This window comes from Girardinichthys multiradiatus, chromosome 21 (genome assembly GCF_021462225.1).
Source record: "Girardinichthys multiradiatus isolate DD_20200921_A chromosome 21, DD_fGirMul_XY1, whole genome shotgun sequence".
NCBI classification, from domain to species: domain Eukaryota; kingdom Metazoa; phylum Chordata; class Actinopteri; order Cyprinodontiformes; family Goodeidae; genus Girardinichthys; species Girardinichthys multiradiatus.
The window spans coordinates 6,909,656-6,981,744 of NC_061813.1; the positions used below are offsets into that span (position 1 = coordinate 6,909,656).

Below are 72,089 nucleotides of genomic sequence, written 5' to 3' on the forward strand. Positions count from 1 at the left end.
GAGCAGCAAAGCGCTGCGAAGGCTTGGGTGTATGCCCTAAAACGCACAGGAAGTCAGCCATTTTGGGTCAAAGGCCAATTTTTGGCTGTTTTTCACTTTTACTCACCTCGAACTTTCACAAACACCTCGTAGGGATTTTGAGCTATCGGCTTCATATTTGGTCAATATGTAGTAAAGGCATGGGGGATTAACAGTTATCAAAATTGTGACTTTTTGAGCGAAAATGGCGTTCGCGCCCAAAGTGAAAAAATGCAATAACGTTCCCAAAGAAATGCCAAATTACACTAAAGTTGACATGAAGGAGGACCTTTGAGTTTCCGACGATCCTATGGGGTTATATGCTGACATCATCTAAGCCCACCCCCTGAGAATAGGAAGTCACTTTTTTTACTGGGAAAGGTTGCTGTCTGGCTGTCTACACTCAATCAACTTGAAACTGTGTCAGGTGACTGATAACCAGTGGGTCTAACTTCATTTGAAGCACAGTGACTTTCATAAAAGGGCGTTGCCGTGGTGGCGCGGCGAAGTTGGACATCACGCCATGGCCATACGTTTGGCTTTAATTTTCACATACATTATCTGATCTGCACCAAATTCAATGTGAATGATCCTTGTCCATTGCCCAAAATAAATCTGATGACATATTTGGTAGGTGTGGCCTAATTCGTCCACAGCGCCCCCTAGAAAATTTAAAAAAATCAGCCCCAAACCATGCTTTGACCAAGGCATCTGAAATTTGGTACACATATATAACTTCTCAGGACCTACAAAAAAGTCTTCTGGAGCGTTGTTCCAAACCCCACAGGAAGTCGGCCATTTTGGATTAAATTTGCCATTTTGACCACGGTTTTGCCCTTTCTAGCCCGCATATCTGAGCAAACTCCTCCTACAGCTTTTGACTTAGAGACTTGAAAATCACTCAGTATACTCTTAAGGCACTGGGGATCAAAAGTTATCAAAAGCTTTCTGATACATGAAAGCGTGTGGGCGTGGCCACGCCTCAAAATACGACTTCTCGCCATAAAAGACAAAATTCATATAGATCCTACAAGGAAAGTTACAGAGACATGAAACCTTCTAAGATTGATCTGCCTCTGGCCCCAAAAAAATTCACTGATCAGATGCTGACATCATTGAAGCCCCGCCCGCTGGGAACAGGAAGTGTTATGTTTTCCTTTAGAGAGTCAATTTTTGATGTTCTTCACCTAATCAATGTGAAACTGTCCCAAGTAACAGATAACATGATGGTCTAAGACAGTCGCCAGTACTGACTGCTTTAGCTGGAGGGTGTGGCTATGATGGTGTGGCGAATTTGGATGAACATGTTGCCACAGTCAGTTTATGACATCATTTCAGGCCCACCCACTAATAAACAAGTGAGTGCAGCTTCCGTCTGGAAGGTCGCATTTCCCCCAAATTTTGAATACTTCTCGCCAGACCAGAATTGTGCATGAGTGAAGATCATGACATGATGCTCACAGCGCCACCTAGAGGCGAAATTTGGAATTGAATGGCAGCCTTGTAGGTGAGGTGCAGCCGGTTATGCCAGGTTCCTGCGGTTGCTGCACAGGCTGAGTTGCGCTGAGGTGCATGGGCCTTCAATGCTGCTTGCAGCTTTTATTATTATTATTACAGTTCCCTTTGCTTCTTTGGGGTTCTTGTTTAGTTTCCTGCTTAGTGTTTCTATGCTTGTTTATTGTTAAGTTATTTGTTCTTGCTGCACTCTTCTAGTTTATTAGTTTATTTTCCCTGTTCCTCCTCTTGTCATTAGTTCCCCTTCAGTTATGATTTAGTCAGTGTTCGTTTCCCTTTATGTTTGTAGTTCTTCACAGCCATATCCCTAGTTTAGTCTCCCCGTGTTGGTTTCTATTGTTTTAGTTCCCTCTATAGGTTAGCTTGTAGTTATTCTTTGCCACTATACTTCGTTCCACTTATTGTTTACATTTAATCTAGTCTTCGCTTTCTTTGCTCCCTTCCCAGTTAGTTTCAGTCAGTGTTTGTTTGGGTTTGTTTAATTTTAAGTTAGGGTTTCCTTAATGGTTTCTTTTGTTAATTCTTATTTGCCGGGGTTCTTATATCTTAGGTTGTTATAGTTTTCTTAGATCTGTTTCTCTGAGTTTGTTAATTAGTCCTTTCTCCCATGGTTTAGTTTTGTATAAGTTTTACCTGTCCTTCAGCCTCCCTGCTTGCCATGTCACACCTGTCCCTAGTTCTATTGATTACCTGTCTTTTGTTCCACATTCATTTCCCTCTGTATATTAGTTGGTCTGTTTTTCTTGTTCCTTGCTGGTTTGTTGCGTCACCTTCCCTTAGTCAACTTTGTCAATTGTTTCTTGTACTCTATCTGACCTGGACTCATGCATACTCTGTTACACCCTGCCTGCCTGGCTTCTGCTTTGCCAGAGATTGGATTTAAATAAATCATCGTTCTGCTCGCCATGCCGTCTCCTCGTCTGTCTCTGCATTTTGGTCCACAACAACCCCAGAATATGACAAAACAAAGCTAACCACCTAAACTTGAGAAAAAAGTAGGACACTCTGTAAAAGCCGTGTGTTTCCTAACATATTTGGACCTATAGGTATGTAAGATCAAAACAATATTGCAAAGGTGTAACATTCGTTGCACATAATCACAAGAACATGATTACTCAGCATTTTGAAGAACTGAACCCTCTGTGACCTAATCTGGTGTGCTCTTCGCTGTTGAAGTGAAAGTGAACACCATGGTGAGCTGTCTGCAGCCTTCTGAAAGAAGTCTATAGCAGGTTAGGGTTTTGTTAATGGTTTTAAAGAGGACTTTCATCCTGAAAGCAGACCACAAAATTCTAAGAGAAGTTTTCAGAAACCCAAAAATGTTATTGCAGGACATATAGCAGACTCTTACTGCTGTTGATATGAGAAAGAAATATGCCTGAACAATCAGAAAGAGACTGTACAGGCTTTACTTTGATGGGACATAAACGAGGGGTTAACTTTTGCTCTAAGAAAACCAGATGACACACTGATGTTTGCCAGACAGAACATGGACAAAGAGAATGATTTCTTGAATCAGGTTATTTGGACAGATGAATCTAGCCTCATACCATATGAAGCATAGAGCTGGAAGTGTCATCGTTTGGGAAACTTTGCTGCTGAGGGACCTGGTCATTTTGCACATGACTTTGCAGTGCTCCATTCTAAGACAGTTTTGGTGGATTTACTGGTATGTTCAGGTCATGTGCTAAATCAAAAGCCAGATCTTGATCTCCTCAAGATCAGTGTCCTGAAACTGGCCTTAAATGCAAGAAATACTTCCCAGCTAATAATGAGGAGTATCAGAGACTGGTAGATTGCTTCAGGAAGCGTCAGAATGAAGTTATTTTTACTCAAAGGGTGAAACACTGGCTGTTAGGGGGCAAAGTGTTGTAATTATTTCTACAGCTTGGAAACAGATATTTATTAATATTCTTTATTTAATGAATTAAAAGATGTTAGATTTTAAGATAGAGATAAAGAATAGATAAAACATTAATACGTTTAAATTTATTTATAAAAAAACTAAATATTTCATGGGGTTCCTAAATTTTTCACATGACTGCACTTCAAAAGATTTTGTCATGTTTTTATTTGAATAACTGAGGATCATCATAAAAACTGAACATCTACATCTGCATTCTTGTGTTATTTGCAACCTAAATCATGTTTTCACAAACAAATACAGGAGTGTGTTTGCTCCTTTCTGCTATTTGGCACAGCACATGAAAAGAAGATTCCCTGACATTTATGTTAAAAACTGCCTGCTGGCTATGTTTCCAAGCAGCCATGATTTGAGGCATTTGACCATGTAGTACCTGAATGGATGCTTTTATAGTGTCAGTTATGCCTTCAAATATAGATTGGTTACAAACAAAAGCGTATGTTTGTTCTGCCATCATGGGCAGAACATGATGTCAGTACTTGGACTGTAAAGGTCATCCTGCAATATAGCATCACTATTATCCCTACAGCAGAACCTATTGTTACTGCTGAACCCATCTGCAGTTAAGAACTATTTTCTCCTACCTGTTGATAAATAGGTCAAAGCTAAAGAGCATGAAAAATCAACATGCTCCTTCTAAACATTAGCTTTGACAACAGTTCACATGCACTGCAACTAGGGAGGTTGTTCCTTTTGATTTGGTCATTTTAAACTTAAAGTAACAAGTTAAATATTTTAAATGATCAGTTTAAGTTTAAAATTGACAGAAAAAAATTATATATATGAGGAAGAGAAAGTTGGAGTATATTGAGAAAGAACATTGCAGAAAGACCCAGGACCTTCTTGCTCCAAGGCTGAAGTGATAACTTTGCCACTCTGCACTGATAAGAAAATGTTCAAAATAATAATCCAAGTTTTTTTTTTTTTTTCGCATTTTGTTTAAAAATCAAACTTTCAGTCATTTATAAACTTTTTTTGTAATTAAAATAGTAGCCAACATTTCACATGAAAGTTAAGAAACAGTACCTTACAGACATGAGAAATAAATATATATCAAACTTTCTGTATAAAATTATCCACAATATTTTGTGCCTGCTTTTTTGTCTGATTTTATTGCATTTCTAACCCCACCTTTTACAGTATTACATGTATTACTGTCAGGGTTTCCTAGAGATAAGTGTCACGATTTGTAGATTTGGGTTTCGTTTAACCTCTGGATTTGATTTCTTGCCTCATGTTTTCTAATATGATGCAATGTTGTGTTTAGTTGCATCTATTAGATATTTCCTTTGTGGACTTTTTTTTTTTTTTTTTACTTTTTTAATGCAGTTTCCAATTATGTTCATTAGTCTCTCTTGCTCACACTGCAATTAAGCTCATATAGTCCAGCTGCTGCCAGCTTATCAGACTTATGCTTTTCACCTGTTCCTCTTGCTATTTATGCTTCAATTCAATTCAGTTTATGTAAACGCCAATTCACAACACACATTGCCTCAAGGCACTTCACAAAAGTCAGGTACATAAATTCCAATTAATCCTAACCATTGAACAGTGCAGTCAGATTCAGTTATTTATTCAAATTGGATAAAAAGTTTTTCTATCTAAGGAAACCCAGCAGATTGCATCGAGTCAGAGATTTGTAGCAGTCACTCCTCCTGGATGAGCATGTAGAAACAGTGGACAGTCACTGGCGTTGACTTTGCAGCAATCCCTCATACTGACCATGCATGTGGCGACAGTGGAGAGGAAAAACTCCCTTTTAACAGGAAGAAACCTCCAGCAAAACCAGGCTCATTGTGAGTGGCCATCGCCACGACCGACTGGGGGTTTGAGAGAAGAGAGCAGAGACACAAAAAGAAGCACTGATCCAGGAGTACTTTCTATGGGAAGGGAAAGTAAATGTTAATGGATGTAGCTCCTTTAGTCGTTTTATCTAGAAAGAAAGAACAGATAAACTGTGAGCCAGTTTTCAAGGTTAGAGTCTGAAAGAGAGCACATATAATTAGTTACAGTAAAAATGGGATTTCATTGCTCCCTGTTTACTTATGCAACATCTGCCCAAGTCCATGCCTACTTATGCTACCCCTTGCCAGGATGTAAGCTTTCACTTGTTATTTATAAAATTTATCAACTCCCTGTGCTGCCTCTGCCTGTCTGTGTGCATAATGGGTCCAACTCCAGGAACACTTCCTAACGTTATCTGGGTTTTACAAATCTGCTATAAACTACATGTAATCTACTCGCAAAACTAGGACAATTTTACTCAGTACATACGGCTACAAAAAGTCTTCAGTAAATGTGCATTTTTTGCAGAAAGACTTTACAGAGCTTTTTTCCTAGTGATATACCTACCTAGATATAGTAACCCATCTGAACTAGAAGATCCGGCAAGAAGAGCATTATGAAGAAAAGCAGCCAAGAGACTTATGGTAACTCTGGAGGAGCTGCAGTGATCTCCAGCTCAGTTGGAAAGATCTGTCGACAGGACAACTGTTAGTTATGCACTTCACAAATTTGACCTTTATGGATGTGTGGCAAAAAGAAAGCCATAAACGGCCCTTTAGTTAAAAGGAAATTAAACTTTTTTCCCAACATGCAATTCATTTCAATTCAGTGTATCTATATAGCGCTAATTCATAACCCGCCATCTCAAGGCACTCGTGTACAAAAGAAGTCAATTCAATCGAATCGTACAGATAGATTCCAAGTCAATTACATGCATTCCAAATTGATCCTAGTTGGTCAAGTACAGTTCAATATTAAATCTGGTTAAAAAGTTTTCTATATAAGGAAACCCAGCAGATAGCTCCTAATCACAGACCTGCAGCATTCAACCCTCCTGGACAGGCATGTAGCAATAGTTGACTGTTGCTTTCTTTGCAGCAGTCCCTTCACTGAGCATGCACATGAGCACTGATCCAGGAATACTTTCTATGTTAAAGAAAAGTATAAAACCAATAGAAGTATTAACCCCTTTAGTGGCTTCATGCTAAACGCTATGTGTTGAAAGTCTCATGCTCTGGGGATGCTTTTCTTCAACAGGGAAGCTGTTTAGAATTGAAGTAAAGAAAGATAGAGCTAAATATAGAAAAATCTTGAAAGAAAACCTGTTTGAGGTTGCAAAATACTTGAGAATGGAATGTCGTTTGCCTTGCATCAAGACAACACTAAACGTACAGTCAGAGATGCAGTGGAATCATTTAGATCTAAGCAGTATCATGTATACAAATGGCCCAGTCAAATTCCATCCTAAATGCAATTGAAAATTAGTAGTACGTGAAAACTGATGTGTACAGATGTTCTACTTCCAATCTGACTGATCTGGAGCTGTTCTGCAAAGATGAATGGGCAACAATATTAGTCTCTAGATGTGCAAAGCTGGTCGAGAAATAACTTAAAAAAGTTAAAACTGCAGCTGTGTCATAAGTTGGTTTTACCGAGTAAAGGAATCAGTAAGAAATCAATTAACAATGTGTCGAATGCATGTGAGAATGTACGTCTAAATTTAAATTTATTGCTATTGTTGATAATCCGTAGGAGTTTCCATCAAGATAAAATAAAAAGTGATGAGGAACTTGCAGAAGTGAATGTTATTTGAAAGATGACTGGTGATATTTAGAAATTAATTAAAAAATAAAAATAATATTTTAAAAAAGGGATATTCTCCCATTACCCAGACGCGTAATGAGCCAGAAGGATCATCCCTTCTCCAGGGAGAAACGTTTGAGGTTATGTTAAAAACAATAAGGACCTGTCGCAGCTTCTGTAGCGGAGGACCCTGGAATGCAGATGGACAGGCAGCATGACGGTAAGTACAAGGTATTAATCATAAGAAAAACACAAACTCACTCATAAGAGGAGGCAGGAACAAAACAATAAATAGGTAGGCAAGACAGGTATAGCATGATCCGTAACTACCGACTGAAAACAGGGTGATATGATCCGAACTTTTTCCGCCAGGAATGAACAGAACAGAGGTGTATACAGGTCCTTCTCAAAATATTAGCATATTGTGATAAAGTTCATTATTTTCCATAATGTCATGATAAAAATTTAACATTCATATATTTTAGATTCATTGCACACTAACTGAAATATTTCAGGTCTGTCATTGTCTTAATACAGATGATTTTGGCATACAGCTCATGAAAACCCAAAGTTCCTATCTCACAAAATTAGCATATCATTAAAAGGGTCTCTAAACGAGCTATGAACCTAATCATCTGAATCAACGAGTTAACTCTAAACACCTGCAAAAGATTCCTGAGGCCTTTAAAACTCCCAGCCCGGTTCATCACTCAAAACCCCAATCATGGGTAAGACTGCCGACCTGACTGCTGTCCAGAAGGCCACTATTGACACCCTCAAGCAAGAGGGTAAGACACAGAAAGAAATTTCTGAACGAATAGGCTGTTCCCAGAGTGCTGTATCAAGGCACCTCAGTGGGAAGTCTGTGGGAAGGAAAAAGTGTGGCAGAAAACGCTGCACAATGAGAAGAGGTGACCGGACCCTGAGGAAGATTGTGGAGAAGGGCCGATTCCAGACCTTGGGGGACCTGACGAAGCAGTGGACTGAGTCTGGAGTAGAAACATCCAGAGCCACCGTGCACAGGCGTGTGCAGGAAATGGGCTACAGGTGCAGCATTTCCCAGACCTGGGCTACAGAGAAGCAGCACTGGACTGTTGCTCAGTGGTCCAAAGTACTTTTTTCGGATGAAAGCAAATTCTGCATGTCATTCGGAAATCAAGGTGCCAGCGTCTGGAGGAAGACTGGGGAGAAGGAAATGCCAAAATGTCAGAAGTCCAGTGTCAAGTACCCACAGTCAGTGATGGTCTGGGGTGCCGTGTCAGCTGCTGGTGTTGGTCCACTGTGTTTTATCAAGGGCAGGATCAATGCAGCTAGCTATCAGGAGATTTTGGAGCAGTTCATGCTTCCATCTGCTGAAAAGCTTTATGGAGATGAAGATTTCATTTTTCAGCACGACCTGGCACCTGCTCACAGTGCCAAAACCACTGGTAAATGGTTTACTGACCATGGTATCACTGTGCTCAATTGGCCTGCCAACTCTCCTGACCTGAACCCCACAGAGAATCTGTGGGATATTGTGAAGAGAACGTTGAGAGACTCAAGACCTAACACTCTGGATGAGCTAAAGGCCACTATCGAAGCATCCTGGGCCTCCATAAGACCTCAGCAGTGCCACAGGCTGATTGCCTCCATGCCACGCCGCATTGAAGCAGTCATTTCTGCAAAAGGATTCCCGACCAAGTATTGAGTGCATAACTGTACATGATTATTTGAAGGTTGACGTTTTTTGTATTAAAAACACTTTTCTTTTATTGGTCGGATGAAATATGCTAATTTTGTGAGATAGGAATTTTGGGTTTTCATGAGCTGTATGCCACAATCATCCGTATTAAGACAATAAAAGACTTGAAATATTTCAGTTAGTGTGCAATGAATCTAAAATATACGAATGTTAAATTTTCATCATTACATTATGGAAAATAATGAACTTTATCACAATATGCTAATATTTTGAGAAGGACCTGTATATGGAGCAAGAACCAGGTGAAACAAGGAGACTGAATGCTAGGCGCAGGTGAACCGAATAACGTTAATTGACAGACAGGAGAGAACAAAACGTGGCTGGAGCAAAACAGAGACTCTTGAATACAAAATTAAATGCGCCCCGCAGGCACAAAGATTAGGCGGGAAACCAGAAGGTCGTCCCGCTCAGGCACACAGTTCAGGTGGTTGCCATGACCTGCAACACAGAGTCCTGGGCGATTGGCGGCGAAGGCATGGAGGCCGACAGAGGCGTAGAGACCGTGGAGACCAGCATCGGCGGGAACTGGCAGGTTGGTCAGGAAACCTGCGGTGACTGAAGAGGAGTGTAGGAGGCCGGTGACAAAGGAACTGACGGTCTGGAGGTCGGCCGAGCAGAGTAGAGGAACCTGGGTCTGGAGGTCGGCCGAGCAGAGTAGAAGACCCTCGGGACGGCAGATCAGGAGGTCGACCATTTAGCTTAGAGGACCCTCCAGGAACTCGGTGGAACTCCGGAGGCTTGGAGTCAGGCTTGGGCTTCATTGTGCCTGGCGATCCCTCAGAGACAGAAGCAGAGCCTGGCAATCCCTCAGAGGCTGAAACAGAGCCTGCAGGACCCTCGGAGACAGGAGCACAGTCTGGGGGACCCTCGGAGGCCAGAACAAGGACAAGCTGATCCTTGAACCCCTCAGAAACAGGATCTACTGGTGCTTCCTCCTCAAACCCCTCGTCTCTGGGTTCAGGAACCAGGACGAGGATCAGTCTCTCACTGAACCCCTGGAAGGCCTTCCGACCAGGAGCAGAAGCTTTGCCGAGACCCTCAGTGGCAGGAGCAGAAGCTGAGGTGCCGCCGGGGCCCTCAGTGGCTTGAGCAGGGGCTGAGGCGTTGCTGGGGCCCTCAGTGGCTTGAACAGGGGCTGAGGCATCGCCGAGACCCTCAGTGGCATGGGCAAGAGCTGATGCTTTGTTTTGCAGACCTGGCAACGGCTGAGCTGCACTGGCTGAGCTCTGGAGACGTCTGAGCTGCAGCGGCGGAGCTCTGGAGACCTGCCATGGGCTGCTCCACGGCAGCAGCGCTCTGGAGACCTGGCGTGGGCTGTTCTGTGGCAGCAGAGCTCAGGAGACCTGAAGAGGATGGAGGTGGCCAGCAGTAAAACTGCCTTACTGCTGCCTCGTAATCCTCCTCCATCTCTCTGACCTTGGCCTTAAGCTCAGGAGAATGATGCAAAAGACTGATCCTCCTGAAGTTTTTAATCTTTCGAGCAAAAAACCTCAACTGCTCCTCCAGCTCATCTGGTGTTGCTGCAGAAACCTGGGCTGGAGCGAGCAAAGATGGCATGGGCAGAGCTGCAGCGAGCCTGGGAGATGGTCCTGTGGCAGACGAAGATGCGCGAATACTCGCTGCAGCCCTCACGTCAGCGGGCATGGGACCCACCTCCGAACCATAGGAAGTCGCTCCATGCCAGTGTTTCTTGCGGCGGGAGGAAGACGTCGGCTTGGCTGCCGGATCAGGGTGCGCAACCAGGGGAGCAGGCGGAGAACGGCGCTGAACCGCCTCGCTCCATCTGCTCCAGCAGCAATGGAGAGGGCAATCCTCCATCTGCTGCTGAACCCAGCGATCCCTGGCACTTTCCTGCTTACCGTCTGCGAGGTCCAATTTCGGCGGAAACATTCTGTCAGGGTTTGTGTCACGGAGGAGGCCGGAATGCAGGCGAGCAGGCAGCATGACGGTAAGTGAAATTATTTAATTAACAAAAACTTACTACAGAGGATGACGGCAAAAACAGACACGGACAGGCTGGCAAAATAGGCTTGGCATGATCAAAAAGGACAAGACTTGAACAGAGATGGTGATCCAAAATATTTCCGCGAGGAATGAACAGAACAGAACAAGAACAAGGTGAAAACGAGAAGACTGATTTGCTTTGTGCAGGTGAACCAAATAAAGTTGATTGACAGACAGGAGAGAACACAACATGACTGGAGCAGAACAGAAATTCAAGGATACAAGCTAATAGAAACATAACTAGAAAATCATGATACTAAAGAGTAACCAGATCCAAAAACCTAACTTGACAAAACATGAACTAGAAGACAAAAACTAAAGCATGACCAGGAAAATAATAAACAGAAGCATGATTCAAAACTTTAACTGTGAGAAACATAAGAGGAAAAACCCGCAACGAAAAACCAAACAACCCCAAATCATAACACTTATGTGCAGCATGCAAAAAATCAACTTATTAGTGACTCAGATGATTATTATCACATAGAGACCATAGTGTACTAGAGAATCAGCCACACATAGTACATTAAATTTTTACCTGTGTTTACTTATCTGTGAAACCACAATTTTTCATAGGTATATTGTTTATTTTAATGCAGCTTTTTATATGAAAATTCCCCAAAACGTTGTCTCTACTAATATCTCCTGCCAGGCTGAATCACCATCCCAACAGAGTAAAAGTGTCAGGGAGGGGAGCAGCCTATACACACTTGACGAGGTAAAGACATATACATACACACACAAGAAAAATAATCCAGAGAAATGAATAAAACAATAAAAATTATCTATGACTACAAATACTACAGCATATGACATGTTAAACCTATATGTTTGTCCCTATCAAATAAACAAACAAAACAGAAACAAACAAAAATTATTGTGTACATCCATTAAATTCTACTATTTTAATGTGTCCCTGATAGTATTGTTTAAGTTTTACTAACATAGTACTACTCTCTTATCTAGAGTAAAGATAATCATAGCAATGAAGAGGACAATACTGTACAGCGGTCGCCAGAGCCCAGCACCAGTGGCATGATGGGAAAGTTGATCATATTTTTATGACTAGTTGTACTTTTGGCCATATGAAAAATATGAGTTGTTTTTCTTAACTTTCTGTAGCTGCTGTCTAGTTGTAATAAATCTATTACTCTTATAAGTTCTGCTACCACTGGTAGTGCTAGGGCTATTATACTAACAACATAACACAACTATCCTAGCTCTATTATGAATATATATATTTTACTGATAGTTTGGTTTATTGGTTTATTAAAACAATACTAACAATACTAATACTTTATTTAGACTGAAGATGATCCAGCAACTGATAGCAAAAACTAAGACCAGGAAGTCAGTGCCCTCTCTTCAAAAGTAGATGTTTTTACAAGACCAAAGCCAGAAGATTTAAACTGTTTCTTGAGTCATCATCTTCAGCAGAGAGCAGAGAAGGCTGTAGTGCAGAGAGCATTTTCCAGCAAAGATGGCACAAATAGAAAATGGCTTTAATACTGTGAAGACAGACAAGCACTCTTCTGCTTTCTTTTTATGGCATTTGCTAAGCCTACTGATAGCAGTTTGTTCATCACTGGGATGACAGACCTGAAACACATGCATCAGAGTGGAAGAACGTGAGAGGAGCAATCTACACAGAGGTTGTGCAGAAGCATATTTCCTTAGGTCCTCAAAATACGATGTCGAGCACCTTCTCATGGGACATCAGATGTTTCTTTGTAAAGTGCAGGTGCGCAAGAGACATCAAATGTTGGAGCTTATCATAAATGTGGTGAACCTCATTGGAAAAAGAGGTCTGGGCTCCAGAGGGTCACAGTCAGAGGCAGCATACATGCTTAAAGATGACACAGTGGATCATGGCAACTTCTTAGAAATGATTGTGTTGCTTTCAAAATATGATTTTTGCCTTAAGGAAGACCTTACTATTTGCATAAAAAATAGTAAAAAATTACACCAGTCTGGATCCAGAGGTGGTAGAGGTTTTCTAGTTACTTTCCTGTCAAAAGCTACTATCAACAACATCATTAAAACTATCCAACACATAATGAAGACTACCATCGCAAGTCAGGTCCAGGAATCTGGGATGTTTTCTGTTCAGATTGACACCACACAGGACATCACATCCCAAGATCAGTGCTCTGTCATCATAAGATATGTCACAGACATTGTTCATGAGAAACTTGTTGCTCTAATTCAATGCGAGTCATCCACTGGACAGTATTTTGTCAAAGTTGTGAGTGAGGTGCTGGCAAACATGAACCTGGATCTGAAGCAGTGCATTGGAAACTCAACTGATGGGGCGTCCAACATGCAGGGCAAATATAAAGGCTTCTCCACACATCTCTCAGAAAAGTCCCCTCATCAAATACATGTGTGTTGTTATTCACTCATCCATAACCTTATTTTAGAAGATACAACACAGTCTGTCTTAGAAAGTGGCTCTTTTTTTTTTCGCTCATCAATAATATTGCAGTTTTTATCAGAGTCCTACCAGAGGATGTCCATTTGGGAGAAGGAGAAGAAGGACCCAAAACACAGACGTCTTGCACCAATTGGGGAGACACGCTGGTGGCCAAAAGACAGTGCTTTGAACAAGGTATTTGGAGCTTTTGGAAAGCCAAATGGAACCCTGTATGTTGATGTACTTCACACTCTTAACACCACGACAAGGATCAATGCACATGGCTTCATTGCACTGCTGCTTAAGTATGAAACAGTGCTCACAGCTCAGCTCTTTCTCCAAGTTTTTCAGGTTACCTCACCAGTCTCAAAATATCTACAGACAAGTGGCATGGACATCCTGACGTCTCATAGGATGACTGTGTCAGCAGAAACCCAGCTGAGCAGTCAGAGGATTGTGAAGATGAGGTGGCGATGGTAAACACAAAGTGCTCATCTTGCAAGGACTGTCCATTGTGTTGCTACCATATGATGAGGAAGTATAACCTCCTGACAGATGCATACCACGTAATCGGCCTTGCCTACAATGTTCACCAGTCTTTACACTATTAAGCAACTATTCCAGACAATTCTAAGTATGAAAACAATTATATATTAATTCTAATCAAGGCCTAAGATGAAATGATGTGTCATTATCTCTTCAATATTGTTTACATGCATATTCTTTGTCTCCCACATATATGTAAACATATTTGTTTCATCGCCATCATCGCCAGCATTCACCAACATCATCTGCCCCCCCAGCCCCTGGGGGGCCCAATCAGGTAATAAACTCCCGGGCCACTTTTTTGCCCCAGTCCGCCCCTGCCTCAGCTCCATCTAATACTAACTTTCTCCTTTCAGTGTTTGTCATGAGCCCAGAAACCCTGAAGTTCTCTACCTTGTGTTTCTCAATAAATCACAAAAACACTTTCAAGCGTATCTGTAAGTGTTGCTAGCACCAGAGCCGAACCCAACACATCTATGATAGAACCACAATTTTGAACAGCTCAAAACCTTTGCCACAAATTCCAAATGCCGCAATAATTGCAAGGACTTGCTAAGAATGAAAAAGGGAATTAGTTATGAATTCAGGAACTTATTACAATTCAACCAAGAATCCTAAAATTTTGGCATTTAAACAAAAAACATCTCAGGTGGAAACCTGAAAGTGGTACAAACAGCATAAATCTGTAATAATTCCTGGTTGCTTCAATGGTCAACCTGCTGTTCAGGTTGTGACACACTGAACCATCCTGATGGATCATGAAAGAAAAGGAACATATTTTGAGCTACAGAAACACTGAAGATTAAATCAAACCAACATTTCGTGAGAAGTGAAAAAAAGATGTGATCACTCTAAAGTGAAGAATTAGCTGCTAATTGTTTAAGAAAGGGTATTGATCAAGTCAGATATAAAATTTTTGATTTAAAAAAATCTAAGCTATATGAATTATGGTGTACAAATATAACTAAAAACTAAAACAAAATATTGCTATATTTAGCATTAGCTGCTAGTATGATTTATTTCTACCTAACTTATCTTTTTCTTTAGATGATGCCAAATACAGCAGCTTAAGCTCATATTAAATCAAAAACAGGCACAAAATAAAATGCTTTTGTTTGTGTTTAGGGATATTATTGTGGTCTGTATGTTAGGTTTCAGTTAGAGCCTACACATTGGAGGGTTGCTAGGCAACATGACCTGCCTTCTTATGTTTTGGAATGTCCTTTATGATGCTACTGTTGTGTCATAAGCCAACATTCTAAGGTGAACTCAGTAGTCTCTTAGAAATCTCTGAGACAGCAAGACTGACCTACGATAGTTCAAACTGCCATCGCTTGTTGGTGAACTTCGATCTTCGTTGAAACTACAGAAGACAAAGATGACAAAACGATCCACAAAGGAGTTTAAAACTCCAGCCCTCAGAACAACAGAAGGTAAGTGAGTTCACGAGTTTAACCTAAAGATGACCAGGAACATGTTCATGTTTTAGTTTTTGGAGATTAATGTTTAGAGAGAATGTTTTATAAAGATTAATGTGTTTTTACCATTGAGGATTTCTGTGTTATAAACATTCTCTAGTTGAGAACTTTGAGATGTGTGAATCTCTGAAAGCTTCTCGCTAAAGCATGGATCTTGGTGAAACTGAATTCATAGTTGAACAGTTTGGTAATAAAGTCCCTGATGAGATATTAGTCTGTGAAGTGATTCAAAAATACTAAAGATTTGACAAATTGTAAAAACAAATCTCAATGTTTGTCACTTCAGAGAACAACAGAAGGTAACTGAGCTCATGACTTTAACTCAAGATGACCAAGAACATTTTCATGTTTTAGTTTTTAGAGATTTATGTTTAGAGAGGTTGTTTTCGTGAGATTAATGTGGATTTAAAATGTTAGTTAATGTTACACTCTTATCAATAACAGTAAACTTATATGTGTGTTTTTAAGAAATAGTTTACAGAGTTAGAGTTTTTACCATTCAGGATTTCTGTGACATAAACGTTCCCTGGTTGGGAACTTTGAGATGTGTGAATCTCTGAAAGTTTCTGATAGAAGCATGGATCCTGGTGAAATGAATTCATAAAACTATTGGTAAAACTACCTTTAGATTGCTCTGAGATCCACAGGATGATTATTATAATAAGTGTTAACTAAACTACAGTACTTTGTGAAAATATTTAGACCCCTTAAAACTTTTTACATTCTGTCACATTACAATAACAAACTTTAATGTTTTATATTGGGTTTTTATGTGATATGCAGGTGTACCTGCACAGAAAGGTGGTTCTATGTGTCTTTATTCAAGGCAGCAGAGTACATACACTTTACAGATTTGTATTCATAAAAAAATAAGTTTTTCTCATTCTACTTCACAATTGTGCACTACTTTGTGTTGTACATCACTTAAATCCACATAAAACACATTAAAGTTAGTGACAGTAACTTGACAAAACTTGAGTGATAGGAAGACTTTTACAAACCATTGTAAATCTTATCTTTCTGTCAGGAAATTTTTCTCCTACTGTAAGTGAATGCTGAAATGCTCATGTTGTTTCTGTGGATTCTATGGTCATTTTTAGAGTCCAACAGCTCTAGACCAGAGCTTCACAGTACAGAAACAAGAGATTTAAGGAAGAGGAATCTGAAGAGAAAGGCTGAGGACCTTGAAGAACCACTGAGCAAGAAGAAGAAGACGATGACAGAAAAAGAAAAAGTGGATTACCAAAGAGGTCAGTTTTGAAGTATTGATAGATTTCTAACATTTATTATGTGACAGAGCCAAGATGTGGTGATAATTAGATCTGAGGTACCATTAGTGAACAGGGTTTTATTCTGATGCTTTGTTAAATTCAAATGAGTTTTATCTGTTTAGCCAAGTTCCAAGAAAAATATATTGAGCTTCATGAACTGGCAGAAGGAAACTTTGGATCTGTGTATGCAGGCTATCGAGTGAAGGACAAATTACCTGTGAGTGTTAGTTACACACACACACACACACACACACAGTCATTTGTATATTTTGTTAAAGAGAGTTCTGTGAAGTTATTAAGGGTGGATTCACACCTGCCACTTTTGGTCTGTTTCAAACGGACCACAGTTTGTTTGCCCCCTTGGTCTGGACCTTTTGTGTAGGTGTGAATAAACTCGAGCGAACCCCGGTCTGGATCAAACAACTGGACCGAGACCCACTTTTTAAGGTGGTCTCGATCCACTTACAAAATGGACTCTAGTGCGGTTCCTTATGGTCTGAATACAAACCGGCCCTGATCTAAACCAGCTACAGAAAACATACATCTTTTTGGACTTAACAAGCCACCGTAGCCGGTAGCAAAGGTGTACATTGTACTGAAATCATACCTGATAACCTGTATGTTGCTCAGCAATGCTACTGGCATATTGTGGCACAGGGCATAAATATGCAGAACAGAGTTGCTGCACGCAGTATGTCTACAGTTGTTTTCCTAAATTTCTGGGTCTGTGCTGTGTCCCATCCCCGGCATTTCTGTCCAATGGGAGCAATGATTGTCACCTGCGTGGCTTTGTTTATAAGTAATAGTTCACTTGCAAAAAGTACAATGTGAAAGCAAACTGCGCCAAACAAAAAAGAAATTTCCTCTTTTTGTCCGGACTTTCCTGTTGTGAATACACCCTAAGACTAATAGTTTTCTTACCTGTAGTCAGTAGGAGTCAGAGTTTGTAGAATTGTGCTACAATCCTTAGAGCTGTGGAAGGCTGTCCCAGTAAACAGCTGATGAGGGGAACTTATACACCCAGCAACCTTAACTTTAGTGTATTAATACAAAACTTGTTCAAAGAACAATTAGTGATAATAGCTTCACAGAATCCCGTCACAAAATGTGAAATACCTCTTTAAGGATATTCTTACACCAACATGCTAACCAAAGTCTTGTTGCTATGTTCTAGGTAGCAATCAAGCATGTCCAAAAACACAGCATGCTTCTCAAGCATGAGGTAAGTGAGCAACACAAATTGGGACTGGTTTTACTTCTTACTGGATTCCTAGAAGCATTCTGACTTTCTCCTCTTTGTTGGGATGTTTCAGGATGAGAATGGCAGGGAGATGGCCTGGGAGCTGGCTGTCATGCTAAAACTAAGGACTATGGGGCAGTCCGGCATGGTGTTCCTGCTGGACTGGTACAATCTGGAACAGGAGCTGATTTTAGTGATGGAGAGGCCCATGCCTTCTGATGACCTCTCATGCTACATTATGGACCATGGAGGTTCCTTAAAGATGAAGGAGGCCAAGGTAAGCTGCTGGATAGGGTTGTCTTTTAGATATATTGTCAAAGGTGCTGATTTGGTTTTTTCACACTGAGTATGATCAAACCAAATGAGAACTATAAAATACAGTACTGTGCAAAAGTCTTCATACCCCAGAAAACCTTTAACAGTTTTTCAGGTTACAGCTACAAACTACAATATATTTTTTAGGGATTTTACGTAACAGACCAACACAGAGTAGGACATAATTCTGAATTGGGATGATAAAGAAAAACTTTTTTAATTTACTTACAAACAAATCTAAAATATCTGGCCAAATATCTGGTGTGCTGCTCTGCTGGCTGTCGTGTCTGGGGGGAGATCGGGGCAGTGGGCTGGGGATGGCGTGAAGGGGCTGCCGCCTGTGGGGTGGAGGGGTTGTGTCCACTTCTAGGGTGTGGGGTCACCGGTGTTTGGATCTGCTGGGCGGCGATGGTGGAGCTGAGCTGGATAGTGTTTGTCCCTGGGCGGTTGTTGCAGTGGCAGTGATGTAGTGTTTTTTGTGGCTGAGGGGGACGTGGTGGGGGACACAGGCCCTGGGTGCCTGCCGCTGGACCTCTTGGTGGGTGAGTTTGTCTCATCATGGTGCGGGGTCAGGGGTCCTTTTGTGGATGCGGTGCTCGTTGGGGTCTGCCCTGTTGCGCCAGGGGGTGGGGGTGGGGTTGTGCGGGAGCAGGGTGCGGCGGGGGTGCTTAGAGTGGGGCTGTGTGTGGAGCTTGCGCTGTGTGGGTGTGGCTTCATTGGCTTCTCGGCCATGGAGTTCACCTGTGGGGGTGTGCCCCTGTGGGGGAGGGGATTCATGGCGTTTGGGTTCGGGGGCATGTGTTCGATGTCGGTGTCCTTGTTGGGGGTGGCCCTGTGGGGAGGTTCATGTTGGGGTTCACTGGGGGTGGGAGACTCATGGGGTTGGGATCGGAGCTCATTGGGGCATCGGGACTGCACCGTCCTGGGGCGGCTCCAGTTTGCGGGCTGGTTTGAGCTATGTGGATCCCTCAAACCCCCTCTCCAGAGGTGGATCGGGGTTGTTGGGGACTGGGTTCGGGGTGGGGAGGGCGGGGACCAGACCGGGCCGGGCCGGAGTCACCCGGGTCTGGGCGGTGCCGACGCTGTCTGCCTGTCTCTGCCCCAGGAGGGAAGGGGACCACCTCCTGGGTACAGGGGCTGGTTGCCCCTAGGGTGTACCGGCGCCTGGACCTGGGAGTATAGAATATGCATGGGGAGTGTGAGTGAGTGTATGACATCCATTGTTGTTTGTCTTTACGTTGGGTGCGAGTGATTTTATGTGTATGCATGAGGGTAGGAGTGGGTGATTGTGACTGTGTGTGCCTGTTTTTTTTTTTTTTTTTTTTTTTTTTTTTTGTGACAGGTTGGGTCTTGGACTGCTCCCTCTCCTGGATCAGCTTAGGCCCCCATAATATGGGGGGCCTATTTCCTCCTCACCACACTACCTGCCGGTGGTTGGAGTATCTGCCCGCTGGTGTACTTGTGGTTCTCGGTGTCTGGGGCTGGGTGCTTTGATGTGTGCTGGCTCACTCCCGGTGGCTGCTTGCCGGGGCCTGGCCCCCTGGGCTCTGTCAGGCCTCTGCTTGGGGGGTGGTGTGTCCCGGGGTGTTGGGTCTCTGGGGTCCATGGCTGGATCTGCTCGGGTGTGGACGGCTGCCGGCGAGGCCTGTGGCCTTGTTGCTGCGGCTCCCTGTGGCTTCTGCACTGTCGCTGCTGGGTGGTTCCCCTGGGACTCTCCACTGCTCTTCTCTGGGTGGGTTGCCGTAGTCCCGGCGGTGGTTCTCCTGCAGCTCCTGTGCTTTGGGGGGCCTTTGGATGTCTGTGGCTCGGGTCTCCACAGTGTCCGTCCAGGGACCACGGGGCAGGTCTGTGGGTCCTCACACTCGCTATTGCATATTTTTGTGGAGAAAACTTGTATACAAAAGCGCGTCCACACCCATACTCACAGGTATTAAGCTTCAGGTGTTGACAGATACACAGATGTTCTATATTGGGCTGCACCTCTCACTAAGTACATTTTACATTCATAAGTACCGTGTACTATTTTGTTAAAAAAAACCAAAACAACAGCTGCAGGTGTATAAGCAAGCAGGGTGTAATCTTGTATTCTCTTCATCCTTCTTTCTTTCCTCCACTCTTTCCTCCTTTTCTCCCCTTTTTCCCTTTTGCCCCTTCTCTCTCTTTTTCGAGCTTCTTTTTTCCTTTTCATTTTAGTCTCCATATCCATAACAATTGAAATATTCCCAAAGAAGTTTATAATAAAGTTTCTTATATAAATATCAAGCAGAGCTTTAAAGCATTAGCTGTGATGCTCCGCTTGTGAAAGTAAATCTGTTGGGTAATTTATTGGCACTCAGACAACAATTCTGAGCGCTACTCTGCTGGACAGGACACGGTAAAAAATAAATAAATAAAACATATCTGGCAATCATCTTTATTTTGCCGCATTTACTCTTCTTCGCCTAAATAAAATCCAGTGCAATCCAGTGGAATGGTTTAGATAAAAGCTTATTTGTGTAGTAGAATGACCTGATCAAAGTCCCAACCTAAATCCAATTAGGACATTTATAGGAAGACTGCTAATTGCTTTTCACAGATGCTCTCCATCCCATGACTGAGTTTAAGACATTTTTCAAAGATTAGGAGATTGGGCAAAGCTTTTAGTCGCTAGACTTGCAAAGCTGGTCGAGACATACATAAGAAGAGTAAGGTGGCTCACAATAATATACATTGAAGTTTGTGGTTATAATGTAAAAAAGTTCAACATGTATAAGGACCTTTTCAAAGCACTGAAATCCTTAACAATACCCTAACCTCTGCTGTTCTTGACCATGTTATTTCCTGTAGATCATACTGAAACAACTGGTGGAAGCTGCAATTCACCTTGAGAATGCAAACATCTTCCATAGGGACATTAAAGTGGATAATATCTTGATTGAGACCAGCTCAGAAGGCCCTAGAGTATATCTCATAGACTTCGGAATTAGCTGCTTTGACGACGGAAAACAACATGAAGATTTTTGTGGTAAGATAGGACCTCATACTCCAATCCTTTGTCATTGATTAATGCTGTTTTAAAACAGTGTCTTTCTCATGTTCGTTCTCTTTCTGACTTATTCTTTCGGTCTTATTCTTACACATCTTAAAGGTGATCTCAACATCATGCCACTGGACTGGTTTTTTTGTGGCCACTACAGTGCTGGACCCACAACAGTGTGGCAGCTGGGAGGGGTCTTGTTCGAAATGCTCCACAAGAAGCCATTCAAGACCCACAGCCATCTCTCAAACAAGCTAAAGATCAACAAAAGACTTTCAAAGAGTAAGCCAAACCCTTTTCACATTTCTCACAGCACATATAAATCTGTTCTGCATCATCCTGTTTTACCACTGTGGCTCTTTTCATTGTTGCTCTTTGCCCTCTGACCCTCCAGAATGCCAGGATTTTCTGAGAAAGTGTCTAGCGGTTAACCCCAACGAGCGTCCCACCCTAGAAGAGCTACTGTGTCACCCCTGGTTTTCGTAAACTACACACACACACACACACACACACACAGAGACACAGACAGTCCCCTAGTTGAGAAATGATCCATTTAATATAGCTGGTGATTATTGGCTTTTCTCCGGGTGCTCCGGTTTCCCCTCTAGTTGAAACAAAAACAGTGAGGTCAATTGGAGGTTCGTAGGCTTGCTCTGGGAGCTCCAGTTTCATTTGGTTTCCCCCTTTAAAAATTATCAATTTATAATAACTGGTGATTTTTTTGGTTTTCTCCGAGTGCTCCGGTTTTCTCTCCAGTCTAAAAAAACATCTGTACATTACTTGAAGATTGTACATCATGCTTGTGTGATTGTTTATATTTTACTGAAATGGTCTAAAGGGTGCCTTGATTGTCAAGGATGTACCCCATTTCACACCCATTGCCCCCCTCTGTGCCACTGAACAGGAATAAGCTGGTATAGAAAATGGATGAATGGTTCTTTGTTGGGCCTGCCTTTGCCCGTGTCATTCCTGCTCTGTTTTTGTGATGTGTTACCTGTCTAGTCTAGCGTGGATGAGTGCTAGTTCTGTCATCCGGTCGTTTTTGATCTCTGTCTTTTTGGGTCTGGGTTAATGTGTTTGGGATGACGGAGTAGAAGGGCCAGAATAGGAGATGTTTTGTTTTTTTTAATTACGAGAATAAAGTCGTAATTTTTATGACAATTCCTACAAAAATTTGCAGTCTTCTATGTGCTACAATTAGAACTGTTTAGCATTTTGTGAAGTTATACATTAGTATCAGTTTCAGAAATAAGAACATTCATAATCTTTTAACATATTAGCATCAAATTATTACCAGTTTCACAACTTGGAATCAATTGCTCGTTTTGTGGAAAGGGAGCTGTCATTACCTTTTTCTTGTGATGTTGCCACTTTATACTCATAATTTCAGCAACAAAAAAATCTTGTAGCGCCGCGCTAATACTCCATCGTGTTTGCGGATGGTGAATCTTGTCTGTAAATGATAAAGGTGCGGGTTAAATTGCTTTGGGGCGGCTTTTCAGTGGGGCTGTGGGTGGCTTGCGGGCTGGTTTAGAGTATCTGGTGGTGCATCTTTGTCTTTGGTCGTGGTTTGCTTGTTGTATTCTTTTGTGCAGTGTGTCGTCTTTGGCTGTTGATGGTGTACACTTGGTATTCGGTGGTGGTGGGAGGAGAGAAGATATTCATCTGTGCTACATGGGCGATGTTAGCTTGTTTTGTAAAATATAACCTTTTACAGCTCTTTCATTGTTGTATCTGCCCTCTAGATTCGGTACTGCTTCCACTGTTGATGCTTGCATGGTGTGTGTGGGGAGATCTTTGTCTTGTAGCAAAAGGTACCAGGGGTCAAACCCTGGGGGTCAAACACTGGTCAGGGCTTTTAGTGTTTGGTTAGGTTTGCATGCTCTCTCTCTTCGTGTGTAGGTTTTCTCCATTATTGTTCACCACCATTATCCAAACAATATCTATGATAAGCTAAGCTGAGATTCTGCTGGATCTGGAACTTCTATGCACACACACACACACACACACACACACACACACACACACACAGGTTCACACCTCTGACATCAATGCAGGCACAATATTTATTTTTTTACCTATATGCATGTGTATCAATCAATGTTAATGCATGTATTATTTTCTTTCTGTATCTGTTCATATATGTGTATGTATATAAATGTTCATACATGAATAGAATATCTATATGTATATAAATGTATGTTTTCTCTCTTGCTTTTGCTTGTTTTTCTTTCTTGCCACCGTTGTCAGCCAACCCTCCTGTCAGCCAACACCATCTAGCCAGTGACAATAAGTGTTTCTACCAACTGTCTCTCCAGGAAAGCAGGTAAACTGAGTTGAAGGTAATGTGAACAATATAAAGTCCAAACATTGCAGGCTAAATAATGTCACCTGACTTATTTGAGCAAAAACATGAATTTATTTAGTGCAATAAAAACCAATGCAGCCATCCTCGGACAGAAGAATGAAATGTCGATATGATGTCTGTGGTCATGAAATCCTTTGAGGGACTAACGTTGAAGGACCAGAAGGACATCACAGCCCCCCCGCTGGACCCCCTTGTTGTAATTATTGATGTAATTATGATTATAATAGTTAACATTTAATTAATCAATGTTTTTTTGCTGATTCCAGATCCTCCCCAACCCAGTATTTGTGTGTTTGTAACTCTTTCCTATCCTCTCAACCCTTAGCCAGTCAAGGCAGCTGACTGCCTATCCTGAGCCTGGTTCTGCCAGAGGTTTGTCCCTGTAAAAGGGGTTTTCCTCTCCACTGTCACCCTGTGCTTGCTCAGGATGGGAGATTGCATTAAAATAAAGATTTGATGCAATCTGCTGGTTTCCTCCCCTCTGCAGAATCGCCACCTTAACGTGGTAGAGGGGTTTGAGTACCTCCATGATACTGAGGTCTGTGTTGCCTAGGGGTTTGACCTTTTTTGGGGTCTCCCATGGCAAACTGGCATCAGGGGGGGTCACACCAAGAGCGATTCAAAGACTTTGATGCAGTGAGAACTTAGAGATGATCTCCCGAAATCAGCATCCATTTGGAGTCAGCCTGGTGAGAAAGCTTCTGACAAGCGCGTGCTGGTCAGCTTCACTCCTGGGCCTTGGGGCAACAGTAACCCTAACCCCAATCAATATGGATCTACCACATGGGACATTCAGATTGGACACTATGTCAGCTGAGTTGTATGTAAGGACAACAGGATGGAATGAAATATGCAACAGATTTAACTGACTGTGTGATAATAAATAATTTAAAGTTAACCTCATTCTCTATTTATTTTTTTTTTCAGTGAAGATCTTGAAGCTCGTGAGATGGACGCAAGTCTACTAAGATGTCTGACATACATCCGTTCATTTTCTCTTGTTTCTGAAGGTTTTCTCTTTATCCATTTTTGTTGGTATAACTATCAGCTGTTGGGTTCCTCTGAAGTACAGATGTTTGTGTTGTTTCTGGTCAGCCTTTGATTTTGATATCTGTTAATGTTGCTGAAATCTTCTTGTACAGCTTAAGTTCATTTAGCCTCTTTATTATTTTGTTGTGTTAATTTTATACTGAACCATCAAACATAATATTTGTTATTCATCAAATATGTTTTCATAAATAATGTTTAAATAGATTTGTTTTGGAACTATATTTGTGAAAAAAACATTTTTGCTCTTCGAATAATGACATGTCTGTTTCAGCTTTACTTGACTTTAAGATTTCCAATTACATATAAAAGACAACTCTCCGAACCTAAAAATGCTTCTCTGTCCATATAAATCATCTTCGAGCCAGTATTTGATTAACTAGTGTTGGAGTCATCCATTTTGGTCGCACATTTTGACATGAGCAGCTCAATAGACGTCGCAGCTCTGACGTCACCAAGAGTGTAAAATCCACAGGAAATGAAATTTCATTGCCATTTCTCGCGTGTCTCACAGGACAGCGCAACGGAGGCGCATATCTGGAGAGACAAAAGCTCGCAGGCGAACTTTTGCTCCACAAGGCCATTCCCGGAAGAGGTTGAAAACTGGAAATCAAGAAGATCAGCAGATTTATTCTCCCAACGAAGACCACGCCGATACCTGCCGCAGGTGAAAACCTACAGAGGTTCTATTTCCAAGGAGATGAGTTTCCTCCTTGTTATTCAGTCGACTAACGGTTCTTCATCTTTTCCCTTCCTGGACGGATGAGAAGTTACCGTTCGTTTTTTTTCTTAATTTGATCAGGGACGCGTGGTCTCCCCCCCCCCCTGATTTTTCTTCAGACCTGATTCCTCCTCAACCGGTGGAGAGAAGAAATCAACGTCAAAGTAATTTCGTTCTTTTTATATTAAACCGGATAGGTGCATTTAGAGGTCTGGGCAGGATGAGGCATAGTGAAGGTGATTTAGAATCACCAGTAGTTAATCTAAGGTATTGACTTGTCCCATGCAATATCGATTGAAGTGTTTTATGCTGAGTGGTGTTTTGATTTGCTGTGCAAGCGCTGCTGAATCGTGCGTGGTTAATGTTTTGTCCGGCTGATCTCAAATCAGCCAGGAGTTAGAAATTGGAGTTTTAAAGTTTTTCATTCAAAGCAACTGTACCTCGTGGTCTGACCACTCTTTGTTCCAGTTGTATTGCTGGAGATTTTCCACTGAGTTCCCGCCTCAGAGGTTTATGACTCTTTGTTTGAGATTTGGGGCGATCAACTGATATTGGCTAAAGGGGCGTGGCCCTACCGTTTTACCAGCTGATCGCTGCAATCGAGACATCAACACCCCAGGAGGACTTCTTTCCATTTAACCCAAATTGCACATTTTGTCCATAAAACTGCTAGTTTGATCTTCATAGACACTAAATGCATATATATTTTTCTTTTATTTTTATTATTATTAGGTAGTCATTTTTATTCCCTTTGTGTAGAACGGTGCTTGTTAGTTAGGTGAAGGTTTTTGGACCAGAATAATGGTATGTCAGGATTATTTGGCTTCAATAAATCTTCATATATATAATTAAGAGAAGCATTTGTGTTCATTTAGTGCAAGAGTGATTTATCTGTCAAAACAAGGTCGAAGACCCTCCATCTTCAGTGAAGCGGTTGAATAAACAGTGACAGTTGGTGGTTTAGGTTAATAATTTGTAATTATTAAAGAGCTTTGAGCCCATAATCACAACACCAGAGGACATCTCTGATTTCTATTCGTAAGTAATGATTTTTGGTTAAGAAATATATATATATTTTATTATGATTTTAAATTATAATTCTTGATAAATATTAATTAATCAATAATCATATTCCTTACATTAATTGGCGTTCCCTAAGACGCCCCTTGAAATGACAGATCCCACTATTGCTTGAAGTAACACAATTGTGATATTTTGGAAGCTGTGAGATTTGGTGAAATATTGCAGGAATGCTTGTAAGCTAGAGGATGTATCTCAACTAATATTGGCTCAGTTCTACTGCAGAGAAGTAATAATATACTCCTAATATTAATAATAATCTTTCTAAGGTGCTTTTGTGGACACAAGGTGGACGTTTTGTGTAGTTTATGGTGAAATTGCTTGGCAATTTACGTTGGCTTAGAGCTGTAGCGCAGTCAGCTTGTTGCCACAGCAACCAAAAATTCCTGGCACAGTAGGAGGCATCCTATCTGCCTTCGGTGTCCGTTGGTATAACTACAGCTGTAGCTAACACTCTCCCAGTCAGGGAGGAAGCAACACTACTGGCTGGTGGCCATTGAGCGAATTGCAGTTGCAACAGGATTTTCTCCGCTGCAGACAGGCGTTTAGTGCCATCTTGTGGTCACTAGTGAGAAATACAGTTGCCACAGAATTTAACTAATTTGGTTAGTTTTATTAACACAGGCAGGTAATCCCATCACCGATGATCAAAGGACATAGCTTGAGCTAAAATCAAGTTATTGATCATTTATTGCCACTACTGCTCTGAAATTTATGCATTTTTGCTGGGTTTTTCTTGTGTGTGAGGCATGTTTTAACCAGACTCGCATAACTAACTTTAGTTGTCTAACTTGGTAGGCCCTGCAAGAAAGTAAATAACCCATAGTATGTACAGGGGTTAGACAATGAAACTGAAACACCTGTCATTTTAGTGTGGGAGGTTTCATGGCTAAATTGGACCAGCCTGGTAGCCAGTCTTCATTGATTGCACATTGCACCAGTAAGAGCAGAGTGTGAAGGTTCAATTAGCAGGGTAAGAGCACAGTTTTGCTCAAAATATTGAAATGCACACAACATTATGGGTGACATACCAGAGTTCAAAAGAGGACAAATTGTTGGTGCACGTCTTGCTGGCGCATCTGTGACCAAGACAGCAAGTCTTTGTGATGTATCAAGAGCCACGGTATCCAGGGTAATGTCAGCATACCACCAAGAAGGACGAACCACATCCAACAGGATTAACTGTGGACGCAAGAGGAAGCTGTCTGAAAGGGATGTTCAGGTGCTAACCCGGATTGTATCCAAAAAACATAAAACCACGGCTGCCCAAATCACGGCAGAATTAAATGTGCACCTCAACTCTCCTGTTTCCACCAGAACTGTCCGTCGGGAGCTCCACAGGGTCAATATACACGGCCGGGCTGCTATAGCCAAACCTTTGGTCACTCATGCCAATGCCAAATGTCGGTTTCAATGGTGCAAGGAGCGCAAATCTTGGGCTGCGGACAATGTGAAACATGTATTGTTCTCTGATGAGTCCATCTTTACTGTTTTCCCCACATCCAGGAGAGTTACGGTGTGGAGAAGCCCCAAAGAAGCATACGACCCAGACTGTTGCATGCCCAGAGTGAAGCATGAGGGTGGATCAGTGATGATTTGGGCTGCCATATCATGGCATTCCCTTGGCCCAGTACTTGTGCTAGATGGGCGCGTCACTGCCAAGGACTACCGAACCATTCTCGAGGACCATGTGCATCCAATGGTTCAGACATTGTATCCTGAAGGCGGTGCCGTGTATCAGGATGACAATGCACCAATACACACAGCAAGACTGGTGAAAGATTGGTTTGATGAACATGAAAGTGAAGTTGAACATCTCCCATGGCAAGCACAGTCACCAGATCTAAATATTATTGAGCCACTTTGGAGCAAGTCAGGAAACGTTTTCCTCCACCAGTATCACGTAGTGACCTGGCCACTATCCTGCAAGAAGAATGGCTTAAAATCCCTCTGACCACTGTGCAGGACTTGTATATGTCATTCCCAAGACGAATTGACGCTGTATTGGCCGCAAAAGGAGGCCCTACACCATACTAATAAGTTATTGTGGTCTAAAACCAGGTGTTTCAGTTTCATTGTCCAACCCCTGTATTTCTAACGTTTATTTGAAGCTAAGAATAGCGTTGACTGTTTTAGTTTTATTTATCCCACTTTTTTTTTTTTTTTTTTCAATTTCTTTTTGTGCGTGCGTTTTGTTTTATTCCCATTAAATCATAGATTTGGGTAAGTTACAGTTTGAACGGTCAAACCTGTGTGACCATTTTAAGCAAAACCCATACACCTGCAAGATATATATATGAATCATACAGCTAGCTGAGTGCTTAGTCTGTTTGCGTTGCTGCTAATTGATTTTAGCAGTCATTCATAACTGAAGAATTTTGGTCTGTTTGTGTTACTGCTAATTTATTTAGTGGTTGTTCATAGCTAAACAGCTTTGTTTGTTTTGCATTGTCATTGTATTGCCATTGTGCATTTTGGCCAAAGATAGAGAAAACATCCCAGACTGCAGCTGGAGATGTGAGTCAGGACTCCACAGAAATGGAGGCATAGGAAGCAATCGGAGCTTTAATTTTATTGTCATCAGAGGAGAGTAAAGGTCTTAATGATTATAGCATTGAGCACTGTGAAGCAAGGATTCAGGAGTTGCTCCAGGTCATTAAGAACCCACCAAAAGACACAGGTGGCCGATGTGTTAGGACAGCTCACTCTTCTACAGGTCCTTCTCAAAATATTAGCATATTGTGATAAAGTTCATTATTTTCCATAATGTAATGATGAAAATTTAACATTCATATATTGTAGATTCATTGCACACTAACTGAAATATTTCAAGTCTTTTATTGTCTTAATACGGATGATTGTGGCATACAGCTCATGAAAACCCAAAATTCCTATCTCACAAAATTAGCATATCATTAAAAGGGTCTCTAAACGAGCTATGAACCTAATCATCTGAATCAACAAGTTAACTCTAAACACCTGCAAAAGATTCCTGAGGCCTTTAAAACTCCCAGCCTGGTTCATCACTCAAAACCCCAATCATGGGTAAGACTGCCGACCTGACTGCTGTCCAGAAGGCCACTATTGACACCCTCAAGCAAGAGGGTAAGACACAGAAAGAAATTTCTGTACTAATAGGCTGTTCCCAGAGTGCTGTATCAAGGCACCTCAGTGGGAAGTCTGTGGGAAGGAAAAAGTGTGGCAGAAAACGCTGCACAACGAGAAGAGGTGACCGGACCCTGAGGAAGATTGTGGAGGAGGGCCGATTCCAGACCTTGGGGGACCTGCGGAAGCAGAGGACTGAGTCTGGAGTAGAAACATCCAGAGCCACCATGCACAGGCGTGTTCAGGAAATGGGCTACAGGTGCCGCATTCCCCAGACCTGGCCAGAAGTTCAGTGTCAAGTACCCACAGTCAGTGATGGTCTGGGGTGCCGTGTCAGCTGCTGGTGTTGGTCCACTGTGTTTTATCAAGGGCAGGGTCAATGCAGCTAGCTATCAGGAGATTTTGGAGCACTTCATGCTTCCATCTGCTGAAAAGCTTTATGGAGATGAAGATTTCATTTTTCAGCACGACCTGGCACCTGCTCACAGTGCCAAAACCACTGGTAAATGGTTTACTGACCATGGTATCACTGTGCTCAATTGGCCTGCCAACTCTCCTGACCTGAACCCCATAGAGAATCTGTGGAATATTGTGAAGAGAACGTTGAGAGACTCAAGACCCAACACTATGGATGAGCTAAAGGCCGCTATCGAAGCATCCTGGGCCTCCATAAGACCTCAGCAGTGCCACAGGCTGATTGCCTCCATGCCACGCCGCATTGAAGCAGTCATTTCTGCCAAAGGATTCCCGACCAAGTATTGAGTGCATAACTGTACATGATTATTTGAAGGTTGACGTTTTATGTATTAAAAACATTTTCTTTTTTTGGTCGGATGAAATATGCTAATTTTGTGAGATAGGAATTTTGGGTTTTCATGAGCTGTATGCCAAAATCATCCGTATTAAGACAATAAAAGACCTGAAATATTTCAGTTAGTGTGCAATGAATCTAAAATATATCAATGTTAAATTTTCATCATTACATTATGGAAAACAATGAACTTTATCACAATATGCTAATATTTTGAGAAGGACCTGTATATCAGCGAAGGGTACTTTTGGAAATAAACCAGTGTGTTATTCTGCCGTCTATGTTTAATAATACTTTGCAAACAGCAGAGGCAACTTGGTGCGAACTGTTAGAAGTGGAAGAGAAATTGGGAGCAGTTAACTTGAGAGCCAGAAGGTTGGAAGTAGCTGAGCGTAGCCAGGACACACCCCCAGCTCCAGAGGACTGGGAGGTGGAGATAAATCCTGTCTCACAGGTTGAAACCTCTGAAGGTGAGCCACACGTGCAACACGCTGAGAGAACCTTCCACTCAGAGCTGGAAAACATAGAAGCTATTCTACAGAGATTTCCTTCCCAAGCTTGTGGTTTCCCCACACATCCACAGAGTCCAGAGCAGGTATGAGTAGGCAGATTAGATTCAGTGGTGCGGTGTCCCACCCCACTGTAAGAGACAGCCATGAACAATACCTGGCGGTGGACTCAATAGAAGTAAATGGTTAAAGTTTTTGGGGCAAGCAGCCTTCACTCTTTACTTGCAGTACCCTGCTCTACAATCCCTCACCTCCGCCAAGGCGACATGAGAGCCGTCTCGGGGACTCAGGTGGTTCATACCGCCCTCAACCGCTGCCCAGGACCCGAGTCCATTGAGCACAGGGCCCACCATTGTACCATGAGCAGCCTCCAGTGCCTTCCCCAAGGATGAAGCGTGATGCCCTGACACACGAGGAATGCAGCAGGAGTGAACCTTCAGATGATGACTCAGATGGGCCAGCACCAATCCATGAGAGTGGATTGTGCATATGCCAACTTGAGTCTCTTGCACAAGGCATAGAGAGTTTTGATCCTAATAATGAGGAATCCAACATTGATGATTATCTTAGGGAAGTCGAACGCTGCCTTTTAGACCTGTGCTGCCCATCAGCACAGGAAATGTTGAAGCTCATCTGGAGGACAACTTCCAGGAGCGTCCATGTTTTCATGGAGAGCCTGCCCTCTAGAGTCCAAGACCATTATTCAACCCTCTGTGAAGCTTTAAGAGAAGAATATTCTGTGTACACGGACCGGGCCTCCGCAACACTTGGTGCTTTAGAAATCCAGCAAAATAAAAGCGAAGCACCCAGAGAGTATTACCAGCGCCTGAGAGGTGGTAATGCTCCATGTATAGAGGAGGAACATGCTTTTAAATCATTATTCCTCCACAACCTTAATGAAAGCGTATGTTACGACGTTACTATGTACTGTAGAGCAAAAACCCTCACCATGCAAGAGATCCGTAAATACGCTCAGATGGCGTGGGAAACATGTGCAAGCCCTACTAATGGATCAGAAGGTGAGGCTAGAGTTTTACAAGTGCATACAGAAGATGACAGTCTTGAATAGAAGGCAGAGAAATGCCTTCAAACAGAACCCATGTTAAGAACAGGTTAAGGGAACAACTTAAGTTTGGTCCGCTGGACCGGGGGGGTGGTACTGAGTACCATCCACAGTCAAAGTTGCCGGACCACTTCCGGTCGAACAGACGACCTGACCATCACGTGAGGCCCATAGGTAAGCCTGATGGTAATGGTTGGAGTCAACATGCAGGATGGAACCTGAGGAGAGAGATGAAGGATGCCTTCCGCAAGACTCTGAGAGAAGCAGTGCGCCAGGCATGTGCCCAACCTCCACCACCATTAGAGAGAGCTGACGTTCCGGTGAAACCGGATCCAAAACCCCCGCCAGCACGACTTGGCATGGACCCAGTCTCCACAGCCATCAGAGTCAACCTGATAGGCTCTGTCTTGTTTGAGGAGGTGAGAAGAGCCATGCTCTCCCTCATTAAACCATTTCAGGTTGAAGCTTGTGATCTAAGCATCACCAGCCACACCCAAGACCCGATCGTGCATCACTAGTTGGGTGGAGCTGGACATCACACTCAAAGACATGACTCTGGTGCACTCCATCTATGAACACAGAGCTTTTTTTGTGTGTGTGGGAAAGATGCGAGGAAGGCGGAGAGAACTGCTGATTAAAAACAGGGCCATTCAAGGCAAATCGCCAAATTTCAGAAGCGAGAGTGGAACTTTTCCTGTAAGTTTGGTTTGTACACAAATTGGAACCAAAGACAGGTCAGCCTGCCACTGTTTTATGGTAAAATAAGTTTTATTAGGAAGAGGAACATAAAACATTTTATACATCAAGACTGAGAACAAGAGACCTGAACAAAACCCAAAAAACATAAAAAAATATTATGCTTAGTTTTTTGTTCCCATAAATACAAGTGTATAGACATCAAATGGAATACATTAATGGAATGAAGAAAAGTGAGAGATTGCAGCCTTTATCCTCTTGTTCTGAAATTGGCTCAAAGTTTTTCTTGTCCATCAAAAGTGTTCTTCAGCAAAGAGAGAAGAGAGGAGAAAGAGAAGCTAAAATGCTAACATTAGCATATTGTCTATCACTAGCATGAAGGCTGATATTAATTTAACCCATCTACCATCCAAAAAGCAATCTAAGCTAAAATTACCTAAAATGCTAATGCTTACTAGAGCGTATATTCAAAAGTCTATGAAATTGCCGTTTAAAATTATTCACTCTTCAGCATTCACACAATAATTATAATAATAAAAAACTAGAAAATTTCTGAAGAAATTTAGACGGGGCCTGCCTCTTGGTGCGAGCTTCTCGGACCAGAGCAAAGGTTGTGGGACTGAGGTACAGAACCAAAGCAACAGAACGGTGTGCATCCTGATTGAGGGTAGAAGGTTAAGATGTCTATCTAGACCTGTTCTTGTTTCACAAAGTAATCATGCGTCCTTGCATTGCTTTGGCATTCGTCAATAAATAAAGAGTCCAGTTCAGAGATGTGTAGTAATAGGTGCCACCAGGCAATGGCATGGGAGTCAGGCCACTCACTGTTCTCCCTTCATTGCTATTGCAGGCCCCAACTAAGGAATGTTGAGACTTTTATTTTGTAAACATCAGTGAATTTATTTTGAAAGGATAAAGTAGATCTCTCTCCATCAAAGAGTCCCAGCAATAGTGTTAAGACCAATGCTGCAATTATCGCTGTGTGAAATATGAAGACGTTTATTTTGTAGGGTATGTCTAGGTGTTGTTTTTAAAGTCCAGTATAGTTGTCCTTTTAGGTCTGGCGTACTTCCACTAGATATACAGAACCTGCTTGCTATTCTAAAATCATTGTGTGTGCTATTATCAACTTAAAAAATCAATACAAACTATGGAATGCTGAGGCTTTTATTTTGAAAGTTTGAGTAAGCCTTATTTCAAAGGACCAGCATAGTCCCATTTCCAACACTGGGTGAACTCCAACAGTAGTGTAATGCCCAGTCCTGCAATTATATATAGTTTAAAATGTAAAGGCTTTTATTTTGTAGAGCATGTTTTGTCTTATTTTGAAAGTCCAGCAAGGTTGTCCTTTCAGGTCTGGGTTGGTTCCGTTAGTTATTCTAAAGTCATTGTCTATGCTATTATCAGCTTAAAATATCATTAGTAACTATGGATGGTTGAGGCTTTTGTTTTGAACATTTCAGTAAGCCTTATTTTAAAGGGCTGACCTGGTCGTATTTCCTACACTGGATGAGCTCCAACATTAGTGTGAAGTCCAGTGCTGCAATTTTCTATAGTTTAAAAATGTAAAGGCTTTTATTTTGTAGAGCATGTTTTGTCTTATTTTGAAAATCTAGCAGGGTTGTCCTTTCAAGTCTGGGTTATTTCTATTAGTCATATAGAACCTGCTTGCTCGTCTGAAATCAATGTTTATGCTATTATCAGCTTTAAAAAATATTTTTGTAAATATGGAAGGTTGATGTTCAGTGTAAAAAGAGGCTTTTATTTTGTAAACTATGTGTAGGTCTTATTTTGAAAATCTAGTGTGGTTGTCAGCTATGACTGACTTCTTGTGATCACTCATGGAAGCTTCTGGCCTGAGCTCAGCCTCAGAGCCACTCTCTGTTAGAGGTTACTTAAGTTCACTGGCAGCTCTGTTCTGTTGCTATGGTAATTAATGAGCGCCCAACAGCTGCTGTTTCTCACTCATGCAGCGCCACACTTTGTGTCTCATCATGGCTTGGCTTTTTAACATGGTGGCACATGTTTTCTTTGTGGTCCTGATGGAGGGTTATTACTGTTTCTTTAGGAAATTTGTACCAGGTTCTGATTAATTTTTGGCCTTGTTCTGGTAGAGGTTTCTTCCTGGTTCTGATTGAGTTTGGACCTGGTTCTGATGGAGGGTTCCTAACTGGTTATGATGGAAATTTCCTCCTGGTTCTGATGGAGTTTAGGTCTGGTTCTGATGGAATTTTCTTCCTCTTTCTGATTGAGTTTGGACCTGGTGCTAATGTAGGTTCCTAACTGTTTTTGTTCAGATGGAGTTTGGTTCTGGTTCTGAAGGAGATTTTTTTCCAGGTTCACATGTATGTGGGACCATGTTCTGATAGATGTTTCTTCCTGGCTCAGATGGAGTTTGGACCTGGTTCTGATAGAAGGTTCCTCCTGGTTCTGAAGGCAATTTGGATCTTGTTCTGGTGGAGGGTCCCTAACTGGTTCTGGTGGAGTTTGAGTCCGGTTCTGATGGAGATTTGTTCCAGGTTTTGATGGATATTGGAGCTGGTTCTGATAGAGGTTTCCTCCTGGTTCTGAAAGAGTTTGGTCCTGGTTCTGGTGAAAGGTTCCTAACTGGTTCTGGCCGCCATGTACAGGTCCTTCTCAAAAAATTAGCATATTGTGATAAAGTTCATTGTTTTCTATAATGTAATGATGAAAATTTAACATTCATATATTTTAGATTAATTGCACACTAACTGAAATATTTCAGGTCTTTTATTGTCTTAATACGGATGATTGTGGCATACAGCTCATGAAAACCCAAAATTCCTATCTCACAAAATTAGCATATCATTAAAAGGGTCTCTAAACGAGCTATGAACCTAATCATCTGAATCAACGAGTTAACTCTAAACACCTGCAAAAGATTCCTGAGGCCTTTAAAACTCCCAGCCTGGTTCATCACTCAAAACCCCAATCATGGGTAAGACTGCCGACCTGACTGCTGTCCAGAAGGCCACTATTGACACCCTCAAGCAAGAGGGTAAGACACAGAAAGAAATTTCTGTACGAATAGGCTGTTCCCAGAGTGCTGTATCAAGGCACCTCAGTGGGAAGTCTGTGGGAAGGAAAAGGTGTGGCAGAAAACGCTGCACAACGAGAAGAGGTGACCAGACCCTGAGGAAGATTGTGGAGAAGGGCCGATTCCAGACCTTGGGGGACCTGCGGAAGCAGTGGACTGAGTCTGGAGTAGAAACATCCAGAGCCACCGTGCACAGACGTGTGCAAGAAATGGGCTACAGGTGCCGCATTCCCCAGACCTGGGCTACAGAGAAGCAGCACTGGACTGTTTCTCAGTGGTCCAAAGTACTTTTTTCAGATGAAAGCAAATTCTGCATGTCATTCGGAAATCAAGGTGCCAGAGTCTGGAGGAAGACTGGGGAGAAGGAAACGCCTATCTCACAAAATTAGCATATTTCATCCGACCAATAAAAGAAAAGTGTTTTTAATACAAAAAACGTCAACCTTCAAATAATCATGTACAGTTATGCACTCAATACTTGGTCGGGAATCCTTTTGCAGAAATGACTGCTTCAATGCGGCGTGGCATGGAGGCAATCAGCCTGTGGCACTGCTGAGGTCTTATGGAGGCCCAGGATGCTTCGATAGCGGCCTTTAGCTCATCCAGAGTGTTGGGTCTTGAGTCTCTCAATGTTCTCTTCACAATATCCCACAGATTCTCTATGGGGTTCAGGTCAGGAGAGTTGGCAGGCCAATTGAGCACAGTGATACCATGGTCAGTAAACCATTTACCAGTGGTTTTGGCACTGTGAGCAGGTGCCAGGTCGTGCTGAAAAATGAAATCTTCATCTCCATAAAGCTTTTCAGCAGATGGAAGCATGAAGTGCTCCAAAATCTCCTGATAGCTAGCTGCATTGACCCTGCCCTTGATAAAACACAGTGGACCAACACCAGCAGCTGACACGGCACCCCAGACCATCACTGACTGTGGGTACTTGACACTGGACTTCTGGCATTTTGGCATTTCCTTCTCCCCAGTCTTCCTCCAGACTCTGGCACCTTGATTTCCGAATGACATGCAGAATTTGCTTTCATCTGAAAAAAGTACTTTGGACCACTGAGAAACAGTCCAGTGCTGCTTCTCTGTAGCCCAGGTCTGGGGAATGCGGCACCTGTAGCCCATTTCTTGCACACGTCTGTGCACGGTGGCTCTGGATGTTTCTACTCCAGACTCAGTCCACTGCTTCCGCAGGTCCCCCAAGGTCTGGAATCGGCCCTTCTCCACAATCTTCCTCAGGGTCTGGTCACCTCTTCTCGTTGTGCAGCGTTTTCTGCCACACCTTTTCCTTCCCACAGACTTCCCACTGAGGTGCCTTGATACAGCACTCTGGGAACAGCCTATTCGTACAGAAATTTCTTTCTGTGTCTTACCCTCTTGCTTGAGGGTGTCAATAGTGGCCTTCTGGACAGCAGTCAGGTCGGCAGTCTTACCCATGATTGGGGTTTTGAGTGATGAACCAGGCTGGGAGTTTTAAAGGCCTCAGGAATCTTTTGCAGGTGTTTAGAGTTAACTCGTTGATTCAGATGATTAGGTTCATAGCTCGTTTAGAGACCCTTTTAATGATATGCTAATTTTGTGAGATAGGAATTTTGGGTTTTCATGAGCTGTATGCCAAAATCATCTGTATTAAGACAATAAAAGACCTGAAATATTTCAGTTAGTGTGCAATGAATCTAAAATATATGAATGTTAAATTTTCATCACGACATTATGGAAAATAATGAACTTTATCACAATATGCTAATAGTTTGAGAAGGACCAGTAGTTGCCTCCTATGAAGATGGTCAAAGGGTTATGGTTCGGATCAGGTTTAGGCCATTGAAATGAATGAAAACGAATGGAAGTCAATGCAAAGTCCTCAAAAAAGATAGTTATCCATGGATGTGTGTGTGTGTATGTGTGTGTGTGTGTCCCACTGGCAAAGAGTTAGTGGTAGGGTCAGGTTTAGGCCATAGAAATGAAGGCAATGAAGGGAAGTCAATGCAAAGTCCTCACAAAGATAGTAATGCATGAATGTGTGTGTGTGTCCAAGTGTGAGACACGGAGAGAATAGAGGCAGAAACAAAGACAGAATCTCATACAGACATATACAGTAGGAGATACACAGAGCTATAAATAGAACAGTGAGGAATGAATCAGCCAACCAGCAAAGAGTGTCAGTGTAACTTGACACCTGCAGCATTCTTAATGCAGCACTTCACTATTGACTTTGGACCTGGTTCAGGTGTAGGTTTGTACATGGTTCTGATGAAGATTGTAACCAGGTTCTGATGGAGATTTGTTTCTGGTTCTGATGGAGTTTGGGTCTCATTATAATTGAGATATGTACCAGGTTCTGATGGATTTTGGACCTGGTTCTGATAAAGGTCTATTCCTGGTTCTGATTTATTTTGGACCTGGTTCTGATGGAGGGTTCCTAACTGGTTCTGATGGTAATTTCCTCCTGGTTCTGATCGAGTTTAGGTCTGGTTCTGATGGAGTTTTCTTCCTCGTTCTGATTGAGTTTGCACCTGGTGCTGATGTAGGGTTCCTAACTGTTTTTGTTCGGATGGAGTTTGGGTCTGGTTCTGATGGAGATTTTTTCCAGGTTCTCATGGATGTTGGACCTAGTTCTGATAGATGTGTCTTCCTGGCTCAGAAGGAGATTGGACCTGGTTCTGATAGGAGGTTCTTCCTGGTTCTGAAGGCGATTTGGACCTGGTTCTTGTGGAGGGTCCCTAACTGGTTCTGATGGAGATTTTCTCTTGGTTCTGATGGTGTTTGGGTCCGGTTCCGAAGGAGATTTGTTCAAGGTTCTGATGGATGGTGGACCTGGTTCTGATAGGTTTCTTCCTGGTTCCGATTGAGTTTGGACCCGGTTCTGATGGAGGGTTCCTAACTAGTTCTGATGGAGATTTTTGCCAGGTTCTGACAGAGATTTCCCCTTTGTTTAGATGGAGTGTGGGTCTGGTTCTGATGGAGATTTGTTCCAGGTTCTGATGGATATTGGACCTGGTTGTGATAGAGGTTTCTTCCTGGTTCCGACAGAGTTTGGACCTTGTTCTGGTGTAAGACTCCTAACTGGTTCTGATGGAGTTTGGGTCTGGTTCTGATAGAGATTCGTTCCAGATTCTGATATGCTAACAGCCTATATGCCAAAGTCTATGAAATTGCCTTTTAAATTTAATCACTGTTGTCTAGGTGTTGAAACAGCAGTACATGTTGCCTTCAACCATATCAGAAGATGCTGATGCTTCCTTTGCTTCCCCCTTCCACCTGTGTGTCTCAAGAAGTCAAGTGAAGAGACAACTGGAGAGACTGAATCGGAATAAGGCTGCAGGTCCAGATCATATCAGCCCTAGAGCCCTGAAGGCCTGTGCAGAGCAGCTCTGTGGGATTCTGCAGCACCTCTTCAACCTTAGCCTGGCCCAGAAGAAGGTTCCGGTGTTGTGGAAGACCTCCTGTCTTGTTCCGGTACCAAAGAAAACTCGCCCATCAGTCCTCAATGACTATAGACCTGTTGCCCTGACATCTCACATCATGAATGTCATAGATTGACTCCTGTTGGCCCACCCGAGTAAGCAAACAGTAAACCATCAGGACCCCCTTCAGTTTGCTTATTGCTGTGGAGTTGGAGTTGAAGATGCCATCATACAACTGGTTCAACAAACCCACTGTCATCTGGACAAAGCCAGTAGCACTGTGAGGATCATGTTCTTTGATTTCTCCAGTACTTTTAATACAATCCAACCTGATTTGCTTTGTCAGAAACTCTAGAAGACTCAGGTGGAGGCCTCAACAATCTCCTGGATCAAAGACTACCTGACAAACAGACCACAGTTTGTGAGACTGAAGGATTGTGAGTCTAACCAGGTAGTCAGCAGCACAGGAGCACCACAGGGGACTCTACTCTCACCATTCCTTTTCACTCTGTACACCTCAGACTTCCAGTACAAGACAGACTCCTGTCATCTGCAGAAATACTCGGATCTGCAATCGTGGGGTGGATCAGAGATGGACAAGAAGCTGAGTACAGGAAGGTCTCATCTCATTTTGAACGTGACTAAAACAAAGGAGATGATTGTAGATTTTAAGAGAAACAGGAATAAGTCAAAATCTATTTCTATCATGGGAGAAGACGTGGAGGTGGTGGAGGAGTATAAATACCTCGGTGTTCACCTGGACAACAGACTAGAGTGGAGATGCAACTGTGAAGCCTACAAGAAGGGACAGAGCAGACTGTACTTCTTGAGGAAGCTTAGGTCCTTTGGTGTTTGCATCAAGATGCTGCAGATCTTCTATAAGTCTGTTGTGGAAAGTGTGATCTCTTCTGCCATCATCTGCTGGGGAAACAGCATCAGAGCCAGGGACTTAAAAAAGCTCAACAAGCTGATAAAAAAGGCTGGCTCTGTTCTGGGGACTCCTCTGGAACCTCTGGAGATCATTGTGGAAAGACTGATTCTTCATAAAATGAGGAACATTATGGAGAACCCTGAGCATCCTCTTCATGAGACTGTCCTACAACAACAGTGTCTTCAGTCAGAGGCTTCTTCAGATCTGCTGTAAGACGGAGCGCTACAGGAGATCCTTCCTGCCCACAGCCATCAGCATCTACAACGGCTCTTTGAGGAAACCCTCATAATGAGCTACAACAACATTTAATTTCCCTTTGGGATTAATAAAGTATTTTTGAATTGAATTGATTTGAATCGAAAAAGTTAGTAATCCATGGATGTGTGTATGTGTGTGTGTGTGTCCCACTGGCAAAGAGTTAGTGGTAGGGTCAGGTTTAGGCCATAGAAATGAAGACAATGAAGGGAAGTCAATGGAAAGTCCTCACAGATATAGTAATCCATGGATGTGTGTGTGTGTGTCCGAGTGTGAGACACGGAGAGAATAGATGCAGAAACAAAGACAGAATCATATACAGACAAAGACAGTAGGAGATACACAGCGCTATAAATAGAACAGTGGGGAGTGAATCAGCCAATCAGCAAAGAGTGTCAGTGTAACTTGACACCCCAGCATTTCTAACGCAGCACCTCACTATTGTCTCCCCTTCCCTGAGCTTTTAACATGGAGGCGCATGCTTCCGAACTACCGCCCTTAACTTGGAAATCGTAAGGGCTATCGATGTCATTCTTGGACCGTTTTTCTCAGAACGGACAGGGGAACGAGAATATTAACGCTTTTTTGCTGAAAATATAATATTAAAGGCACAACACTAGGTCAAATGAAAGGGAAAAATGGAGAAAAACATAAAAATGCCTGAACATGCTCTTGAACAACATCTAATAACTCGGAAACTATAAGGGCTATTGATTTGATCCATGCACCGTATGAATCAGCAGGACTTGCTGAACAATCATGGAGCTTCTCAAGTTTCTACAAAAATGTGTCTGGGAATTGTGACCCTGTGAAAAAGTGGATCATTTTGACCATTTTTAACCTGAGCGAAGGTGAATCTTTCGCTCTCAAACAAACCTATTTCATGAGAAAACGATAAAAGCTATCCAAAACATTTTTGGACCGTAGGTATCAGCGGGGATCGGTGAACAATCCTGGAGATTTTCATGTGTCTACATAAATCTGTGTAGGAGATATGACAGTGTAGAAAAGTGGATAATTTTGACATTTTTCAATTTTAAGCGATTTTGGGAAGGACAGGTTTGGTACTCCTAAACAAACCTTTTTTATGACAAAATGATAAAAGGTATCAAAAAACTTCTTTCACTGTGAGCGCCAGCAAGGTCTGAAGTTAAATCTCCACAAGACTCATGTCTCTACCTCAAACGGTTTATGAGAAGTGGCGTTTTGAAAACATGTGAGTTTAAGGATTTCTTGCTGATTTTTTCTGAAATTCCTATAGGTTTCCTATACAGGGTGTGTTGACTTTGCGTTGCTTTGGGGCGTGTTGCCGGAAAACTGTTATGCCCACATCAATGAGGGTGACATTTTCTGAATCGCGAAAGAGCATCCTACGTTTTGATGTATAATTTGTATAGGTAGAGTGAAAATGGAGCGAGTGAAGAGAGTTTGTTCGTTCTTTTTCCGGTTATTCAAAAACCTAGAGTGTACACTCTAGCGACGCGAACATTCCGTCATTGGATTACATTATACAACTGAAAATCAGCCTTCAGCATTCACACAAAAACCAGTCATTTTAGTAAAACATGAACTTATTTTAAGAAGCAAGTAAATAAAACATAAGCATTACCTTTCCGCCACTTTACTGATGTGTGGCAGGAGCGCCAGCTTTCACAAACGTCATTAAAATAATCTAATAATCATACCTGAGACACCTGTCATGCCCAATAAGGTCTAATGTTGATTATTCCGAAATTTATATTTGAATTTCTGTTTATTAAATCTGCTATATTAAAATAAAAATATTTGTCTTCATTTAAAATCTGCTTGTCTTGAGCTCCTATTGGGTTCAACTGTGAAAATCTTTTGTGTAAGATATTCTGGGAAATGTGACTTATAACTAAAGGATTTGAATTGATTAATAAAGAATGTGATAGACCTGGACGCCTTCCTCAGGAGGTGTTCCAGACACGTCCCACCATGAGGAGGCCCAGGGGACACCCCAGGACACGCTGGAGAGACTATGTCTCTCAGCTGGCCTGGGAGCGCTTTGGACTTCCAACGGAGGAGCTGGCGGAGGTGTATGGGGAAAGAGACATCTGGGTGTCTCTACTGAGTCTGCTGCCTCCGCAACCCGGTCCCGGATGAAGCAGAAGACGACAAGTACGAGTATGAGAATTTGATAGAATAATAAACAGGCCAATCACATAAATCTGTGAATTTAATTTGCTGTTGTAATCTGTAAAATTTAGCAACAGTTTCGCAGAATAGAGTCAAATTGGGAAAATACGACTGAATTTAACTGACTCCAAACACACCATAACAAACCAGAACAAATGTACTACTGATAGCATGGGGTTCTCATAGAAAGTTGCCATTAACACCAGCTATATAACTCTCTGAAGGTACTCTTTAGTAGTACAGAATCTGAGCACAATTAGGAGAAACTTTTCCTGGTCAGTATGAATTTCTGTGGCAGTAACCCTTACTTTGCCACACCAAATATTCTCCATATAGCTGAATCAAGAGTTTTAAAGTGCATATAGTTGGACAAAAATCTGCTAATGTGTTACATTACTCAATATGAATGTAAACAAGTATTATCCTGAAGAAAAATGTTTTGTTAGGGCTAATTCTTTTTCCTTTTTAAATAATGACTGAAATCTAATTCTGCAGATTTTAACAGATGGCTATTGTTAACCAGTTTACAAATCGCACCAAACAACAAAGTATGTATTTATAATAAAACGTTTTTTTTTTTTACTTTTCTTCAATCTCATTCATAAATTCATAAAGTGCTCACCTACAAACCTGTTAGACTCATTTATCATGGCTGCTAACCTGGAAGACGTACTTGTCCTCTTTAAGTAAGTAAAGTAAGTTGTGAAAGTATAGGGATTCTTTCCTGTCTTCTTCCTATGAAAAACAGCTATAGTCATCCAGAGGACAGACAAAAGTGTCCTGAGTTAAAAGAACATGAAAAATGGTAATATGCAGCTCAAATAACTCAACAGTCCTAAAGCCTACCTACCAACCCAGTGACATCATCTTACTAATTCTGTTACTGTTCGAGTTTAAGGCCAATTAACATTTTGCCTGGAATCCAAAGAAATAACACGCCAAATGTTGGGTGCCACTCTCCTGAAATGGGCTAACTACAGTACAACTATAGTTTTATGTCCCCTTTTAATAAGTCCTAATGCTACAGTTATTTCTTTCTCAGGTGCCAGACCTTTTCATGATGTTTTAAAGTTGTCTTGATGGTTAGCTGTCCAGAAGCTGAATGGTCTTTCCAAGTAGCCTTTTTTCTAGGACTTTTGGTCTTTTTTTGAAGATTTAATGTCTAGTGCTTGTTAATTTGGAGATGAATGCAGGACAAAATGTAAAATACATGACCCAGCCGACTATATATGGGAAATGAACAACATAAGAATACAGTGCCTTTAAGAAAAAGGTTTGAATCCCAGAGGCCTGGCATATTACTGTCATAGTTTTGTAAACCAACTTGAACCCACATGCAGGAAATGCTCAAGAGAAACAGGAAAGTTTATAATGATTTTAATGAATACAGGAATACTGGGCGCTCTGGTACATGGAGGGGTAGGCCGTAAAAAAGAAGCGAGCAGTAAGTAGGAGTAAAACCAAGAATGGATTAATGAATAAGCATTTCCTTACTAGGCTGGGTGAGTTCTCCGCCAGGAGGAGAGGGATTCAGATTGACCAGAAAGAGCACACAGTGCGGTGGCTGCGGTGGTACGAAGGCTTCCAAACCAGGACTGTGCAATAATGAGTGGTAGTACGGTGCCGGAGCTGGGTCGCTTGAGAGCGGTGGAGGGTGGACAGGTTCTGTGGAATCGGTGTGAGCCAGGAAGCACTTGGCGGCAGCCAGCAAGGTAGTCCAGTAGGATAATAACGACGTGGCTTCTGTGAAGCAAAGGTACTCCAAAAATATACTTTCACAAAGCAAGGCGGCAATCCAGTCTGGGTAGTATCCAGGTAGTCTCGATCTGGGATACAAGAAGCAGGTCAGCAAAAAGTCAAAACGAGAAATACTTAACTATACATGAGAAGGCTGGAGCTCTACCACTGAGGGCTAACACTCGAGCGTTGAGATGCTGGCTGCCTGCTGCTTAAATTACACCGAAGCTCATCAGTGAAGATAGGGAACACCTGTCACCTCCACCAGTACTCCAGCACCTGCTAAAAACCAAGCACATAGACACACACACAAACATACAAGCTGCCGTGTGACCACCACGACAATTACTAGGGAATCTGTAATTCTTCATTTGATCATCAGCTGTATAGAAAGTTTTAAGTCAAAAGTTTTTTGGGAATCATATTTTCCTCTGGTCAAACTGTTTTATTATGGAGATTTAAAATTAAAGTAAAGTAATAGGAACAAATTATATCTTTGTGACTAAGTTCTAGAAAAATCAAAACATTTCATATATGGTTTTGACCAAGCTGTCTGATACAAGCCTTTTTATTTCTTAAGATTCTATAGATCAGAATTGTGTAGCTCCGCAAACAAACATTCATTTAAAAATGGTTAGTTACCAGATAATATTCACCTGATTAGAACCACCTAGAAATGCCAGAGGAGTCATATTATCAGCAGTCTAAACTGAGAAGAGTATAAACTGAGGAAGTTGGATGTGGAATTGGGAAAACACATGCAGGGCAGGAAGATCAGAAAAACAAAGAACTAAATCAAACCTGACTAAACATCAAATTAACAAAAGAAACCTGGCCAGACAAGATAAAGCTACCCAGAGACAGTTGTAACATGAAGAAAACACGAAGTAAACTAAATACAATGCACAAGACCAACACAACGATCAACATAAACCAAAATACAGTTGCAATCATTATATACCTTTGTGTTGACAGATAAATGTTTAGTACATTTCTCTAAGAGTGTTTAATAGTTTTTTTCCCTATATCCTTCCCAAATTTTATCCATAATGTTATTTGTGCACTTATTTTCTTTGTATGTGCTGATTACTTGGGTCAGAATAATCTGGTGTGAATTTTATGAAGAAGCAAATCGTGGTGGAGGAGCAGGACCCAGGCACAGACTGGAACATTGGATAAACATAATTAATTAAATGAAGAAACTTACAGGGAGCTTAATGAAAGAGGAGGAACACAGCGAATCACAGGCACAACAGGGAACTCTCCATGAACTCTCCATGAAAACTCTCCAACTGTTACTCTCCATGAAAACAAGGAGAGTAACAGAATGTTACGACGAGGAGCATGGACAATAGGTGAGCATACATAGCGAGGGATGAATGGAGAATTGACATGAAATGCAGGTGTGTGTAATCAAGAGGAGAATGAGTAACAGCTGAAACCAATGAGGGGGAAAGCTGAAAGTTAGCATAGATGTGTCTTCCAGCAGAATATGCATGAATACCAAAGATACTTTTTATAATGACGGAGGAATGAAAACAGGTAAGGCATCAGCTTTTCGGGAAATTCATCAACGTTACTCTCTCCTCACATTTATTATTCAACTCACCTGTTATCTTGGCAACATAACAGGAAGTGTCCTTATAAAATAAAATTTAACATACATGACAAATGACAGCCTACATATTAAATAACTCAACCGAAAACTAATATGACTGGGGCTAAACAGGAAGACTGAAAATAATCTAACAGAGAAATCTAACTGTACCAGAATAAAGTAGAAAATAAGTAAGCAATGGGATGAACCAAAATGGCCACACAACCAATATAAACTAGAACTGAAACAAGTAATCGATTTAATCGATTAAAATTTATGAATGAAATAGTTGTCAACTAATTTAGTCATCGATGAGTTGCTTTGTAATCATGTTTTGCCGTATGCGGTCTATTTTTTAACGCAACCTGTTACATTTGTGGTCAATGTGTGGCAGTAATGAGCCACCGAACGCTGTGATCTACCGTTAGAGCAGTAGAAGAAGAAATCAGCTAATAGTTGGCCTTGTTTTGCATGACATTCCACGCGCATGGATCTGTACGCGGCACAAACACATTTGCACTGAGCAAGATGGCGGAGCACGAAAGGTTACGGAAGAAAAGGGGGACAAAAGAGAAAACAGAAGAAAAAACACGAACAAAGTATGGGAGCACCTCACCCTAGATGCAGTAAAAAGACGAGTGACCTGCAAGATATGCAAAAACCGTCTGGCATGGCACGGAAGCACGACTTCTCTACATGAACATCTGAGACAAAAGCATGTCGGAGTTCAATACCATACAAATGAATACACATTTGTATGGTATTCTTCCCCATTTTTGTATTCTATGCCTAAAAATGAGCATATTTTACACTGTTGAACTAATTTGTTCCTTTCTAAACTGAGTTAAATAAATTGCGGTGAACTGTACAATTCCCTTGTGTTTTCCTTTTTCATAATGAAAATTTGTTCTCAATAACTTATTTGGGGAAATAAAAGCAAATAAAAATTAATAATAACAGATTAATCGATTAATCATAAAACTAATCGACAGATTAGTCGATTATTGAAATAATTGTTAGTTGCAGCCCTAATATAAACAAAGAAATAAAAAAACAGAACATGAATGAACCTTAGGATCATGGTAGTTGCAGGTCTGTTAAATAGTGATGGGACTTCTAGCTCTATTCAGAGGGAACCAAATCTTCAGGATGTGTTTGCTTCAAAAAGCCGTTCAAAAGAGCCATGTTTGAAAATGTGTATATTTTGAAGAACAAGCCATTTTATTCCTAAAATAGTGTTAGATTAATTTGGTAATCCGGACATGTGTGGGTGAAATTCACAACAGAAGTAGAATCATATGTATTCAGATATTTTTTATTTTAATTTTAAAGGTGCAATATAGAACCACAGTATCTTTTATGTAAATGTTTTCATAAAATCAAGTATAAATATGAAAATATAATTAAACACCCCAGTTGTTCTTTACTACAAGTGTTGTGTGCATGTATGTAATTTTAATGCCATATTTAATATAGAAACAAAATTGCTGGGTTGTAGATGACATATATCAATATGACTACATGCAAACGGGGGACAGGAAGTAAATGCAGTTGTACACTACCCCGTTTCCTTCTGTTGATTCGGCGTCAAAATGCCTAAATTTGGTGCTGTGTACAATTGTTGCCTCCTCTCTGATCAGGAGAAAGATAAACGTGTTCCAAAAGTAGTGTGTCACAGGGGAGTTAATTTTTTAAAAACTTCAGAAAAAAGACGACAAAAGTGGATCAACAATCTACGGCTAAATACAGGAGGTGCAGAAACGGACAATGCAAGAGTTTGCAGCGACCACGTTCTAACAAGTAAGGATGTTACCGTTTATTAAATCATATTTTCAGATATTTTATTGGGCCTGTAGAATATAAACTATCTATGTGTATAACTGGAATGTGCAGATAGAGGACAGGGAGTAGAGGATAGAGAGTGCAAGGTCATAAATTGGTGAAGGACAGGGAGGGCCGGAGACAAGACAAGATGAGCTTGCTGGAAGAAATAACAAGAAGCACTCCTTATTTGGTCATAAGGAACTGTTATGCTATACATGAGTTACATGATATATTTAATGTGAACACACCCTGGAGACTTAATAAACCGAGCTGGAAGCGGCGAGAGACCAGAGTTGGGCTCGCAGGTGTTTGGATGGGGCCTCACTCTGCGCAGAGGCGAACTTAAGTTGATTATACTTTGTGTTTATTTCACTCTTTTGAAACCTGTGCCCAAATCAACGGACCCGGGGAAGCAGAGACGGCTTTGACAGGCCATTCTTAGAAAGACAGAGATCTGTAGAGCTTGAGATCTGTAGTTTTCTGCACATGGTTTACCTACATTGGAGAAATGCAGTAACATCAACATATACATACAACTCTAGCACGAATTTGGGTTTACGGAAGCCAAATAAATTATTTACAAGTAGATCCAAACACAGAGAAATAATAATGGTTGACTCATAGTTAGCACTAGCGATAGCACTGTTATCATAGGCTAATTACCTAAAATAGCACAACTCACTACTCACCCAGGCAGAAACAAGGCAACAGCCATTTAAAGCTTCTTTGGGTCCTAAATGGTTGACCCCACCTAAAACAAAATGATTGTAGGCTTCGAGGCTTTTGAAAGCTTTCATCTGGCTCGCCGTATAATACGAGGTCTGCAGAACTAGATAGTTTGTTATATCAATCACCTCGACGCCGGGTAAATCCTCCAGATTTTATTACAAGCCTGTTTTATTAAGACTATATGGTAGTGATGTTACCCCTAACAGCGAGGCTCCAAAGCACGCAGTGGTGAAGCAGTGGGCCGGAGCTTGCTTCATGTGATGTCACCAATCAAGTGTGAACCACTTCACTGCTTTATTCAGAGTCAGCTGACTGCTTTGAGTTGAGTGGCGGGGTTCTACACGTATTATACGTTATGAACAGCTGGTTTTTGGATATTCTGAGTTTTGGTGGATTATTCTGTCATGGAGCAACCATCTAGGAAGTGTTTCCAAGTGTGGCAATATTTCAATTTGGTGCCACCTAATAAGGTAATGTACATTCAAAATGTTTATTAGAAAACCTATAGCCTATACTATGTGTTACAGTCATGGTATCATGTTATGCAAGAGGTGCAGTAACTGGTTGTTATCTTGGTTTTACAGGTGCAGTGTTTGCTTTGCTCACAGCTGCTGACGTATAATAATAATAATTCATCAATACTGAGGCATTATAGAGCCAAACACGAGAACACTCAGCCGCGTGCCACCGGTCAAGTTCAGCATAACATAGATATACATGCAGAATTAGAAAGAATGACAGTTAAATGTTTGTAAGTTAAATCAAAGTTACTTTTCTTTATTTATCTTTTTTAGGATCCAGGAAGCAAGAGCTTGATGAAGCTTTTGTGGACTTCATAGTGAAGAACACCCAGCCTTTCTCTGTACTCAAACCTGTACCACCCAGCCAAACATTTCCTTGTCACACCAGCCTCCTCTCTTCCCTGTGAAAGAGTATTTTCCAAAGCTGGAGAAATTGTCTAAAAAAAAAAAAGAAACTGTTTGAGCCCTTCTACTGTGCAGAAATTACTTTTCTTGAATAAAAACACCTGAAGTAACACAAGCACCCTCTTTATTACACCAAGCACAATGTCCAAAAACACTCAGTACACCAAGCACACTCCCAAAGAAAATATGAATGACAAATCAAAACATTTCACTCCATTTATTTATTTTTAGGTATTTATTTAAAATGGGACAGTGGAGTTTCATACAACAAATGTGAGTTAATTACTCTGAATCTTTAATGGGTTACTAAAAACACATATGTACAACACGCATATATACATACATAAGTGCTATTATTTACACAAGAGGTGCATCACATTCGTAGGGCTTCATTTGGTGCAACAATCACTACTGCCAGTAGATGTCACCCAAGGGAATTGAACAAAGCTTTGGGTAGTGAACCACTTTATGACACAATGGTTCAAAATAATTCTATGCTTCAAAAAGCCTCATTTTGACATCACTACTATATGGGTCATATCTTAAATCTACACATATGTTTTTGTGATATCCCGTCTGTGCCAGCTCATTTAAGGCATTAATGTACTTGCTGTGATCCATTTCTCTGTATTTTTACCTGGAGCAAGTTGCTTCCTGCCCTCCCATATTAATTTCGCGTGTCATCCAGGTCACGTGACTGCAACCCAGGAATAAGGAAAGCAAAATGTAACAAAAGAGGAAAAAGTGCACTTTAGTTCCTTTGGCAGAAATAAAAACCACCTACTGCACCATTAAATATAACTATTAGGGCACATTAATGGTAAATAAAACACTTAACTGTAAACATTAACCAAATAAAGTGTACAAACCTTTTTGTTGCGCCACTCATTGTTTTGTAGTCGAGCAATAAGCACACTGTGACCGTCCTCCTCTCCCCCCCTGCACGCAGCCTGTGTTGGTGTCACACTCAGCACCATCTTTCACAGTACCTTCAAAAGTATCGGATCATTCGAGAACATCTCATCACTACTATTTAATTTATCTTTGTCAAATTTCTTTGATGATTTGAAAGATTTAGGGGGAACAAAGAAGCAAACACTGAAGAAATCTTTAAAGGAGCAAAACAGCACTGTATCTGACCACAGACCCAAAGTACAGCAGAAAGTGATGCCTTTCAGTTCTATTTCGTATAGGTTTCTCCCTTTAAGCTGTCGCCAATGGGTTTATCCCATTGCGTGCAGCGCAGCATTGAAAACTTTAGTCCACGGCCACCTGATGTGTGGGCCCCACCCCGGTCCGTATAAATTACGGTGAGACTGTTCAACGGCTCCCATTTTGTCTGTAGCGAACAGGTATGAGCACTGATTCTACAAAGATGCCCAGCGATAGCTGCTCCCATCCGTGTCCGTCTTGTCAGATGGGTTACATTGAGGCTTTCAACCTTCATGCTGTCTGCAAGGGCTGCCTCGGTCCTCACGCCTCAGTCCTCCTGCCCCTTCTGCGAGCTCCTTCCTATAAACGACAAGCAACGGACGATGGCTAGCAGAGAGGGCACTACCTGCTGGACAAAGCCATTGATTTATTTGAGGATGAGCAGTAATCAGATGATTCCTCTCACAACGTTAACTACGGCAGCAGCCCAGCTACTGCCTCTCAGCTTGAGAGTCTAGTTGCAGAAGAAGGGCAGCTAGGCGGACGCCCATCTGCTTCTAGCCTTCCACGGTCAGCTACGACCCTGCTCCCAGCTATTGGTGCACTTCTTCTGTTGCTACCAGCTATTATACAAAGGGCTGCGAGCCGTAAGTGTCTGACTGTGCCATTGCCCCAAGCCCCGCTCCGATCGGACAATCTGGCGGGAAGGTTCGTCTCAGTTTATGTTTGCGCCCCCCCCCCCCCGCACACCATCTGGTCTCTGTACTGTGCAGTAATGATTCAGCGCAAAATCCGGCTCAATCTCTTCTCTTTGATCCCGGACGATCTAACGAAGGAGATATTGAGCAGTCCCATCAGCCTAGATGCCTGGTTCGGTCCTCACTTCAAATCGGCGCTGGAGAAGACAATGAAGACAGCCGAGGAGTCGGATGCTCTACGTCACCTGGTGCGGCCTCGCTCTTGCTTCCGCACTCCTCACTCATCAGGTGGCTGGCGGGATCGCCGTACTCAGCGTCAGCAGCACAGGCGCTCCACAGCGGACAGAGTATCCTACTCTGCTCCTCCATCAGGCTCTTCCTTCCAGCACCAGCAGTCTTTTCTGGCGTGGCAACCTGCGGCTCAGAAGTTCCCCAGGAGCCGTCGGCAGGCACTGTCCTGGACCAAACAGCAGCAGCAGGAACAGAGGAGACAGTCCAAGAAATAACTTCCTGGGGGGACTGTGTGTGTTTATGAATCTGTTAATTTGAAATAAAACAAAAACCTCTCTCTGAGAGCAAACTTCCAGCAGATTCCAGCCTGACTGTAAGATTGGGCGATCTTAAAGCAGCCTCGCATGCATTCCCCACACTTGGCAAGCCAGTGACCTATAAACTCTCGTTTGAGAGGCTCCATTATCTCATGGGTTTTAATAGAAGTGTCTCTACCACTCAAGCTGAGACATCATCTGATCAACCTGAGCTCAGACATCTTTGCGCTCAGTCTAAAATAACAGAGGCTGCGGCTCCTCTTCCTCACTCATTACACAGCTTGAGTGGAAGAATCTCTCCCTCCACCCAGCTGCAGTCTCGTAAATGACGTTTTACCAATACTGACGCCTCTGCTCATGTCACCTCATGTGGGACTGCCCCGTTTCCGCTCTCTCTGCGCTCAGCCAGAGCCCACCGTACCTTCTGCTGTCGCTGCCTTCCCCCCTCCTCACTCATCTTACAGTGGGAGTGGGGAAACCTCTCTGTCATCACACAACAACACGCTTTGAAACATGTTATCCCTGCTCCCTCTCAGAGCATTCTTGCTCACCAGCAGAACCCTCAAGTAAGGCTAGAGCTTGCGCATTTTGTTGATGCTGAGCCCTTTCGGTCCGAGCTCTCCATGAGTTTCCCCCGGACAGAATCCGAGACGTGTAATAGTAATAGGGGCTCTAGCCTGGCTCGCATCCATGAGCACCACGGCACGACAGATAAATGTGCGCCCGGTCTCAGAGCACTACTCAGATTAGCAGCACCTGTGTTCCCTGGACAGGTGATGGACAGACTGATCAGCAGAGGTTACATGCTGCAGTTCCTGTCACACCCCCCACCGTTCAGAGGGATTTTGGAGACAGTGCTGTCCTCCCCGGAGCAGGGCTCCGTTCTAAAGTCAGAACTGCAGAAACTCCTGATTAAAAACTGAATTTCCAGGGTCTCTCAAGGAGAGGAAAACAGTGCCAAACAAAACAGGAGGAATGAGACCAATACTCGGTCTGCCCCTGTTCAACAAATCGATCATGGAGAGATATTTCCACATGCTGACAACCAGTCAGGTGCTGGAGAACATTCACCAGAATGACTGGTTGACCTCCATAGATCTGAAGGACGCTTATTTCCACATCCCCATCATCCCGAAACACCGGAAATATCTGTGTTTCGCAGGGGGTCTCATATCAGTACAACCGCCTGACGTTCGGTTACTGTGTTGCCCCACAAACGTTCTCTAAATGTTTGGAAATGGCATTGCAGCCGCTGCGCTCGGCAGGGATGGGAATCCCCTTCTATCTGGACAATCTGCTTTTGGTGGCCCGATCCAGAGAGGAAGTGGCGGTGCAGATGAGAGCGATGGCCGCACATCTGACAGTCCTGTGGTTTTCCATAAACTGGCAAAAAAAATTCTGTTTTTCCATCCTGAAAGATTGTTTATCGGGGGGTGGAGTTAAACTCAGCCACAATGAGAGCCTGACTCTCACAGCCCAGAGCAGAGGTGCTGTCAGTGCTTCTCCTCCGTGACAGCTTTTTCACTCATGCAATTACTGGGAAAGACGTCAGAGGCTCACATGGTCATTCTGCTGGGTGTGCTTCATTTGAGACGCCTTCAGTGATAGTTCACCCGCCTACACATATATCCTATTTGCCAGAAAAGGTGGATGATGCCAGTCCCTCCTTCAGTGGGGCCCAACCTCGCCCACTGGGGAAATCCCGCATCCTATCAAAGGAAGTTCTCCTCAGCAGACCTGCATCACACGGCTCAGTGTTCACAGATGCATCCCTGTCGGGATGGGGAGGAACGTGTCAGCCTCAGGCGGTGGGAGCACAGTGGCCAGATCACACGTCCACATAAATCACCAAGGAAGTGTGCACTCCGCTCAGCTGCTAAACATTGCCGGACATCTGCTGGGCGCACATAAACCTGCTCTCCATTGTCCCGCAAGATGTGGTGTGCACAATTCAAGGCGCATGAATGGCTTCTACCACAGCGTCATGCACATCAAAGTGGACAGCTTTTCAGCGCCCGTGCGCAGAGGAAGGCGTGGAGCCCATTTCATGTCCATTAGGCTGTGTGCTGTCATTCTTCCAGCAGCTGATGAACAGGATATTAGCTTTCAGCACCATTAAAATTTATGCTGCAGCTATTTCCTCCTGTCATGAGGATTTTAGCGACAGAACGGTTTTTAACCACCCGCTGAAGAAGCGGTTTCTGCAGGGTGTGCATAGACACAGACCTGTGTCACATCCTCTAGTCCCTCAGTGGGATTTAGCGCTAGTTCTGCGTGCATTGGTTAAAGCTCCATTTGAGCCTTTAAATCAGGCTTCACCTAAATTTCAGTTTTTTAAAACAGCCCTGCTGCTAGCTCTGACTTCTGCGAAGAGAGTGAATGATTTATTTGCGCGCTCTGTCACTCCTTCATGTCTGAGAATACGAGCCGACGGCAGCTCAGCTGTCCCTGCTTTTACACCTAAAAGCATCATGAGCTCGTTTAGATTGCGAGTGATAACTCTGGATGACTTTTATCCTCCTCCTCATAATTCTGAAGAGGAGGCCACCTCTAATGTCCTCTTTCCCATGTATTCGCTTTTGTGTTACGTAGAGCGCACGGCTGCACTGCGCTGCTCCCAGCGTCTGTTCATGCATTACAGAGATAACTCAGCTGGACTAAGCTATTTAGGAGCTGTTTGCCCAGTCTCACCGTAATTTATACGGCGTAGGGTGGGGCCCACACAGCAGGTGGGCGTGTACTAAAGTTTACAGTCTGCGCAAAGGGATAAATCCACTAGCGACAGCTTAAAGGCTGCGCCTATACTCATAGAATCTGGGGTTACAGTACGTAAGCGTTTCTTCTGTTTTCAAGCGTACTTTTAAAGCATCTATCCATAGCTTAAATCTGTTTATCAGTTTTTGTCTCAGTGCCCTTCACCATGACATATCCAGGGCGTGTAAGTGGTGAGAATTAAAATTGAACACTCCAAATCAATAGCCCTGGAGTAATTTCACCTCAGCTCACAGAAACGTAGCTATTCAGAGTTTACATATGATGTTTTAGATGCTCATGGATTTGCTGGACTACAATGAATGGATGGAAGTATTTAACTTGCTGGTAAACAGTGTAGACAATGGAAACAGTACTGTTTCCACAATTTGCTGTGTAATTTACTGCATTTAAATACACTAATGATGACACAGTATTTATCTGAATGGTGCTTGTAACGCTCCTGGTGGCATTCATGTAGTATTTAGTAGCAATTATTAAATGCCTTTAAAATAATTATCAGTAATTACTTTAAGTCACCAGGAGTTCCAAATTGTACAAATTTAAACCCTTTTGGCCTTCCATACATCCACATCTCATCAAAGCAGGAACCCAAAACTTTCTCACGATAGATACGATTTGCCTCTAGTCACTGTCTGTCAGCACATAAAAGCAACAACACCATCTGTATGAGAATACCTAATGTATTCTTTATCTGACTGATGTCAGTACAATAACTGTTCAGTATGCATATCTGTACCTTTAGATAATGTATTATTTAGTTTATTCTAGGAAGTCTGAATGTGGTCATGTTTTGATACATCCTTATAAGGACAAGAGCTGCTCCTTACAGATTCAAGTTACTTTCTGTGGTTTGTTAACAAATATCAACATTTTACTTCTCCACTTCTGTATTTAAAAGAAGCAAAGCATCCGTTTATCAGCTGTTACTGTGTTCACAGTGGAGCAGATTTGCCACTGTTCATGGTCACTCCTGCAGTAAAATAAGTGAGATTGTGCATTATGATTACACTGTAATCACAGAGGAAGAGAATTCATTACGGCCTCTAGAGTGAGCAATGGTTACTTCAGAATCCAATTAACTAAAGCAAGCACGCTGCATCAGTTACCAGGAGCACGCTGCCTGTGCTCACTTCACACTGTGAGGAATAACATGCGCTCCACATGGAGGGGGCTAAAAAGAGAAGTGTATGATGAGCACTTCAGAGCCAATCACATGAATGTTTTTGCTTTGATGTTTGTGCTTCTTGTGAGCAAAGCCTCCATGCAGAGAGAAAGAGAGAGAGGAGAGTTAAGGATGAGTTTATTTGGCAATCATTCCCATAAACAGAAACTGTTTATGGCTCTTCTGAGATGATTCTCACATGGCTGGGGCTCTGCAAATTTATCTGAAATATCATTTGCTTTGAGAAGTGACTGTGCAGCTGACAGACAGACAACATTTGTAAAGGCAATGCTGCAGAGTTTTAAAGTGTGGTTCTGAAATTGATTGCACAAAAGGCACTAATCAGTTCCCTAATGCTTCATTTAGTTTTAGTTCGCAAAGGTCAGGGATAAACCCCTGATCCATTCATTTTCTGTACCAACTGTCCCAACAGTTGGTACACAGAGGTTGGGTGGACCCTGGTAAAGAACTTTTTATGGATTTGTCTTATTACAACCACAATATTTAACAACTGCAACTTGGTCTACCTAAACTGACAGGCCGGAAAAGGAAAGCATTAATCAGAGAAATAGCGAAGCGGCCCACAGTACCCGTGGAAGAGCTGTAAGTATCTGATTAAGGGGTTTAATTTGTTTAAAGGTAAATGGGACTATGTCATCCACTTATTCATACACACATTCACTCACTAACAGTGGTAGGCTACATTGTAGCCACAGCTGCCCTGGGGCAGACTGACAGAAGTCAAGCTGTCATTAAATCAGCGCCACCATCAACGGGCAAGGTGGGTGAAGTCTCTTGCCCAAGGACAAAATGACTGAGATGGACGGGGTGGAGATTTGAACCGGCAACCCACCAGTTACAGGACGATTGGTCAGGTAGAGAAATTGGTTAGAACACGTTTCCTACGCAAGTCTGTCATTCACAGAAAACGTTACTGAATGTCACAGCCTTGTGAGTTAGTTATTTTTTGATCAAATTCGGTGTTATGTTGCAATGTTTAATACACTCACCGGCCCCTTTATTAGGTATAACTTGCTAGTACCGGTTTGGACCTCCTTTTTCCTTCAGAACTGCCTTAATCCTTCATGGCATAGATTCAACAAGGTACTGGAAACATTCCTCAGAGAGTTTGGTCCATATTGACATGATAGCATCACACAGATGCTGCAGATTTGTCGGCTGCACATCCATGATGAGCACATCCCAAAGGTGCTCTATTGGATTGAGATCTAGTGACTGTGGAGGCCATTTGAGTACAGTGAACTCATTGTCATGTTCAAGAAACCAGTCTGAGATGATTCGTGTTTTATGACATGGCGCATTATCCTGCAAGAAGTAACCATCCGAAGATGGGTACACTGTGGTCATAAAGGGATGGACATGGTCAGCAACAATACTCAGATAGGCCGTGTTGTTGACACAATGCTTAATTGGTGCTAAGGGGCCCAAAGTGTGCCAATAAAATATCCCCCACACCATTACACCACCACCACCAGCCTGAGCCGTTGAGACAAGGCAGGATGCATCCATGCTTTCATGTTGTTGACGCCAAATTCTGACCCAACCATCCGAATGTCGCAGCAGAAATCGACACTCATCAGACCAGGCAACGTTTTTCCAATCTTCTATTGTCCAATTTTGGTGAGCCTGGGCAAATTGTGGCCTCAGTTTCCTGTTCTTAGCTGACAGGAGTGGCACCTGGTGTGGTCTTCTGCTGCTGTAGCCCATCCGCCTCAAGGTTCGACGTGTTGTGCATTCAGAGATGCTCTTCTGCATGCCTTGGTTGCAACAAGTGATTATTTGAGTTACTGTTGCCTTTCTATCAGCTCAAACCAGTCTGACCATTCTCCTCTGACCTCAACAAGGCATTTGCGCCCACAGAACTACCGCTCATATTTTCTCATATTTTCTATTTTTCGGACCATTCTCTGTAAACCCTAGAGATGGCAGTGCATGAAAATCCCAGTAGATCAGCAGTTTCTGAAATATTCAATCCAGCCCGTCTGGCACCAACAAACATGCCACGTTTAAAGTCACTTAAATCACCTTGGTTCCCCATTCTGATGCTCAGTTTGAACTGCAGCAGATCGTCTTGACCATGTCTATATGCCTAAATGAATTGAGTTGCTGCCATGTGATTGGCTGATTAGAAATTTGCGTTAACGAGCAGTTGGACAGGTGTACCTAATAAGGTGGCCGGTGAGTGTATGTTGACATTTGAATTGATTGCTTTATGCTGTGTGTCCAGCTAGCCGTGCTGTAAGTGAGAATTTTGTAGTTTGCAGCAGTTTGCACCATTTCATGCGTAGTTCCTGCAGTTTAGATTAGCGTTGCCCACTAATCACATACACCATTCAGCCTATCAGTAAGGAGTGGAAGGTTAAAACATCTGCCTTTTTACCCAGGGACGTTGTCTCCGGTGGCATTGTTTGTCTTGCCATGCATAAAGCGCTGTGACTAGCTCCACAAAATCCAGGTCCGACATGTTAGTTGAAACCGGCAAGAGAAAAATAGAAGCTCCACCTATTTGATGACACAGTGAAGCGAGTGGAGCGTTGTCGCATGTTGGCCACATGAATTACTGGAGAAATGTCAGACAAGCGACAGCATGTGAATGAGGCGAAATATTTGCTGACATCACACTTCGGAATGCACCTTTATCCACAAACTATGTTGTTGATTATTTTTCCCTGTCAGCCATGAGCAACAAAAATAAACCAGATGGAAGCTGAATTAAAAAAAGCTAAATGTGGGATATTTCTGCTTATGAAAGGAGAAACAAAAATTTTTTAATTCTATGACCATGAAAGCACATAGTAATACTTGCACTGTGCATGCGACTTCTCTATTATCTTGATTAAGGTATTTGTTGTCAGTAGTAATAAAGATAATGATGTTTTATTCAATTGTTCGCTTTTTAAGTGAACAAATACAATTTGGGTTTTAAGCAGTCAGATACAAGTACATTTATTTTAATTTACAAAAAACTGGGCCAGTAACAAATGTAGATTTTGAAATGTCTTCTGCAGCTTAAAACTTGGCTTAAAAATATTGAGTCATATGCTGCAGTTTTTTTTTTGTTTTTTTTTTGGCTTGTTTTGAAAGTGTAGTTACTTACCTAGGCTTACTTTGTTATTAGCTGTGATTAGCTGGAAAATTTACTTCATGGTTGTTTTAACCAACATGTTGTCATTTGAAATGTCCAGATAATATAAGGTGATGTCAAGGCGGTAATGATCACTTGTGCACAATCTGCACCATAACCAAACTCACCTCAGTTATGTCTGGGCAGGTTTTATTTGCACTACACCTCCTGTGTAGTTACGCTAAATATTTTTGAGAAGTTGTTCATAGAACAATCAACAGTATACAATAGATCATCATTTCTAAGTGTACTGTCACCAAATTTACTTGTGGCATACCTGATCCACTGCTTGTTAAAATACAGCTCTTAAATTGAAGAGAACATTATAGATAGTTTTTTTTAGAAAGGTTATTACTTCTCTCAACCTCTTGAACGTCATTTATAGAAACTAAGTTCTAAATCAGGGAAATCTGTTGTGGAAACAAATGCAACAGAGATACATTAGCGGAGAAAATACATCTATGGTTAGGAATTTAAAGGAAAAAAAAAAGATTTTTAAGGACATTGTTTTTGGAATTATATTTGTTAGGAAACAAATATAAGGGTTGGGGAAATTATATTTCAAACACAGCTTTTAAAAAATAAATTGGAGACATTAAAATACAAGATGATAATAATAACATGAAGATAAATTATAACAGCTAAAGACTTATACTTGTCGCCTTCCGCTTCGGACCGGGTCTTGGGGACAGCAGACTCAGTAGAGCTCCTCCCGAGGAAGGTGTCCTGGAGGCATCCAGTATAGATGCCCAAGCCACCTCAACTGGCTTCTCTCAATGTGGAGGAGCAGCAGTGCCCGGCCACCATACGGAAGAAGCTCATTTCAGCTGCTTGTATCTGGGATCTCATTCTTTCGGTCATGATCTAAATCTCATGCCCATAGGTGAGGGTAGGAATTTGGACTGACCCCTAAACTGAAAGCTTTGCTTTTTGGCTCAGCTCTCTCTCCACCACAACGAACCGACACAGTGTCCCCATTACAGCGGCAGCCGCACTGTTCCGTCTGTCAATCTCCCGCTCCATTCTCCCATCACCCGTGAAGACCCCAAGATACTTGAACTCCTTCACTTGAGGCAGGAATTCCCTGCCTCAAGTGTTGACTATAGCCTCAAGTGTTGACTATAGTGTTGACTATGACTGTTTAATTATTATGGGAGACTTCAACATTCACATGGACAAACCTGAAGACAGAAGTGCAATAGATCTATGTGACACTCTAAGACATTTTGGTTTGACTCAACATGTTAAACAGCAAACGCACAAACAGGGACATATTTTGAACTTGATCATCACCAAGGGTCCAAACATTTCCAAGGTGTCTGTAACTGATGTTGCCCTATCTGACCACATTTCTGTTATTTTTGAAAGCATCATCTGCAATGACTCAGTTTGCCATTGAGACATGATAAGAAATCGCATCTTTAAGGACGGTGCTGCTGAAACCTTTAACCAGATTTTCTCTTCTACCTCCACTTTGCCCTGTAACACTGTAGATGAGCTGGTAGATAACTTTCATTCTAAAATCTCGGACATCATTGATTCAATTGCTCTAATTAAAGTGAAAGTCGTTTCTGGGAAGAAAATGTCTCCATGGAGAAGTGCTCCACCAGTCAGAAGTGAAAAAAAGGAGTGTTGAAAAGCTGAACGCAGGTGACAAAAGACTGGACTCCAGGTTCACTATATTATCTATAAAGAGAGACTATACAGATATAACCTACAACTGAAAAATACAAGGGAATCTTTCTTTTCTGAGATCATCAGCAAAAACATTAACAATGCTCGTGCATTATTTGCCACAGTCGACAGGTTAACAAACCCTCCTGTAAGTGTAACATCTGAACTCCACTCTACCAGGGCCTGCAATGAATTTGCTAAATTCTTTACTGAAAAAACCCAAAAGATCAGAGGGGCAGTCAGCACATCCACGTCAACTCCAGTACCAATGTTGTTTCCAACTAGAACTGATTTTGACAAAATTTCCCAATTTCACCAAATAAACTGCAAAATCTTAGAAGAACTCGTACAGCAACTAAGCTCTTCTTCCTGCTGTCTCGATCTTTTACCCACAGCTTTCCTTAAGAAAGCTTTGCCTGTAATAACATCTGATTTAACACAAATAATAAACACGTCCCTTTTGTCAGGTGTTTTCGCCCAGGCCCTAAAAACAGCAATTATCAAACCTCTATTGAAAAAGAGCAACTTGGACAAGCTGCTACTACAGAACTACAGGCCTATATCAAACCTCCCCTTCATCAGTAAGATTATTGAAAAAGCTGTGTTTCAGCAGTTAAACAACTTCCTAACAACGACCAACGGCTTCGATGTCTTCCAGTCAGGCTTCCATGCTCACCACAGTACAGAGACTGCTCTTGTCAAGGTGTTCAATGACATCCGTATAAATGCAGACTGTGGAAGAACCACAGTGCTGGTATTATTGGACCTCAGTGCAGCATTTGTCACTGTTGATTACTCCATTTCATTAGAGCGCCTGGAAAACTGGGTCGGCTGTTCTGGTACAGCACTCAACTGGTTTAAATCCTACTTGAAGGACAGGGACTTTTTTGTGTCAGTAGGTAACTTTACATCAGAGAGCACAAAAATCACATGTGGCGTTCCACCAGGGGTCCATCTTAGGGCCCCTCCTATTCAATATCTACATGCTCCCCCTAACTCAGATTTTAACAACAACGTAAGTTATCATAACTATGCAGACGACACACAGCTATACGTTACAATGTCACCAGGTGACCATGAACCCATTCAAGCGCTGGGCACATGGTTAGAAGAAATCAATGCATGGATGGGCCTACATTTTCTTCAGCTGAATCAAAACAAAACTGAAATAATAATCTTTGGACCAAAGGAAGAGCGTTTAAAAGTTAGCAAACAGCTTCATTTAATACAGCTAGAAACCACCAATCAGGCTCGAAACCTGGGTGTAGTGATGGACTCAGACCTGAACCTTCAGAGGCACGTAAAGGTAGTAATAAGATCGGCCTTCTATCACCTAAAGAACATCTCCAGGATTAAAGGACTAATGTCTCAGCAGGACCTTGAAAAACTAATTCATGCATTCATCTTTAGTAGAATTGATTACTGCAACGGTGTCTTCACAGGTCTGCCAAAAAGTCGATCAGACAGCTGCAGTTGATCCAGAACGCTGCTGCCCACATCCTCACTAGAACTAAGAAAGTGGAGCACATCACCCCGGTTCTAAAGTCCTTACACTGGCTCCTGTAGCTCAGAGAATAGAGTTTAAAATACTTCTGTTAGTCTATAAATCACTGAATGGCTTAGCACCAAAATACATTACAGACTTGTTGTCAGTGTATCAACCAGCCAGACCTCTCAGGTCATCTCGCTCAAATCTACTCTGCGTACCCAAAACCAGAACCAAACATGGAGAAGCAGCTTTTAGTTCTTATGCTCCACTACTGGAATAAAGCGCCGAAACCCTAAGTTGCTTTAAATCAAGATTAAAAACGTATTTGTTTAGAGTGGCCTTTGACTGTACCATCTAGGCATGATTAGTTGCATTTTCAGTCCAATTTTCCATTAATTTTCTTGTCCATCATTCTATTCTCTTTATTTTATTTAACTTTTTTAAATTACCTCTGTTGTTTGATTTTATCATTTGATTTGTTTTTCTGTGTCTGTATCTGTGTTTATTTGCTTTGTGATTGTATTGCAATTGTATGTACAGCGCTTTGAGTGTCTCGTTGCTGAAAAGCGCTATATAAATAAACTTACCTTACCTTACCTTACCTTCCAACCTGAGGAGGACAAGCCACCCTATTCCGGTCGAGAACCATGGCCTCGAACTTGGAGGAGCTGATCTTCATCCCAGCTGCTTCAGACTGGGCTGCAAACCGCTCCAGTGCATGCTGTAGGTCTTGGTTAGAGGGGGCCAGCAGGACTACTTCATCTGCAAAAAGCAGACCATACTCCTGCTCTGCTTGTACAGAGATTGGATGGCCCCTAATAAAGGGCCCCGACTCGTGCTCCTGAAGCAATCCCCACAGGGCATAACGAGGGACACAGTTGAATGCCTTCTCCAGGTCCACAAAACACATGTGGACCAGTTGGGCAAACTCCCATGAACCATCGAGTACCCTGCAGAGGGTGTAGAGCTGGTCCAGTGTTCCACAGCCGGGATGAAAACCGCACTGCTCCTCCTGAGGCTGAGGTTCAACTATCAGGTGGACTCTCCTATCCAATACCCTTGCATAGGTCTTACCAGGGAGACTGAATGTAATCCACTATAGTTGGAACAAACCCTCCGGTCCCCCTTCTTATGAAGGGGGACCACCACCCCAGTCTGCCAGTCCAGAGGCACTGTCCCCAACTGCCAATGTTGAAGAGGCATGTCAACCATGACAGCCCCACAACATCCAGAGACTTGAGGTACTCGGGGCGGATCTCATCCAGCCTCAGAGCCCTGCCACCATGGAGCTTTTTAACCACCTCGGTGACTTCAACCTGGGTGATGAAAGAGTCAAACCCCAAGTCCACAGCCTCTGCTTCCACCAGGGAATGCATGAGGATTGAGGAGATCCTCACAGTACGGCCGCAGCTGTGGGCAGCAGCATCGACAATAAACGCGGAGAACATGGTCCACTCGGACTCTATGTCTCCAACCTCACCCGGAATCTGGTCAAAGCTCTCTCGGAGGTGGGAGTTGAATACATCCCTAGCCGATGACTCTGCCACACATTCCAAGCACACCCTCACTATAAGTTTGCGCCTGCCAAGTCTGTCTGGCTTTCTCCTCTTCCAGCGGACCCAACTCACCACCAGGTGGTGATCAGTGGACAGCTCAGCCCCTCTCTTCACCTGAGTGTCCAAAACATGCGGCCGAAGGTCTGATGATACGACAACAAAGTCGATCATCAAGCGCTTTGAGCGGTCTGTATGACTGGAAAAGCGCTATATAAGTTCAGTCCATTTACCATTTACCTCCTGCCTAGGGTGTCCTGGTGCCAAGTGCACTGATGGACACCCTTATGTTTGAACATGGTGTTCATTATGGACAATCCGTGACTAGCACAGAAGTCCAATAACAAAACACCACTCGGATTCAGATCGGGGAGGCCATTCCTCCCGATCATGCCTCTCCAGGTGTCACTGTCGTTCCCCACGTGGGCGTTGAAGTCCCCCAGCAGAATAATGGAGTCCCCGGGAGGGGCACTATCCAGCACCCCCGACAGGGACGCCAAGAAGGCCGGGTACTCTGCACTACCACTCGGCTCGTAGGCTGAAATGATAGTCAGAGACCTCTCCCCAACCCGAAGGCGCTGGGATACGACCCTCTCATCCACTGGGGTAAACCCCAACACGAGACGGCTGAGCTGGGGGGCAACAAGCAAACCCACACCAGCCCGCCGCCTCTCCCCTTGGGCCACTCCAGAGTAGAAGAGAGTCCAACCCCTCTCAAGGAGATTCCAGAGCCCACGCTGTGCGTGGAGGCGAGCCCAACTATTTCTAGTCGATATCTCTCAACCTCCCGCACAAGCTCAGGCTCCTTCCCCCCCAGCGAGGTGACATTCCACATCCCTAGAGCCAGCCTAAGCATCCGGGGATCCGGCCGCTGAGGTCTCCACCTTCGTCCGCCACCCAATCCTCTTTGCACCGGTCCCTCACGGTTCCTCCTGCAGGTGGTGGGCCCACTGGGGGATGGCCTCGCGTCTCTTGTTCGGGCTTGGCCCGGCCGGGTCCCGCAAGGAGCAACCCGGCCACCAGGCGCTCTCCGACGAGTCCCGACCCCAGGCCTGGCTCCAGGGTGGGACCCCGGCTCCGCCGTAACGGGCGACGTCACGTGCCTCGATATTTTGGTCCTCATGAGGGATTCTTGAACCACTCTTTGTCTGACCCATCACCTAGAGCCTGTTTGCCATGGGAAACCCTACCAGGGGCATTTAGGCCCCAGACAACATAGCCTCTAGGATCATTTGAGCACTCAAACCCCTCCACCACGTTAAGGTGGCGGTTCAAGGAGGACTATTTGATACCTCACATCCTAAAATGGCTTGAAGAGTAGGCCTGCAATAAAGGCCACTCCAGTTATAGCTAATGCCTTTATAAAGATATAGTATTTTGGCACTTGCAGACATTATTATCCGAAGTATTACAGCTACAGTATATATTTGCTACCCAACATAGCAGAAGTGCAAAGCTTGTAAGTCTTGATATTTATTATCTGCCTTTTTTATGGTGATTTGTATCACCTAATTACAATACTTTGATTGAAAGAGTGAAGAAAAAACAGTGACAAGAGGCTTTTATTGAGTTTGGCCATCTAGACATGCATATCTCCTGTGTATTCGTTGTGTTCCTCTTCTTTTTACGCTGAAAGAAGCGAGCAGACAGCATAGAGTTCAATTTAATTAGATTTAACATGTGTTCTAACAGAACACAATGCATCGTGTAGCATTTACATGACAATGTCCTCTAATTGTGTTTTTGCCTAATTTGTTTTTAATAGCCAAAGCAGCAGTGCCTGATTATATCCAAAACTGATCACTGTCAGTGAGCACCCTGCTCTCTCTTCTACCCTGTCTCTGAGGTACTCCTTTCTTCTCACTAAGAAATCAGCTCAAACGGCCCCCGTGCAGAGTTATTCACAAGTATCATTAACCCTCCTGACTCTTCATTGTGTTGTTTTCCCTCGGGGAAATGAAATCCGTACTCATTTTAGTGGAGAACTGCAGTGGATCCTTTGTTTGGGCACCAGATGGAAAGAGACCGATACTTGATTGTGTGAATGTGGCTGTGCCCTGAACTCTGCAGTAAATAGGACTGCATAATGGTCACTTCTCTCTAGTTCTCTGAAGCCCTTTTTCTCTGCCACTAAACCTAAATAAGGTGCAACAGTTTTCCCAGGAGTGAGGAACTTGACACTGACTTGCTGCTTGTGGCTCAAGGACTGATCTCAAAGCTCAGAGCCAATTCAATTGTATACTATCTCTGGACACAGGCATCAGCATATGCACGATAATCAGGAAGACTGAAAGTGACTTGAACTTAATATTGAATAAAAGGGAAATAAGTTAATAGTCTTAAAATAATAATACAATTTTGCAGTTCAGTTATTTCTAAAAAAGAATTTTAAGCAATCAAAGACTGGTACGTTAAGCATTTTATTATAAATCCTGTCCTCATATATTTCCTTTTTTTTTTTTTTTAGCTTTTCTGCTACTTAAATGCTTCTGAGTAACCTGAATAAATAAAAAAAGGCAATTTTCAAAATAACAACTTAATATATTTAAGGAAAAGTTATCCAAGCCAACCTGTTCCTTTGTGGAAAAGTAATTGTCCCTAAACCTAATAATTGATTGTCCCATCCTTGGCAGGACCAAGTGGCATCAGTTATTTGAGATAACTGGCACTGAGTTGTTTACATCGCTGTGGAAGAAGTTTGGCCCACTCTTCATTGATCAGCTATTTTAATTCAGCCACACTGGAGGGTTTTCAAGCTTGAATGGTCTGTTTAAAGTCAAAGCATTGCATCTCAGTTGGAGTTAAGACTGTAGTTTTAAAAGACCATTCCAAAACCTTTGTTTTGATGTTTATAATCATTCAGAGGTGGACTTGCTTGGGGGATTTGGATCATTGCCCTTCAGTATAAGCCAAGTATGCTTCTTGTGGAGAATTCATGGCTCTGTCAGTTACAGCAAGTGGACTAAGGTACCACCTCCTTGTTTCACTGCCAATATGCTGAAATACTTTTTGCAAGTGGTAACAATAAACACACCTTCTAAAAAGTTTCATTTTTGTCTTGTAAGTCAAGATTATTTTCTCCCAAAGTCTTGTTTTTTTGTGGCAAATGGAAACAGGCCTCTGTGTTCTCTCTGGTCACCAGTGGTTTTTTCCTGGTAACTTTGGTGCAATTTTATTCTTTCTCGCTTTTGAAACATAAGCATTGACATGGTCTGCAGTTATTTAGATGTTGTTCAGTTTTTATTTTTTGGTGACCTCCTGGATGAGTCGTTGATGCATAGTAGTAATTTTGCTCCTTCTGGGAAGGTTACTCCATGTTTTTCCTTCTATAATTGTGAATAATGGCTCTCACTGTGGTTCAACTAGAGTCCCAAAGCCATCAGGACTTATAGATGTTAATAACATTGTTTCTCATCAGTTCCTGACTTTCTTTAGCTCAGTGCATGATATGTTACATTTTAAGAAGGTTTAGCCTACTTTATGGTGTCAAATACATTCTATTTAAGAGCTTTATTGAATCCTCAGATCAGGCAGGAATTAGGCCTGGGTGAAAGTAAACTCAACTGTCCAAAACATTTTGAACTCATTCATTAACTCTGTTTAAAGTGAATTAATGATTTAAGAAGTGGGACAAATCACTTTTTTACAGGTTGGTTTGAATAGCTTTTTCTTTTTTTTACCTCTAACACCTAAAATCCAAATTTTAAACATACTATACTGTGTTTTTACTCAGTTAACCATTATCTAATATTACATTTGTTTGATGATTTGAAACATTAAGTGAGACAAAAAGCAAAAAAAAAAAAATCATGAGAAATCAGCAATGGAACCAATATCGCTGCAAAGTAAATGGAACAATGCATGCGACTGTCCACTGTCACTGCATGCTCATCCAGGAGGAGTGATTGAATCTATGGAAACCAAGTCGATTGCATTGAGTCAACGACTGCAGCAAACTCTTTTTTTTCCCAATCTGAATAATTAACTGAACCTGCCTGGATTCTTTAATAAGTTAGATCAACTTGGAACACTGACTTTAAATCTTTTTGTAAGATTGGATTGAATAGACTTTTCTTTTGTAAAAAGCCTTGAAACAATATTTTTCTGACATTTAAACAAAACTTGTAAAATTGCCTGCATGAGCAGTAAGAGAAAAAGAGGGAAATAAAGCCTGAAAATCCAGGTTTTATGTGTGTGTTGCTCTATTTTTACTCTACAGTTTCAAAATCCATTAATAAAACACATGAAACATAAGGAGTAATAAGCAGTATGCTGGTATTTTTAAATCTGCAACAACCATCTGTTTTCCTTATTTTTGTGGCTAGAAAAGTTGAAAACACTCAACTTCCATTTTCAGTTGGCAGCAGTTTTACTTAAATGTGAAAACAATAGTCAGTAAATCAATGTGTCAGCTCAACTGAGTGGAGTTGGCAACAGCAACATTTCTGTCCTGAACACCACAATTGTATCATTAATCACTGTGTAATGTTAAGCTTAAAATAAGGACTTTATGTCTGCATCTTGACAAACATTTAATTGAAGCTGTAACACAACGTTCCACGTTCTAGCATTTTCTTTATGAAACGAATAACATTTTGTTTGCTGTTGATAATTCAGCACACTTTTTTCCAGGTTTCTCAGGGGATAATGGTAGTCTAATGGTATACAGCACAGAAGTAGCATGAATGCATGTTTTGTTCCGGATACAGTGGCCTTTTTCCCTTTCCCAATTTGATGTGATAGACCAACACAGAGCAGCACAAAACTTTTGATGAAATGTCTGACAAAAATCTGAATAGTGTGGTGCGCATTTGTACAGTGGCCGGGGGGTGCAAAACACTTTTACAAGTACCGAAACAAATTTACATTTCAGAAAACATATTTACATTTCAGAAAACACTTTAACAAGATGCGAAACAAATTTACATTTCAGAAAACTAATTTACATTTTAGAAAACAAATTTACATTTCAGAAAACACTTTTACATTTCAGAAAACAAATTTACATTTCAGAAAACAATTTAACAAGATGCAAAACAAATTTACATTTCAGAAAACACTTTTACATTTCAGAAAATCAACCGAAAAGGGAATGTACCAACGCCGAGGCTGACCCGGAAGTCAGCCTCAGGGGCTGCATCCTGCGAAGGCCGTATTTGTAGGCCGATTACGTTACAGCGCGACGACGAAGGCTGCCCCAATTCATGAATCATGACTCCCTCAAATGCGGCTGGCAAATGTGTCCTTATTTTGCCCGATTTGAAGGATGGGTTGTGAGTATCCTTCGCGGCCCATCATTTCCCATCATTCATTGCGGGTCAAAGCGGATTGGTCAAGCAGGGGAAGCCATGGCGGACCATAGCAACAAAAGCTGTGAGTAAATTGTGGAAAATCACACTTTCGGTGACACAAATTAACTTCTACAGTGTTTTTAGTGTGGGACTATAACTATGTAGACGTGAAATATCTGCTTGATTTATCTAGACATCGCTTAATTTCAAACGTGCTCCGACGTGTTCGGAGTTTTCCGTTCCCGGCGTAGTAACTGGCTTGCCTTGCCAGCCCTACCGGCGGTGAGGCGAGCTAGCCCGGTAGAGATCTGACCGGACTATCGGCACTAAGCTCCCGCTGGCAGTCATTACAGTGAACGTTTCACACAAGTGATTTCTAACAGTTTATGTAACTATTTTAATTGTTACTGAAAATCGATTTAATATTTCAGGTGATATTAAGGTTAACCAGAATAAATGGACAGTTTTATGTAATCCAACTGTATCGCTGGAGAGTGTGATTGAGAATAAATAAGCTTTTCAATATACATTTTTAATGAAGAAATGTGCTACCTGTTTTAAAAGTGTATTTATAATTCAGTTAGCATTATCATTTCTGATTCCAGGTACACCCGACGAGGAATACACCTCCAAATGTAAGTGAATCTCAGTAAAGAAGTTAAAAGTTTGAAAGAGCTTGTTTTAGACATTTGCATAGAAATATTTTCTTCAAATTAAGACAAATGTGAAATTAAAAAAGGCTTTATTTTTGCTCTGATATTAAGCAAGATGTTTTTTTTTTTTTGGTATTTTCATATTTTTTTTTTTTTAGGTACAAAGCAGCAGATGGGCCAGTTTATTAAGCTCATGGGTGAGAACCACCACCTTTTTACTGGAGCTAAAAACTCAGCCACTGTGGCTTGGAGGTACAATAACAACATTCTTTGCAGTCGGTTTCTGTCCAGTTTCAATAACTCCTATCTTTCTAACTTTCATAAATATCCATCCAGTGATTAACATACTTCTTTCGGTTTAGGACAGTTCTGGAGAAGATGGACCAACAGGGGAAGGCACCCCCTTTGCAGGCCAAAACAATGTGGGACAATTTGAAAAACAAATAAGAATTTAGAGTATGTTCAGAAGTTATTCCATCTAACTTTAGGATTGTAAGTATCCAGGGTCAGGAGAGGGAGTCAGTGAAAAGCCCACTGTTGCTACTTGGCCTGGGTTTGTCCTTATGGATGAGGTGTTGGGACAGAGGCCTTCCACAACACCTCCTGTCCTAATTGCCTCCATCCCAGGGCCAAGCGGAGCATTGGGCAACCAGACGGAGAAGGAAGACAGTGAGCCAGCAGGAAGGAGTCAGAAAAGAAAGAGGGACAGAGATGAGGAGATGATGGAGTTGATCAGGGAGGACATGAGGGTACAGAGAGAAGCAGAGGAGAAGAGGGCACAGAGAATGGACAGACTGTTTTCCATCTTAGAAAGAATGGCACCAAAATAAGGTGCTACATAAGAAATATTAAGTTTTGTTCAGATTGTTTCTTAAAGTTTTAAGGTGTTCTAATAAATTTCAAAATTGTTTTTGTCACTAATGTTATTTACATTTGATCTAACTACATCAACTTCATTTAAAGTTATAAACAGAATTTATTATGAAAAATACAAACAGCACTTTAAACAGAATGGGGGAAGAAAACATTCAAACAGATCAAAATTACAAGGAACAAAAGGCATAAAATAAAACTATGTACAAGTATTTACAATGGCGACAACAGGATCAACCTGAGTGACTGGTTCCTGGAAAAACCTCTTGAACAGAAAAAAGAGCCAGATGTCTTTCTAAACAGAAAGTCTGGCAGTGTGGCTAAATCTTTCACAAGGTCAGAGACTTGGATGGGATGCTGCAACTGAGACCTGTGGTTAGTCTTTCTGGATGGTGAGCGAAGCATCACACAGGTGGTCTGCAGATGTTTGTGATGCCTCTCTCCGCTGTCCACGGTATCGTCCATCAAGTGAGTTTAAAGGGCTGGCTGAATTGACGGCTGCCATATCACTAAGAGGTAATCGGAAAAATGCGGAATTAGAAGATGGTGCTCACAAAATATTACAATTAGTTATACCCCTCAAAAAGTAATCACATTTATAATATTATACTGGACTGGACACAGTAGTCATGTTCTGGTGGTACCTCCTCCAGGGCGGACACCTCAGCTGAAAGCTGGTCCTGCCAGAGAGCAACGCTGACTGTCTTAGTCCCGACCTCACCCTCATCCTCTTCTACAGCCTCCTCTGGGTCATCCTCTGTGGCCATGACGTCCCCAGCACCAAGGCAGATGTTGTGGAGGATGGCACATGCTGTTATGACCTGAAAACAATTTAAAAGAGGGTGCATATTTGTGTATGTGTATATATTATGTATAATGTATATATAAAATGGATCTAGGTCAAAACTTACGTGAGGTACAAAGGTGTCGTGCACCTCCAGCGCTTGCAGGAAGATGGCCCTGAATCTGGTTTTCATCATTCCAAAAACATGCTCTATTATAGAGCGTGTTTTTGGAATGATGGCTGTTAAAGCGCTGGGCTCCCACACCTTGTCTTGTCCTCTTGTAGGGAGTGATGAGGGGGAGGGGATATTGGAGGCATGGGTACCTTCCATCAGCAAGGATAAAATGCCCTGGAGGAGGATAAACTGTACAGTGGGCTGTGGCGGGGCACCGTAGAGTCATTCACTGACCCAGGCCAGCCCACATACATGTCAATAAAATGGCTCTCAGAAACTGCTTGCAGGATTATGGAAGGGAAGAGTTTCCTTTTCCTGTAGCACTGACCATCAGGGCTGCTTGGACACCTGAAGCGGATATGGCAGCCGTCAATTGCACCCACAGCTTTAAGAAAAGCTCTGTGGCGTGGGACACTGCCTTCAAGTCCTCAGGGGTCTTTAAAAGGTAGATGACCTGGTGACGAATAGCCACGATCTCCTCTGTAACTCTGTGGACGATGCGATGGACAGTAGAGCGAGGCATCCCAAACACTCTGCAGACCATTCTGTAGGATGTGCCACTTGCCAGCCGGAAAAGAAAAACCAAGGTCTCAATAGTAGCAACCCTAACCCTAAGCGAACTTACAAGTATATAGTAGTATATAGATGAGTGTACTTGCATACTTTAATGTATAATCTGGTGAACTTAAAATTACCTTGTAACAGTATACTTAAAGTGTACTTTTATAAACTTAAAATGTCCCAATTTAGTCTGAAGAAGTATTCAATTAGTATACTTTCTAGTACACTACAAGTACATAGTCAATTGTATACTTGATATACTTATACTTAAACTCAAGTGTACTTAATAAAATGATCTTCAAGTATACTACTTTTTGCTAAGGAATGTAGTGACATTAGATAGTTGAGTGCATAGTGTGGACTTTACAGCAATTCCTCATACTGGGCATGCATGTAGCAAAAGGTCCAGCCCTGGCGCCCAACTGCCACCAACGACTGGGGGTTTGAAAAGACAAAGCATACACACAAA

The 72,089-nt window shown here is 42.2% G+C and overlaps 2 protein-coding genes and 1 long non-coding RNA gene across 6 annotated transcripts; 2 read left to right on the plus strand and 1 right to left on the minus strand.

The window, feature by feature from the left end:
- The first annotated feature begins 11,521 nt into the window (after positions 1 to 11,521).
- Positions 11,522 to 14,932, plus strand: LOC124857752 (zinc finger MYM-type protein 6-like). The gene is made up of 2 exons (XM_047349163.1): positions 11,522 to 13,398; positions 13,547 to 14,932. The coding sequence occupies exons 1-2, from the start codon at positions 12,499 to 12,501 to the stop codon at positions 13,604 to 13,606; spliced, it is 960 nt and encodes a 319-aa protein (XP_047205119.1). The 5' UTR covers positions 11,522 to 12,498; the 3' UTR covers positions 13,607 to 14,932.
- Positions 14,933 to 15,005: 73 nt separating this feature from the next.
- LOC124857751 (serine/threonine-protein kinase pim-1-like) lies at positions 15,006 to 23,913 on the plus strand. Of its 4 annotated transcripts, none has more exons than XR_007035673.1 (9): positions 15,006 to 15,182; positions 16,328 to 16,477; positions 16,621 to 16,715; positions 17,673 to 17,720; positions 17,812 to 18,015; positions 20,880 to 21,057; positions 21,181 to 21,351; positions 21,464 to 23,411; positions 23,496 to 23,913. XR_007035673.1 is itself a non-coding variant. In XM_047349160.1 (8 exons), the coding sequence occupies exons 1-8, from the start codon at positions 15,128 to 15,130 to the stop codon at positions 21,553 to 21,555; spliced, it is 993 nt and encodes a 330-aa protein (XP_047205116.1). In that variant the 5' UTR covers positions 15,006 to 15,127; the 3' UTR covers positions 21,556 to 23,913. The 4 variants fall into 4 exon arrangements, 2 of the variants coding, with proteins under 2 accessions (XP_047205116.1, XP_047205118.1); XR_007035672.1 differs by having other exon boundaries at positions 21,464 to 23,395; XM_047349160.1 differs by having other exon boundaries at positions 21,464 to 23,913.
- A 19,723-nt stretch (positions 23,914 to 43,636) lies between these two features.
- LOC124857636 lies at positions 43,637 to 45,323 on the minus strand. The gene is made up of 3 exons (XR_007035644.1): positions 45,219 to 45,323; positions 44,178 to 44,293; positions 43,637 to 44,100 (listed from the first exon to the last, which is right to left on the minus strand). It is a non-coding gene; the product is annotated as an uncharacterized LOC124857636 (long non-coding RNA).
- Between the last annotated feature and the right edge of the window lie 26,766 nt (positions 45,324 to 72,089).

Bases quoted from the DNA above. Each gene is read 5' to 3' on its own strand.
- LOC124857752 (XM_047349163.1), top strand. From the start codon at position 12,499: ATGGGACATCAGATGTTTCTTTGTAAAGTGCAGGTGCGCAAGAGACAT. The intron at 13,399-13,546 runs GTATTTGGAGCT...TCTTTCTCCAAG, and splicing joins AAGACAGTGCTTTGAACAAG to TTTTTCAGGTTACCTCACCA.
- LOC124857751 (XM_047349160.1), top strand. From the start codon at position 15,128: ATGACAAAACGATCCACAAAGGAGTTTAAAACTCCAGCCCTCAGAACA. The intron at 16,716-17,672 runs GTGAGTGTTAGT...GCTATGTTCTAG, and splicing joins GAGTGAAGGACAAATTACCT to GTAGCAATCAAGCATGTCCA. The intron at 21,058-21,180 runs GTAAGATAGGAC...CACATCTTAAAG, and splicing joins ACAACATGAAGATTTTTGTG to GTGATCTCAACATCATGCCA.